The sequence below is a fragment of the Phoca vitulina genome, unplaced genomic scaffold (genome assembly GCF_004348235.1).
Source record: "Phoca vitulina isolate PV1807 unplaced genomic scaffold, GSC_HSeal_1.0 scaffold1, whole genome shotgun sequence".
NCBI classification, from domain to species: Eukaryota; Metazoa; Chordata; class Mammalia; order Carnivora; family Phocidae; genus Phoca; species Phoca vitulina.
Genome location: NW_022589704.1, coordinates 42431115 through 42503203, shown reverse-complemented (window position 1 = coordinate 42503203; position 72089 = coordinate 42431115). Strand labels below are relative to the sequence as shown.

The following is a 72089-nucleotide window of genomic DNA, read 5'->3' as shown; positions in this document are numbered from 1 at the left end:
CTCTCAAAGACCTAGAGTAGAAGCCCATGGAAATTTTCCCACTAAATATAGTAAAAATCAGGCATTGGAAGGAGACGAACTTCGGTTGTTAGAGTAATTCACCTATGCGAAATGAAAATTTCCCAGTTCTACTGGGTAAATGCTTCTTTCTATAGATGGCAGACAAGGTCCTGCTTGGAATTCATGAAGATTTTGCTATAATCCTGAACATGAGCGTGTGAAAAAAAGCTCTGGGGGCTTTCCTATCCCAGTGGTCCTCGGGTTGAGACTTAACCTCCCAGTGAGGCTTAACAGTCACCGAGATTCACTAACAGGTTTCAAAGAAGATGTTCATCTGACAACTTTAACTTAAGCCATACCCCCTGAAGTGTGCAGTGGATTAATATTTTAATAACTTCTATAATGCTTTTATAAATAGTGCAATTACATGGCATTGGATTTTGTTGTATACGTATGTTAAACATAGTGATACATTTAGTGGAAACATTAAAACTGTACTATAGTTTTTATAACCCTGCTTTGGCATTTCTTCATGTTTTGGTATACCAGAAGCCTCAAAAGTGGGAGGGACCAGGTATTTCTGAGCTCTGAAAGGCCCTGCACCAGAATGTGCTCTGTGCTCATCCTCACCCCTCTCTGAATCATCTCCTCCGGTTCGTACCTTAGGTCTCTGGCCACGTTCTACCTCCTATCATAGTTCTTAATGAAGCTGTTTCATCTGTCTTACAGGATTGTGGGCTTAATTCCCAGCAGCCATCTCTCCCACAGTAAATGTACCTAGTCTTTGTCTTCTACTTGTTAAACCACTTGGGACCTCTGTAGTGTTTGTTGCACACACCTTCCATGGTAACCCTCAGGACTTCCTTATGATCAAAGGAAGATCACCCAGAATGCTTTGCTAGAGAGTTTGTACAGCTCACTGCCATGGCGTGCTGGCAAATAGTGAACAACTGCTTGTGTTCAATATTGGTGAGGGGAGATGCCTGGCCCTTCGTGTTTGCGGGTTCTAGACCTCCCTGAACGTAGAGTCGGGAGATGCACACAGTTGGCTCTTACTAGCCAGTCAGACTTCAGAAGGTTCCAGCACCCGTCTGGTTCACAGCTCAAGGTTACGCTATTTTGTAAAGAATGGAAAAGCCCGCTAAGTGGCTTCTCCACCTGCACAAGGCAAGTCTGTGGCACATATTCACTAGACTGTCTCACCTCCAGCTTTGCCTCCTCTCAGCCCTTCCTCACTAATTGCACAAGATCTTGACAAACCCTGAAATAGCTTTAAAGTCACAAGCAGTGAGTCATAAAATGGATCTACTCAGAAGTTTTAAGGGTCACTAATATGAAGGCAGTTCAAAATTCTCAGAATTAGTGATGTGTACACACAGGCTGACTTTGGGATTACAGTCATTAACTCTCCAAAATATTTTTTTCAAGCATTTGCTCAAGTCCCTACCCCCTTGCGCACACACACTTATTAGACACGTGCTAAGGTGTCCATGACTCAGCAGTTTTCATCAATGAGAGGTAATGGTGCTATCCCCTCCCCATCATACCTCCTTTCTCGCTCTTCCATATCCCGGAGGGAATAGATCTTGAACTTTAATCAGGAATTTGGGGCTACTCTTCTATCTCCCAATACGATGTTCTGTTCTCAACAGATAGTCAAAAAATATTTAACTCTCATTCCATGTACTATGTGAGGAATACATTTTTTCCTACCACAGGTGCTCATAAAAATGTTCATTAATTCTTGAACAAACAAGTTGAGAGCATTTCTAATATAGAGGAAAGGTTTTGTCTTGAGAAGAACTAGTTTTCCTGCTTAGACAATATAGGTTGGACAAAGGAGGTGTCTGGCCTCACTCTAGCCCTTCTTTGTTATAATCACGAGCATGTGGTTGTTCATCCCCTACAATCAAACTCTTCCCTAAATTGCTGCAATTCTGAAGCCTTCGCCAGTTATGGCCCAGATCTTATGCTTAGCTGTGCTGGTTTCTGGGACTTAAGGAGTGAGAAAAACCTGAATCTTAAAAACAAATAAACCAGGTGCCTGGGTGGCTCAGTCAGTTAAGTGTCTGCCTTTGCCTCAGGTCATGATCCCAGAGTCCTGGGATCGAGTGGGATCGAGCCCCACATCAGGCTCCCTGCTCAGCGGGAAGCCTGCTTCTCGCTCTCCTTCTACTGCTCCCCCTGCTTGTGCTCTCTCGCTCTCCCTGTCAAATAAATAAATAAAATCTTAAAAAAAAAAAAAAAAGAAACTATAATAAAAAAGACAGTAACGACTACTAGTGAGGATGTAGGGAAACCGGATGCCTCATGAGTTGTAGATGGGAATGTGAAATTGTACAGACACTTTGGAAAATAGTTGGGCAATTTCTAAAACGTTAAACATAAACTTGCCCTATGACCTCGCAATCCTACTCTTAGGTACCTACCCAAGAGAAAGGAAAAGATATGTCCATATAAAAACATGTATGAGAATGTTCACAGCAGGTTTATTCATAATAGTCCCGAACTGGAAAAAATCTAAATGTCTATCAGCTGGTGACTGTAGACACAGAATGTGGTATGTCCATACACTGAAATACTCTGCAGCGATAAGTAGTAAAGGGGTGTGACACATGCTACAAGGCTGAAGGCCCCAGTGATGTGCTGAGCGGAAGAAGCCAGACGCAACATTTATGTGAATTTTCTGGGAAAGGCCAATTTATGAGAGACAGAAAGCAGAACAGTGGTTGTTTGGGGGCAGGGGATGGAAACCGGGAGTGACTACAAATTGACACAAGGGTTCCTTTTGGAGTGATAGAAAGTTTCACATTTTGTACAACTGTAAATTTCTAAAAATCATGAAGTTGTATGCTTTAAAATGGGTGAATTTTATGGCATGTAAGCAACACAACAAATAAAAGTCTCTGCTAATTCTATGTAGCTTTTTGGTTTCCCCTGCCTGTTTACAGATCCCAATGCAGCTACGTGTCACCCAGTCACTTCTTGTTATTAGTAGATGAGGAGAGTGGATAAATATGCTGCTGGAGGAGGCAGGGGCCGGATCAGGCCCAACAAACCCATAGATGCATCGACAGATTTTTTTTCGGCGGCAGGCATGCTAGTTACATAGTCTGCAGGGAAGGACATGCTTGTTCATTGAGTTACCACCCTTCCTTTCATGTAGTTGGCCCTGGGAGGATGTGACGTGTCTATGGAAGAGTATGTGCCTCTGTTGTCATCTGCGTGCTGGGGGAACTATAGAAGGTAGAGTACTGCACTATCTTGATTCCAGGAAACAGAAACACTCCTTGTTAAATGGAGCTAGTCTACCTAAAGAATGAGATAGTTTCTCTGACCACTAATCTCTTTCTTATCAAATGTCCTGTCTTCAGGCCATCACAGAGCAGAAAGCCCATTGGGAATCTTCTGGTTTTAACTTGGGCTTTTGATGTTGCCTTTGAAGAAATATCCTGGAGCTTGCTCCAGAACAGCCCAATATAAGGTGGCAAATCCCATAAGGAGACCAGCCAGGAGTTGGGAGAGCAGGAACTTAGGCAAGGAGTCTGTGATATTGTTCCAGCCCCAGGGGAAAAAAATAAACTATTTTTTGCCTTTCAAAGTGGCAAACTAGAAAATGAGGAAGTACACAGTGTTCTAGTTTGGAGTACTTAGAAAATAATGGGCCTGAGAGTATAGTCTGGGTGGCTTACTTTGCTTCCAGCCATACCCCTAAGGGGAAAGTTTTGCCCTGGTGGGCTCATTCCCCTGCCCCATGGCCCCAGCTACTTTTTCATTTTCATGTCCTTTGATTCTCTTGTGTGTACCTGATTTTTTAAAGGTGTATTTGCCCTTTAAAAATAACACCAGGGGCTCCTGGGTGGCTCAGTCGGTTAAGCGTCTGCCTTCGGCTCAGGTCATGATCCCAGGGTCCTGGGATCAAGCCCCGCATCAGGCTCCCGGCTCAGTGGGAGGTCTGCTTATCCCTCTGCCTCCAAGTGCTCCCCTTGCTTGTGCTCTGTATCTCTTTGTCAAATGAATAAATAAAATCTTTAAAAATAAATAAATAAAATAAAGGGGCGCCTGGGTGGCTCAGTCGTTGAGCGTCTGCCTTCGGCTCAGGTCATGGTCCCAGGGTCCTGGGATCGAGCCGCATCGGGCTCCCTGCTCCGCGGGAAGCCTGCTTCTCCCTCCCCCACTCCCCCTGCTTGTGTTCCCTCTCTCGCTGTGTCTCTCTCTGTCAAATAAATAAATAAAATCTTAAATAAATAAATAAATAAATAAATAAAATAAAAACAATAAGAACACTTTAATTTTTTTTTTTTTTGTGATAAGAACACTTAACATGAGATCTACCCTTCTGGTAAGTTTTTAAATTTACAATTCAGTATTGTAACTATAGGCATGTTGTTTTACAGCAGATCTCTAGAATTTTTTCGGCTTACGTAACTGAAACTTAGTATCAGTTGAACAACAACTCCCCCACCCCCCACCAGACCCTGGCAACCACCTTTCTATTCTCTGTTTCTACAAATTTGACTATTTTAGACACCTCACAGAAATAGAATCATGCAGTATTTGTCCATCTGTGTCTGGCTTATTTCACTTAGCATGATGTCCCCCAAGTTTATCCATGTTGTCACATGAAGCAGAATTTCCTTGTTTTTAAAGATGAAATAGAGGGGCACCTAGGTGGCTCAGTCTTAAGCGTCTGCCTTCCGCTCGGGTCATGATTCCAGGGTCCTGGGATCGAGATGTGCATTGGGCTCCCTGCTCAGCGGGAAGCCTGCTTCTCCCTCTCCCACTCCCCCTGCTTGTGTTCCCTCTCTCGCTGTGTCTTTCTCTGTCAAATAAATAAATAAAATCTTAAAAAAAAAAAAAAGAGGAAATAATATTCCATAATATGTTTATGCCACATTTTCTTCATTCATCTGTCATTGACATTTAGGTTGTTTCCATATCTTTGGATGTTATGAATAATGCTGCAATGAGCATGGGAGGGCAGATATCTCTTTGAGACCCTGATTTCATTTATTTTGGACAAATACCCACAAGTGGGATTGCTGGGTCATATGGTAATTCTATTTGTAATTTTTTTGAGGAAGCTCCACACTGTTTTCCACAGCAGCTGTACCATTTTACATTCCCACGAGCAGTGAACAAGGGTTCTCTCTTCCCTATATCCTTGCCAACAGTTGTTATCTTCCGTTTTCTTGATATGGCCATCTTAATAGGTGTGAGGTGATATCTCACTGTGGTTTTAATTTGCATTTCCCTGATCATTTGTATTTGCTCTTCTATTACTAGTGCCTGGCAATGCCTAGAACACAGCAGATGTTCAATAAATATTTGTCGAATTGGTGGATTGAGTTGTAAGTAACACATCTTCAGGACACACACAAATGAAGATTCAGTGTGAGCTGTGGAGGAGGAAGGGGGAGAGTGGGGAGTTAGTGTCTATGATACAAAGGCACAAGGTCCCCCGGCTGGTGGGATTCCCTCTGGTTTCATATTAGAAGGCTGCCAAAAATGGCTGGGACCTGGGGACTTAGAGAAGTTCACCACAATGGGAAAAAAAAAAAAAATTGTTTTTAAAAGAAGCTAAATGAAAATATTTTGCACAATCTTCTAAAAACCATTATCTTAAATATTCGCCTTTTCTGAATGTTTGTGCTCCCCAGCAAAGCCCAGGAATGTTTTGTTTTGTTTTGTTTTGTTTTTCCAATCCCACCCATCCTTCAAGGCTCATCTCAAGCATCTACCTCCATGGTTGCCTTCCCCAAATCTCTCACTCATTGTAGCACAATTTTTTTTTTTTTCAACCAATATTTGTATTCCCTCCTTGCTTTGAATCCTCCTAGCACTTTGCACTCTTCTTGCCAGTCACCCTACTCCATTCCACCTTCATCTCCTTAGACAGCTCCCTGCTCCTACCTAATTCGGCCTTCTCTGTGGCAAGCTCCGAGACAGCAGCATCCCAGTGTCCCACATAAAAACTGACACTTCAGTACTAAAAACATTTGTTCAATTGGCCTGACTACTGAAATCATTTGATTAGTATCAGATTACTTTTTTAGGCAAGGAAGAACGCCAGTAAAGTGGCTTATGAACCCCATGTACTATTTAAAAATAGCTCCATTTCTAGAAACTGGTGTCTATGCATACTTGCTGTGGTTCAATTTTAAAACAGAAAAGCAAGATTTTTTCCCCAAAAAAAAAAAACCCTTATCAACTTAGATATATAGACAGATATAGAAGGAATATTTTCAGTTGAGCAGGTTTATCAAAACAATGCCTAATTTCAGGAAGGAAGGCAGTGAGAACTAGGATGAAGTTCCATCTCTTTGATTGTTACTATAAAAATATAGAATCAATATTTCACACTAGTGAATGATAAACTATTTTGCCCTGTATGGATATACCCCCAATTAATATTTTATATGAACAAGGCAAGCTTAAAAAATCAATCTGGACTTTCTTTTTTTATTATTATTATTATTTTATTAACATATAATGTATTAGGGCGCCTGGGTGGCTCAGTTGGTTAAGCGACTGCCTTCAGCTCAGGTCATGATCCTGGAGTTCCAGGATCAAATCCCGCATCGGGCTTCCAACTCAGCAGGGAGTTTGCTTCTCCCTCTGACCCTTTCCCCTCTCATGCTCTCTCTCTCAAAGAAATAAATAAAATCTTTAAAAAAAAAAAACATATAATGTATTATTTGTTTCAGAGGTACAGGTCTGTGATTCATCGATCTTACACAATTCACAGTGCTCACCATAGCACATGCCCTCCCTAATGTCCATCTGGACTTTTGTTAGTTTCATAGTATCTGTAAATAGTTTCAGTGTAAAGTTTTCTCAATATTCGCCCAGACTCCTATCAGTGTGAGCATTTCTGGAAAGATCATGGATTTCCTTCTGTCTCTACGTGGCATGAGGGAGGCAGCCACATCAAGTGGGGGACATTTGTGTAAGCTGGATTCTAATCCTGACTTTGGCAATAAACAAATGTGTAATCTGGAACAGTCATTTGAGATATCAGCCTCCTTATCTGAATCTGAATTATGAGGGAAGTGGACATCATGATTTGCCGTCAGCAGGTCCTAGGATTTCCTGTTCCTTCCTCATTTGCAAGGCCCATGGCTGAGGCTCTTTGGTTCGCTCCTTCTTTTCCCTCCATGCCGCTGTGCCCAACCACTTTTTTTTTTTATTATTTTGTTATGTTATGTTAATCACCATACATTACATCATTAGTTTTTGATGTAGTGTTCCATGATTCATTGTTTGTGTATAACACCCAGTGCTCCATTCAGTATGTGCCCTCTTTAATACCCATCACCAGGCTAGCCCATCCCCCCACCCCCCTCCCCTCTAGAACCCTCAGTTTGTTTCTCAGAGTCCATAGTCTCTCATGGTTCGTCTCCCCCATCGATTTCCCCCCCTTCATTTCTCCCTTCCTACTATCTTTTTTTTTTTTAACAATTAATGTATTTGTTTCAGAGGTACAGATCTGTGATTCAGCAGTCTTACACAATTCACAGCGCTCACCATAGCACATACACTCCCCAATGTCCATCCCCCAGCCACCCCATCCCTCCCACCCCCCACCACTCCAGCAACCCTCAGTTTGTTTCCCGAGATTAAGAATTCCTCATATCAGTGAGATCATATGATACATGTCTTTCTCTGATTAACTTATTTCGCTCAGCATAATACCCTCCAGTTCCATCCATGTCATTGCAAACGGCAAGATTTCATTCCTTCTGATGGCTGCATAATATTCCATTGTATATATATACACCACATCTTCTTTATCCATTCATCTGTCGATGGACATCTTGGCTCTTTCCATAGTTTGGCTATTGTGGACATTGCTGCTATAAACATCAGGGTGCACGTACCCCTTCGGATCACTACATTTGTATCTTTGGGGTAAATACCCAGTAGTGCAATTGCTGGGTCATAGGGCAGCTCTATTTTCAACTTTTTGAGAAACCTCCATACTGTTTTCCAGAGTGGCTGCACCAGCTTGCATTCCCACCAACAGTGTAGGAGGGTTCCCCTTTCTCCGCATCCTTGCCAACATCTGTCGTTTCCTGACTTGTTAATTTTAGCCATTCTGACTGGTGTGAGGTGGTATCTCATTGAGGTTTTGATTTGGATTTCCCTGATGCCGAGCGATGTTGAGAACTTTTTTATGTGTCTGTTGGCCATTTGGATGTCTTCTTTGGAAAAATGTCTGTTCATGTGTTCTGCCCATTTCTTGATTGGATCATTTGTTCTTTGGGTGTTGAGTTTGATAAGTTCTTTATAGATTTTGGATACTAGCCCTTTATCTGATATGTCATTTGCAAATATCTTCTCCCATTCTGTCGGTTGTATTTTGGTTTTGTTGACTGTTTCCTTTGCTGTGCAAAAGTTTTTATCTTGATGAAATCCCAAGAGTTCATTTTTGCCCTTGCTTCCCTTGCCTTTGGCGGTGTTTCTAGGAAGAAGTTGCTGCGGCTGAGGTCGAAGCATTGCTGCCTGTGTTCTCCTTTAGGATTTTGATGGACTCCTGTCTCACATTTAGGTCTTTCAACCATTTTGAGTCTATTTTTGTGTGTGGTGTAAGGAAATGGTCCAGTTTCATTCTTCTGCATGTGGCTGTCCAATTTTCCCAACACGATTTGTTGAAGAGACTGTCTGTTTTCCATTGGACATTCTTTCCTGCTTTGTCAAAGATTAGTTGACCATATAGTTGAGGGTCCATTTCTGGGCTCTCTATTCTGTTCCATTGATCTATGTGTCTGTTTTTGTGCCAGTACCATTCTGTGTTGATGATGACAGCTTTGTAATAGAGTTTGAAGTCCGGAATTGTGATGCCACCAGCTTTGCTTTTCTTTTTCAACATTCCTCTGGCTATTCGGGGTTTTTTCTGGTTCCATACAAATTTTAGGATCAATGCACAGAAATCAGTGGCATTCCTATACACCAACAACAAGACAGAAGAAAGAGAAATTAAGGAGTCGATCCCATTTACAATTGTGCCCAACCACTTTTAAAAGAACCAGGATCAAATGTCTGGAGGCTGAGTGACAACCAGCCCTGACAGGAAGACTATGACACCATGCCTGGCTTGGGCCTGCAGAGAGGGGCCAGGAGGTGAGGAGACATGGGCACAGGCAGGAGAAGTCACAGGGAGAATGGGTCCTATAGGCTCAGCATCTTGGGGCAGAGGGAGAGAGTAGACAAGGGGGTGAGGACAGAGGAAAACAGCTGGGCTGGGAGAGCTGTGCTCAGGTTGGTGGGGCTCCAAGTCTTAGAGTTGTCACTAGGAGGCTTGGGTCCTTAGACAATAACACCCTCCCTCCCCAAATCCATAAATGCCAGGATAGACTCCTAGCAGCCTCATTAAGGGCCAATTCTGGTTTAAAACCTCCTTTATATTATAGGGTAAGTAAATACCAAGCAAGGATTAGATCTCTTGGGGTGAAAGGGCATGAGAACACTGTGAATCTAAAGTGCAAACAGACCCCTCTCTACCCTTTGCTTGCCAGAGAAAGATCCTGTGAATAAAGTAAGCACATGGGACCTTCTTTCTCTTTGCCACTTGGAGCTCCTGTAAGCCCACCTCTGCTCCATGGGATTCTGCCACCTGGAGGGTTTGGCTCTGCTCCTGGGCTCATTTCCCAGGGTCTCCAGGCTTCAGGATTATGTCCTGACTCCCTCTAGCAAGGCTGGGCATCAGGAATGCAGGGCTAAATGCTTCCACTTCTTTCTTTCAGTCTAGTTGCAACATTCTTTTAAGTTGGAGGAGGAGAGAGTTACAAGAAGGAAGCAAATGGGAGACACAACTTATGCTACTTTCTGATTTTGCTCAGGAAGGGCTGGGCCTTTCCTCCTCTTTTTAACAGACTAAAATAAAAAGGCAACAAAAAGGCAGTGCCCACGGCATTTGGCAGCCTGGGGTGTATGTTAAGAGAACACTGTGCTGCTCCATTTCTTCTTCAAACTAGTCAGCCTTGGCTAATAGTTGTGCAATCTTGACCTGTCCATCACGCCTGTTAGTCTTGTCTCAGATTTAATTTATTTTTAAACCTTCCTGGCAAGGCAGGTATGCTAATATTTTCTGAAACCTTCTTTACCCATCCCCACAATTAGGCTTCTTTTCTATTAAAGAAAAAATTCTTTAAAGTCTATATCTAATATCTCAAATGACTGTTAAAGAAATCTTACTGCTTTGTCCTCCCTACCAATCCACATCCTAGTCCTGCTTCTACAGGACACTGTTTTATTTAGAGTCATGGTGTTGTTGAGAATGTTAACCCCTACATCACTTGATCCCCACTTTGAAAAAACCTGCAGTAGAATTTCCCTTAGACCTAAGCACAGGAATCTTTTTACTTCTTTTTAACTAGTACATTTTTATAGATGATAATGTGATTCTTATAACAATCACATTTCTTTTTCACTTTGGCACAGCTCAAGTAGAGTAATTGTGTCAAACCCTGCAACATATCTCTTGTGGACCAATTTTCAGATCGGTCTCATCACTACCTATCTGTGTGTGTGTGTGTGTGTGTGTGTGTGTCCCGGAAGGAAATAACTCCAGGTTTCAAAGTTTCAACTGACCAGGTGAATTTGAGTGTTCATAATGTCTCTTTTTGCATGTCTGTATTTTGTAATTTTTGTGGGTGTTGAGTATATAACATTGCTTTTATACTGAGAGAAAATTAACAAAAGAACTTAAATAATAAACTAAAGCATGGAAGAAAATGTGTGAAAATTCTGTCTCAGTGAATTTTCCTATTAACAGAAATTTCGTTGTTTTAACCTAATCTACTTTTGTTGGCCATTTACATCATTCCATTGTTCTCAAACAGTCTTTTCCCCCCAACTTTTCAGTATTGTAAGAAGTAAAGAACATAAGTAATTAGCTTTTTTTAAAAAAGGAACCACTTACAACAACCAGATAAAAATGCTTAGGATGCACAGAGAGCTACAAAGTCACCTCGTGGTATACACACCAACATCCCCAACCCTAAAGGAAACAGTCATTGTGGCTTACTCATTTTCATATAAATATTATTTTACCAATTTGCCTACTGATCACATTACTTTGAAACTAAATGCCTAAGCACATTTTATATTTGGTCAATTTGTATTTGGTGAAATTTCATTTAGCCAAATTGTTTTTGGTCAAATTATCTGCTGCAGTTTGTGAAAATTGAAACGTCTTAGCATTTCCAGTCAGGGCTTGATATGCTGATAATTCACAAAAGCACTGGACTCTGAAGCAAAGAGGATGCTTTCGTCCGTTCTGAAAGCCAGTTCAGTCTACCTTCTGGAATATGCCCACCACTCAATATAATGGCTTGTTCCAATATTTCAGAGACAAGCAAGAGTTACATTCTGCAGTGAGGAGTATACATTCTCCAACAGGTATGTGGCTCTGATGGAATGTTGGGCAAATAGAAACTAGAAACTATTCCCCTTTTCCATCACTTAAGGTGACCAGTTAGCCCATAATGAGCCTTGAGGCTGCTCTGGCTATAACTGACTTAAGACTTTTTACCTGGTTCTAATGCAAGAAAAGAGTGTGCTATGATCTCATTAAAGTCTGAAGTGACACTAAAACTTTGCAATAAAAAAAACTTCATCCTTCAAGATGTTGAGTTTCCGGGGAAGTTGTCACAAAGCTAAATGAATGATGGAGACTTCTAGTGGATGTAATGCTCATGTTCACAGCAGCTTGCCCTTTGAGAAGGAGGTTAAGGGATAGGCTTAGAGTTTGGTTTCCTAAATGGCTGGTATGCAAAGGTGACTTGGAGAAGATAATTAGAGTCTTTTTGTTGTTCATAAAAAGTCTTTTTGAGCCACAGTGCTATTCTTAAAACCCTGCACATCCTGATGCTGGGATTTCGAGGTCCTTTTGCCTCTAGTATCGAAACACTCTACCTGCCCCGGCATAGTTTTAGAGCTATTTAAAAACAAAATCATCAACAACAACAACAACAAAACAAAACCCATCCGTGTAGACCTAGCAGATCTGTGGATTGGAAAATAGCCCTGGAATCTAGGGTCCTATCCTAACTATGCAGCAAAATTCCTGAGTAGGATGGGACAAGTCCTTGATTGCTTTGCTCCTTAGTTTTCTCTATCCATCTAGTCATCCATCCTTCTGAGAGATGATCATTAAGCACCAGGACCCTGTGGAGACAAAAATAAGTAGAACCTGGTTCCTTTATCAAGATCCTTGGAATTTAGGGAAAAAGACAAAAATTAAAGGTTATAATGCAGTGTGGTAAGTATGGCATTGGAAGTGTGCAGAGAGTGCTAAGATAGCAAAGGCAAGTAACACCAGATCCCACTTGGAGGTGGGGAGGAGGGTCGGGGACCACTTGGAAGAGCTGATGTCTTCTGGAAGCTTGAACTCTATAAAATGAGAGGGGTCCATTAGTCGATCTATAAGAACAGTTCTAGGTATTCTTAATGTTAATTGAAGAGCTACTCATTTGAGCTCCTCATATAGGGAGAAGCTTTCTAGAGCTGCAACAAAAGAAACAGAAGATATAAATAAATTTGCCGAATTTATCCATGACTGCTTACACCCTAAAGAATGGTCTAGATCTGAAGACTTCCTTCTTAATGTGCTTCACCAAGAAAATGTTGGCTCCCAGGATCTTCCTATCACTTATTTACCTGCAGTCATTTTAGGGGTATCTGGTCTTCATGCCATGCCAGTCACCTCTACAGCAGCTCTCCTTCCTTCACCCAACAGCTCCTTCCTCTGAACATTTCCTTGTAATAAGCTGTGTAGTCTTTTTTCTCTAGGTGGAGTCACTCAAGTGTTATAATATTCACAGAGAAGCAATCACCAAACGTTGTCTTCATTTCTGGGTACATGTAGCCCGAAAGTTAGTTGTTCACTAGATATCTCTGGTTACCATTTGACTTTAACTTAAACAATACCTCACTTTTCTAGAAGTGATCTGCTCCAAATCTGAAGTAATTATAGACCCAGGCGCAAATTTACAAAAAAAAGTTTAAAAATCATAAGCAGACAAATCATTTCAATTTCTAGCATACATTGTCTGTTCCCTTCCCAATGTCTACTTTTTCCTCTTCTTTCTCCTAAGAGAATTCCAATTTGGTCAAGGGTAGATGCTAGTTAGCCCGTCAATCCCGTGAGTTCTAGCCCCCTAGTCAGAGGTTGGTTTGGGCAAGGCAATTCTGGGCCCCGAGGGGGAAGTTGGCTGAAGTGGGGGGTGGGGTAGGTCTGGAAAAGGTTTCCTTTCCCTAAAAGAGACACAGAAGGAGATGTTCTCTCCTCTTTCTTGGAACATTGCTGTGTCTGGGATGTGCCTCCGGGACCACTACAATCACATTGCCACCAGCTGGAGGATGAAGCCAAGTGCGGAAGAAAGCAGATCAGGTAGAATTACCCAGGAGTAAAACGGGGCCTGAAGTGTTGTGCCTGGACGCTATCCTCCTTGGAACCTCTTTGTTCTGTGACGCAGTATATTGCCTTACTGCTCTAGCCACGATGACTCGGGATTTTCAATTATTTGCAACCAAAAGCCTCCTAACTACAGGCAAGTATGCACTGAAGTTTATGCACTCTGTTCACAGGACATTATGTCGGGCATTTAGTTCTAGGAAATAGGCTTATCTGATTTCCCAGTTCTAGGAAACAGGCTCATCTGATTGCCCAGTTCATGGCAGATTAGAAATAGCATGTTAGAAGTGGAGAAAGGGGCTGTTAGAAGCAGGCAGCCAGACAGGGAAGGAAGACACAGAAAGGCAGAAACCGGAAGCTCAGATGGAGCAGTGGGATTATTTAATGTTGGGGCAAACAAGCCCTCCCACCTCCCAGCTCAGGTGGAAGTCAGAGTACATCTCAGTGACTAATCGGTAACGATGACCACGTGTCATCAAGGGAAGTTTGCTTTCTGTTCAGCGTATTCTGTTTTAGATGGGGGATGAGGCTGATTAATATTCCTAAATATTTCTTCATAAACAAGGAAAAGGTTAAATGATTAAAGGGATAAGCTTATCTGAAAAGGCACACCCAGAACAAACTCATTCCCTTGCTGTGCTCAACTGACGAGTGCTATACATATATGCAAATAGAATCTGTTAGAAGTTTGCTTTGTCCAGAGAAAAGGGAGGGTGAAAAATGGGGCAGGATTTTTATTGCTGCAAAGAACAGCTCATTGGGTCCCCATGAGAAGCCCCGCAGAGGAGAAGCAAAGCTTGTCCGTAAGGACCTGGTGCTGCTCTTCTGCAAGTTAACTTCATTTTGGTTCAATGGCTCAGCGAGCCTGGCTAAGCTGTTTCCTCAGAAGCCTGCCAGTAGGAAGTAAATAAGCTGCTTGACTCTCCTCCTAGAGGGGGTTGAGCACTTGTAATTAAAATGTAAATAATTCTCCGGGCCAACAGCTTGTAGACAAAAATGACTGGAAAGATCACAAGCACTAATATTACACCACGCCAAACAGGTTCTAAGTCTTTGTCTGCCCAAATGCTAAGCCCACCAGTTGATTTAGTTGTCTCGGTGAGAAATAACTCAAAATAAGTCGTTTGCAACCGTGTGTATGGGAAACCAGCTGGTTGCCATACTCCTCTGACTCCAGGGTCTAAAATTGAGGGTGGCTTGTTTCCCCAGTTGCCTGGGGCCTGGACAACTCAGAACACAAGTGTTAAGATGAGCCCAGGGCCTCTCGGCAACCATCTGGCGAATCCGTGGCCCCACACCCCCCCACCTCTCGGACTGGGAGAGGAGCCCCGTGCTGCGGAGCTGTGGGCTTAGCCTGGCTCCCCCTTTGCCTGCCCCTGTCCTGCTCCGGAGCAGAGGTGCCGTCTCTACGAGCCTCTGCCCCTCAGGATGTTACTTGGTTTTTAAAATTATCCTTTGTTTGAGGAGTACCCTGAAACTTAAATAATATGCAAATATAAGCTAAATAAGGTCGAGAAAACCTAATACTGCATTTTCTAATTACCATCAAATACCCATGCAGCTTATACAGAGTCGGTACTCGTAATTTTTAAAAATTAATAATAAGTGATTTATCAGCCTGAGTACTATGTGAGAGAAATACATAAAGAATGAAAGAATTTTACTAAGAACAAAACAGACTATTTAGATTAAGTGGTTTCCAGAGGCATTTTTTCCCCTCCTCCTGCTGCATTGCCATTCATACTGAGATTGTTACTGGAAATGATCATCATTATCATTATTATTATTAGCCAACATTTTGGGATTGTGCTAAATGCTTTACATTTGTGGTTTCATTTTATTATCAACAGCAAGCATACAATTATTCAACCCTATTTACAGGTGGAGAAAATGAGGCTTAGAGCTGTAAGGTCATTTACCTGGAGACACAGCCTGAGGCAGTGGTTGGAACACCAGTCAAATATAAGTCTGTTCCAGTGCCAAAGCCCTAGCCACTAGGGAGTTATTGACGATAGTTGTACTGAATTTTTCCAAAATTTTCCCTAGTTTTTTTTTTAAATAAAGGGGACTTAAGAATCTCTCACTTGGGGGCGCCTGGGTGGCTCAGTTGGTTAAGTGACTGCCTTCGGCTCAGGTCGTGATCCTGGAGTCCCGGGATCGAGTCCCACATCGGGCTCCCTGCTCAGCGGGGGGTCTGCTTCTCTGACCCTCTTCCCTCTCGTGCTCTCTGTCTCTCATTCTCTCTCTCTCAAATAAATAAATAAAATCTAAAAAAAAAAAAAGAATCTCTCACTTGCATTCTAATATGTTGCTTTAAAGGTGAGAGGAGGCTAGAATCATGGTTAATATGCAGACAATGGTGAGAAATTATGTATGCTCATGAAATGTCTCATATGTTTGTCACAGCAGAGAAAAGACTGAGACGTGATTTTAGGGTCATCAAAATGTAATTGAGTCCAATGGTAGTGTTCTCCAATTCAACATTCTAAATAATTTTCAATAAATTAAATAATTTTCCTTAAATGCTTACTTGATTTTTAAAGTCCATTAAAAAAAAACTGATTTAAAGCTTTTCTTACATCTACATTCATTCTTGTTTTAAAGTCATTCATTTGGTTAGCATTTATTGCTTTCATAATGTCTAAACAATACCACAGCTGCTGTGGAAAGTTATGACACCAGAGGCTGGTCTTCATACCGTCCATCTTGGAGTGTCCTGCTTTCATTCTTGATTACCCAGTTTGGGTTCACAAGGTGAACCAGATACCAGGTTTCATTTGTGATCTCCAGGTGGGTCCCACCTGCACTGCCTTTGGGATATATAAGCTAGTTCAGGTGCTTATATTTTAGAGTACTGTTTCTCCATATTAATTTAAATATATATACATATGGCTGGGTAACATATATACATTACAAAATACATGCTTGCTATTCCAGCAGTACGTGCTCAGGGGAAAAAAGTATTAAATAAAAAGAAGCAGAGGGGCGCCGAAACTCTTGGTTTCGGCTCAGGTCATGATCTCAGTCTTGAGATCAAGCCAACACTGGGCTCCGTGCTCAGCGGGGAATCTACTTAAGACTCTCTCTCCCCCTCACCCTCCCCAACCCACTTTCTCTCTGTCTCAAATAAAAATAAATAAATCTTTAAAAAAAAAAAAAACTAGAAGCATAGGAAGCTGAAGTGCAAAATTTCAGAAGTTTTACCACCGAATATAATTTTTTTTTAAAGTTTAGTGTTTTGCCTTCCCTGTTTTGGAGTTGACTATTTTGTTTGGAAGAGTTCTTGACTCTGTCTCCCCCACGCTGGGGAGGACCTTCTCTTTCCTTCATTTTTAAAAAAATTTTAATTATTTATTTATTTACTTATTTGAGAGAGAGAATGAGAGAGAGAGATCATGAGCAGCAGGGAGGAGTAGGAGAGGCAGACTCCCCACTGAGCAAGGAGCCCTATGCGGGGCTTAATTCCAGGACCCTGGGATCATGACCTGAGCCGAAAGCAGACGCTTAACCGACTGAGCCACCCAGGTGCCCATCTTTCCTTCATTTTTTATCGACCCTGTTCTGCTCAGTTTAATTCCCCTTCCAGGAACTTCTCTGGGTGGGGCCCTATCCCACTGTTTTGTGGATCTCCTTGTCTTACTCTTTCAGATCCCCAGTCGCTTCTTCTCTGTATCTTTTCAGGCAGACACTGTCTGTGGTTTGCCTTCACCTTTTTTTACTTTGTGGTCTGTGGGAATACCTTGTATGCAGTTTGCTTGCATACATCATTCATGGGCTTTTGGTTTTTCTATTTAGTTGTTCTGTCTGTTTCTATGTAGAAATACAGAAAGATTAAAAAACTATGTCACTGTTACTTGCATCTTTCCAGAACCTCCGTCCACTTGCAGGCTTCCCATTTTGAGTAACAAGGTAAAGCTACCTACAGATCAATGCCACTCTTATTTAGCCCCGACGGAGAAACAATGCTCTGCATACGATATGTTTGTCAGCCTTGGCTGCTCATCAGCAGGACCTTGGGGGCTATAAAAATGCTGATGTCAGGGTCCTAACCCCAAGAAACTTTGATTTAATTGGCTTGGGATTGTGTGTTCCCCAGGTGGTTCCAATGTATAGCCAAAGTTGACAACCAGTAATAATAAGAAAAAATGATTTTTTTAATTATTATTTTTTAAAGGTTTTATTTATTTATTTGCGAGAGAGAGAGAGTAAGAGCGCACAAGATGGAGTAGGGTCAGAGGGAGAAGCAGAGTCCCCGCCGAGCAGGGAGCCTGATACAGGATTTGATCCCAGCACTCAGGAACATGACCTGAGCCAAAGGCAGTTGCTTAACCAACTGAGCCACCCAGGTGCCCTGAAAAAAATGATTTTTTAAAGCATTTCAAAGTCCTTAGCAATTTACTGAGAATAAATCAGTTACTGTCCGTTCAGTCTGCACACTAGGGTAATCTCGTTCCCCACTCTTGCCTTGTATGGTTTAGATGAGGCTGGCCGATGCCCCAGCAACTCGTGTGGCCAATCAGGGGGCTCCATTCCTAGCTAGAGATAAACACATGACCCAAGCTGAACCGATAAAAAATTTCCCCATAACATTTGCTAGAGATCATGAAAGAGTTATTTTCCTTTCACAGAATTTGTGACCTCCAAGATCACTGTAAACCTTGAACTTTGCCATCTCTGCTCCAAAATGAAGAAAATCTGCCTGAGAATGAAGCATACAGAGGAAAGTGCAGTTGAGAGATGGAAAGAGAGAGTAGCCTGATAATGCTGCTGATGGAAATTTTAGGGGTCCAAAATATAATATCCCTCTTTGCCTAAATTCAGAATCAATTGAGAAATAGATATAGAGGTCAGGTAAATAGAGATGAAATGGGTTCATTTACTGAGAAGCTGACTGAGCCCATGCCTTTGGATTGCTGCCCAAAAGAACTTCCAAACACTCTACTCCTTAGTTAATTTGATTTACAACCAGTCACTGGCATGGCTGGAATCTTTAGACTTTGCTCGTCACTGCACACTGCTTAGCACAAGGTAGGAGAGCAGACTGGAAGACAGATAATCTGATCAGACAAAATGAAGGGCACCGGAAGAGCTGAATCATGCCCACATGCCAGATCCTTTTCCTAATTCCCCAGGCCATGGCTCATGGTTTGGTGACATGAGTTTCGGCTAGATTTTAATTTCCACTTATCCCCTTGGGCCTGAAGACCCAGATCGCTTCTGCCATTGGGAAAAATAAATGAGGAGATGGATTTAAGTGTTCTTCTCATGTTTGCACATCCAGAGAGATTTGCCATTGTTTGAGTCCCTGGATCCAGCTGCATATGAAGCCATCTGCACACCTGAATTTCTCAATAGTGATCAAACAAATTAATTTTTTTTTTTTCAAGATTTTATTTATTTATTTGACAGAGAGAGACACAGCGAGAGAGGGAACACAAGCAGGGGGAGTGGGAGAGGGAGAAGCAAGCTTCCTGCAGAGCAGAGAGCCCGATGTGGGGCTCGATCCCAGGACCCTGGGATCATGCCCTGAGCCGAAGGCAGACGCTTATGTCTGAGCCACCCAGGCGCCCCACAAATTATCTTCCTTTATTAAGTTCCTCTACCTGCTCACACCTTTTGCAAAAAGTCCTTTGGTTAATGTTCTTTTTGTTCTTCTTTGTAGTGTCTTTACCCTTTGGCTTCCTGACTGGTAGTTAATCAGTCATGTTACATTGACACAGGAATATCTTCACTGGCACTAAAATGTTCTCAAAAGAGCTGACATAGTCATTTTTAAATATATTTACTATACAAAAGTCAAAACTTTTGAATGTTTTGCCCAAGAGGAAATGTTTGCACACACCTCCCCCAACAAGTACAATGCTTGGCTATATATTCAAGAGAAATCAATTTTTCAGAAGAAATAGCCGCCCCCCTTCTGATTAGATTAACAAGAACCATAAAATGCCAACATGTAGGAAGGAGGAAGTGTTTGCTCTTCTCAGAATCCTCCGAATGGTGAAAAGACATTAAACAATTTACTATCATTTTGCTGTATACCTTAAACTTACACAGTGCTATATGTCAATTGTATCTCAATAAAACTGAACAAAAATTTAGTCAATTTAAACTACAAATATTGTTTTGAAGTATTACATTAAAAAGGAGCTTGAGAACAAAGTGGGTTTTTTGGAGGGGTGGCGATAATGTGCTATGGCTTCTTATGTACTATTCTCACCTGAGTGTATTATTTTTCTCTACATTTCCCCCTCGTTTTTTCTCTTTAACCAAAGGAAAAAGCATCTGAAATGTTACTTCTAATCTCTAATTTTTTTCATTACCTATCTACTAACTTCATTTGATATTAAAAGGGCACTAAACATTATTAAAATTACTTTTTGGAGGTACATTTTAAATTGTGCTGATGTGCTGCTAGGGTTCTTTTAGCTCCACAGTAGAAAGGAGTCAGTAGCTTCCACTACATTGCAGAATAACCAATGAGAAAACATACAGGAAAAAGAGATATCCCCTGCACAAAATATGAAAGGGCATAAAATATTTACGAGTAGCCTTAACAAGAAATATGCATGACCTATATGAAGACAATTATATAAATTTATTAAGAATATAAAGAAGATGAATAATAATAATAAAAGTTAGCATTTCTGTGTAGGCGCTGTGCTTTCTCTTTCCCTGGGTCACCTCCTTATCTATGAAGCAGAGAAGCCCTGTCGTAGCCAGCACATGGCTCTCGAGCCTGCCTCAGTTTACTTAACTTCTCTGGGCTTCAGTTATAAAATCGGGAGAGGACCAATCTGTGCCTCACAGAATTGTTGTAAGATTTAATAAGGCGCTACAAATAAAGTGCTGAGAACAGTGCCTGGCACATAGCACCATAGGCACCATTATTAGAATCATGTTACAGAAGAAGAAAATGATAGCACAGAGGCTGGTGGCTTGCCTAACCTCATCCAGCAAGTAAGTGAATGGGATTCCTACGCTGCCCTGTCCAACTCAACAGCTAAGACTCTAAATTCATTATGTGTTTATGTTTCTAGATAAGAAGGCAATGACACTTGTTCCCATACTTTGTAGAGTCAGTCTAGAGTTCATTATTTTAGAAGTAGAGAAAAAATGGGAGATAAGTCATATATGATTGCAGCAGAAATATAAACATTTTTATGTTAAAATAGAAGATAACGAGAGTGATGGAAATGTTCTCTATCTTGATTGTGGTGGTGGTTACACGACTATAATCCTAGCCAAAATTTTTTAAACTTCACACTTAAGAGAGATAAATTTTTTAAAAATAATAAACAATTAAGTAAGTAAATAAATAAATAAATAAGTAAAAGCAATGAATTTTATGTGTGAAAATTATACTACAATAAAACTTGGAGGAAAAAAAAGAATATATAAAAAGGCAAGCAATCAACTAGGGGGAAATGTGCCCAAATATGGCAAAGAGGTAATATGTTTGCTATAGCACCAACCAGAGCTAGTTCATCATATAACCTATGACCCCAATTCCAGTTCTGGGTATACACGTAGAAATAAGTGCTTATACCTGCCAAATGCATGTAGAGAATGCTCATGGCAGCCTTATTCATAATAGCTCCAAATTGCAAACAACCCAAATTTCCATGAACAAGAGAATGAGTAAATAAATTGTGGTATTTCCATACAATGGAAAACAACACAGCAATGAAAATGAGTGAACGGTACATGCAATGTGGATGAGTCTCCCAAACATCATGTTGAACGAAGAAGCCTGACACCAAATAGTACACACAGAATGTTTCCATTGATAAGAAGTACAAAACAGGTTAACCTTATCTATGATGATGGAAGTTAAAATAGTGGCTACTTGGAGGTGTTTACTGCTGACTGGGAGGGGATGTGGGGGAGCCTCTGGGTGCTGGACATGTTCTACATCTTGACTGGGTGGTGATTACGGCAGGTGTACATATGTAAAAATTTGTTGAGCTAAGCACTTAAGATTGGTTTACTTTCCTGTATGTGAATTATACCTCAAAAAAAAAGATCTAATATGAATTAATAAGATGAACAAAGGACTTGAGGTCACAAAAGAAGAGATGGACTGACTTAACTCTTATGGACACAAGATGCATATTCCATCTTAGTAATCGTACATGCGCAAATGAAAAGTTATTTTTAAATTATAAAACCCATAGCTGAGCCAGATGAGGCTGTTTGGAGGAAGACTCTGAGGTGGGCAAATGATTACCAAGGAAGGTCTTATGTGGGATACCAGTAAGGGAGTGAGGCAAGTAGGATAAGGAAGGGGAAAAGGCCAGCAAAGATGTCGTTTCAGGTAAGGTCTCATTCTCAGCCTGGTCCCATAGGGGTTCTGGAGTGTCAATGACGCTGCATAGTTTGTTCTGCCTCTAGGAAGTGAGCTGGGCTTTGGTACTCCTCTACCAGTCGGGGTGGCTACATCACCCTCCCACACCACCGTGGCCCCATAGCCCAGGACTAGTTCTCTGAAGAAGGTTGCCAGTGAGTTATGTTAGGACAAAGTGTGCAGAAGTTGGGGGATGGGCATGCAGAAACAATAAAGGGACGAGGTGGAGCCCTGATGGTGTCTGCAGCAATTGTGTTGATGACAGGTTGGAGGGGTTAGGAGCCAGAGGTATCATTTTGCCTGAGATTGAAATGACCAACTGTGACCAGTTGAGCAAGTAAAGAAATAAAGCCAGAAATGAATGAACGGTCGTTCCCCAAACTACTCTGTTTTTCCCATAACCTTCCTATACTTTTACATAAAATAGGTGCCTTGTAGTCAAGTTTAGCAGAAGGAAGACGTAGGAGATTATGGGCAAAGCAGGGAAGAATTCATTTGTTCAGAAGACATTCAGATCCTCTTCAAATCTTAGAATCTGATGAGTCATGTATGTACCAAAGAGAAGCACCTGGGTTGTAAAATTGTGTTTGTTCTCTCTGGCAGGTCCATTTGGTCACCTTCAAGTCTTATCCGACCCTGCACGGTCATAGGCAGTCCTTTCTCTGCTGGGCTACTTTGCACTTGATCATATTGGATCTTAATGACATCCAGTGGGGCAGCGGGGCCAGCTGTTTTCCAGATGAGGACAGCGAGTCCAGATGGGTTGAATCTTTGCTTCTCAATCTTCCCAGCACCTCATGACCACTTGTGGCAGTTTTGTAAACCATTATATGGAGTGCCTGGAAGGGGGGGCCAATGCGTGTTTTTTAAAAAACTCCAAAGGTGATCAGGAAGTACAGCTGGATTTGGAAACAAAGGGATTAAGTGATCTTCCCAGGGTCCTGAGGAAAGAAAGAAAATATACACAAACCATTAATGTTTTCATTCATCTACCCACTTATTTCTTGAGCATTTATTTTGTGACAAGGATTCTGCTAAATACTGAGACTACAGCACAGACAAGACAGTCATAATCCCCATGGTCTCATAAAAGGGTATGATCCAGGGAAGGGATCAGGGTGTTGCGTCCATAGTTTCTAGGGCACCATTCAACGTTATTGGGCAGACAAAGCCTGCGATGACCTTGGGGATGAGACAGATACTGAAGTAATAATTCCAAATGTGACAAACCTTATAAAACTGGAGCTTTAGTGTATCTGGGGAATGATAATGTCAATCATTTTCACATACAGGAGAGTCTCTGGTCATTTTAGGCTACCGGCACTGTCTTATTCTAAAGATAGTCAAAACTGCTAAATGGTTATATATAACAAGTGTTCTCTTTTATTAAAACATTACATAAGCAAATGGGTAGGTTGTTGCACAGAGATGCACCTGACCTTTGGATCTCAAATTCCACCAACTAGATTAAACTCTGTAGTGTGGGACTTTTCATAATTATCTAAGCAAAAGATAATCTTGCCGAGAATCTGCCTAGAGTCCAAACAGATATACAAGTCAGCTTTTATTTCCATATTCTTTTATTTATTTTATTTTATTTTTTTAAAGATTTTATTTATTTATTTGACAGAGAGACACAGTGAGAGAGGGAACACAAGCAGGGGGAGTGGGAGACGGAGAAGCAGGCTTCCCGCTGAGCAGGGAGCCCGATGCGGGGCTCGATCCCAAGACCTGGAATCATGACCTGAGCCGAAGGCAGACGCTTAACGACTGAGCCACCCAGGTGCCCTATTTCCATATTCTTTTAATGATGCAGTAGAGGACTGGGGAAAGTTTTTTGTTTCTTTCTTTGTTTTTTTGTTTTAGGTAAGATAGGTAGACATACGGTATTTGGTGAAGATGAGCATACAGATTTTAAGGTTTTAAGGCCTTTAGATAAGTATTCCCCCAAAGCAAGTGTGAGCGATTTGTCTGAGTCCTATAGCCCAGCACATGGTGAGGACAATGGGACTCACCTTTGCATGGGATTGGAGAGTAACGGCCTCCTTGGAACAGGGCAGCTCCATGGAGAGTCCAGGGAAGAAATCTGGGGCCCCCAATCCCAGCATGCTTTCATTTATACAGCAGCTGTCAACACATATGCCATTTGCCCTATAAGATTGGTCTCTCTTTGTGTTTAAAAATATAATCTGTTTCTTTAAAGTATCAGCATATTTTCAGTAAGCCTCAAGATAATTCTAAAAAATGATTTAGTTTTCTAACACTATTCTTATAGAATCCTGCCATTCTGATTTATGGAATCACATTGTTTTCTTTCATCTTTTTTTTTTTTTTTATGCTCTTTGAGTTCATCAAAATCCTCACGAGAGTCACATCAATTTCTTAAAATTCTTCTCCTTTTTCTTCCTCCATAATACCATTTGTGATCTCATAATCTTTTGGCGGGGTGGGTAGTTGTACTATAGGAGTTGGTTAAGTTTTGGATTTCAAAGTGTTTCCTTGAAGACAGTATCGTGTCAACAAAGCAAGTAATTAAACTGAGTAGGTGCTGACTGTGGATGAAGCCTATGCCAAGTTGTTAACACAGCAAGTCATTAAGCAAAGTGACTACTAAACTCAATAAAGCAAGATATGCCCTGGATAAGCTACCCTGGGATAATAGAAAGTTGACTACATTAGGCAAATTTTCAACCAGGGAGAAGGTTGAAGGCAAACGATAACTCGGCACTAAGCAACCTTTCGGAGTTGAAGAAATGGAGAGGACCTCAAGAGGTCAGTGGGTCCAAGCCCTGCTCTTAAACACATCATTAACTGACCCTTCTGGGCTATAAGACTGTCCATTCTGGTTTTCAAAGTTAATCAGAATAGATATGCAACTTAACTTTTTTAAAATAGCTTATTCCATATGGAAGTGTTCAATCACTATATTGTACACCTGAAACTAATATTACACTGTATGTTAACTAACTGGAATTTAAGTAAAAACTTAAAAAAAAAAACCAAAAAAACCAGCCAGCTTATTCCAGTGTTTGGTTGCTTCTAAATGGTTTTTCCTTGCGACCAAATGAAGGTTCTTACAAATTTAAGATCAGTTTTCCATGGCCAAATTTCTGGCTTTCTGGAAAGAATTACTCATCATCTTTCTCATTAAAAGCATTAAAACACACAGGCTCTAGAGCCAATTGTCTAGGGCATGAACACTAACTCAACCACCCAGAGCCACAGTCTCTTAACATCTTTCTTAACCTGCCTGAGTTTCCTGATTGGTAACATGGCGATTCTACCAGGTAGCTCTCTCAGAGGGTAGCTGTGAGGATTAAGTGTGATAATGTATTTAAAATTCTTGCTTACTGCTGGTACATGATAAGTATTCAATAATGATAATAATAATAATAGTAATATTGTTATTTTTAATGCTTCCTATCTTGAGAGGTGGTAATTGAACCAATCTCTTAGTCTTCTACTGAGCATTAGAAAAATTCAAATTCCCTTTTGAAAACTTCAAAATTGTCTTTTTTTCTGGATAATTAGTCTGAGGCTTTTTAACATACTGGTTGATATCCCTATAGACTCAAAGACTAGAAGCTTACTATATTACACCATGTTTTTTATAACGATGACCTTGAATCTTTAAAGGAAAGATTGCATGATATCCATTACACTGAAATTCTTCTGAATTTGAGGAAGATGTTAGCCAAGACAAAGTAATATTTTTACTTTTTCTTTCCAATTAGTCCTTAAAGAGACAATCAGAAATTAGCTGGGTCCTGAGAATAGAGTAGTGAAAAGTAGTAGACATGCTCTTTGCTCTCATGGTGCTTACAATCTGGTGGGGGAGGCAAATATCAATAAAATAGTCATAAAAAGCAGGGGCCTAGTTAGCAAGTGAGATAAGTGCTATAAGGAAATGAAGCTTGCATCTGTGTGAGTATATTATAAAGAAGCCTGACCTCACCAGATTTCTCTGAGGAAGTGACGCTAGAACCAGAGACCTAAGGAATGAGCAGGTAATAATGTGGGGCTGAGTGAAGGGGGCAGCTGGCCTATTGGGAACAGCTGTGGGAGGGAGTGGTTCTGCTTCAAAGGGATGGGGGTGGGGGAGAGAGGGAAGAGCACCAGGAAAAAAGGATCAGAAAGAAAGGCAGCAAGGCTGGGAGCTGACAGTGAGGGGATGGGCACCACTAGATAAGGCCGGAGGAGGAACCAGGTCAGTCCCTGCAGATCCTCACAGGCCTCCTAGGGATTGTCCTCCTTAGCTCAGGAGTAGTGGGAAGTCATTGAAGATTTTACACAGATTGTGTCGAATGAGATCAGACTTTCGTTTTGCAAAGGTGACCATGACTGCGGTGTGGGAAATGGACAGGTGAGGGGCGGGAATGGTTGCAGAGAGGTCAGTGAGGACACAACTATAGAAGTATAAGTGAGATGTGTTGGTAACTTAAACTGGGGTCTTCACAGTAGAGATGGAAAGAAATGGACTTATGCCAAACATTTTATAGGCAAGATTTGGTAATGGATAGATGTGGGGGCTGAGGAAGGAGAAGGTGTTAGAATGACTCCTAAGTTTCTAACATGAGTAAATGAAAGATGAGGTACCACTTAGTAAGACATGGAACATTATAAGAGAACTTGGCGTGGGTGTTAGAATGTGAATTTTACCTTGGACATGTTGAGTTTCACATAGTTATAATATTTCTGGTGAGCATGGAATCAAAACCAAAAAAGATAGAGAGTCCTGATGGACATTTTGTTCAACTATGGTTATCATGTTTCTTTAGTGACTGTTTCTTTGCTAGATTTAGTGTTTGTCTTTTTAGAACAGTTAGAACAAACTTGGCAAACTTTTCTATAACATACTGATAATAGCTTAGGATCTGAGACAGTCCAGTTAAAGACGTCAGATTGAACATAAGCATTCAATTGCCTTCCCTCCTTCACCCAGCTAAGAGAACAATAAAATTATCATTAACCAAACATAAATGTGCAAGGACAAAGGGGATGGGATGGAAGACAACAGCAATGAAATTTTAGAAACTAGAAAGCAAAATAGAGAAGTAGTAACCAAATTTGGACACTCAAGAAAGTAGTAAGTCCTCTCTTAGAGAGGCATTGTTAAGATGAAAAAAAGTTCTGTGTGTCTGGAACATAAAAGAGATTCAAATAAAGTGTGTTTCTCAAAGAGAAAAAGAGACAAACCAAGAAGTGGACTCTTAGCTCTAGAGAACAAACCAATGGTTACCAGAGGGCAAGTGGGTAGGGGGATGTGTGAAATAGGTGAAGGGGATTAAGAGTACACTTATTGTGATCATCACTGAGCAATGTATAGAATTGTTGAATCATTATATTGTACATCTGAAACTAATACGACATTGTATGTTAATTATACTGGGATTAAAATAAAAAATAAGTAAACAAAACAAAAGCTAAATCTTACACTTGATAACCAACCCAATTTACAACATAGAGTCCTTAAATATTAGAGCAAGAGGTACTTTAGGAAGTGGGAATGAGCGTGGGGATGACATGGGGGATTCATGGGAAGTCTTTGTAAGAAGCTGATAGAGCCCCAATTCCCCACCCCTATTTCCTGTAAGTAGAAGACTGCCTCTCTCTCATTCAGAATGAAACTGAAGGCCTCTTCTCCTGACAAGAACAGAGAGACTCTGGATTGGAGTGTTTGGGAAAGGATAAGAGCTACTGAAGACTGGGTATTATATGTAGATCCATAAACTGTGTGTTGAAACTTCCTCGATCTTCTTCGTCCATGTAGCTCTTGTTAGCCAGACAGCTTATGTTTTCTTGGCAGAGGGCTGGAACAATTCTCTGGGTTACCTTATCAGCCTAAGAGAAAATATACTGACATGGGCCCAGCAAGTTGACCTATGTAGTGGACTCAATGAAGAGTCTCTGTATGCACAGAGCATCCTATCTTCAATGTTCCATTCTTAAAATAAAACTAGACAGCCAGCAATCACCAGATATTTGAGGAAAGCCTATTAATGAAAGATAGGGATCAAAATAAACAGAAGGAAGCAACTTGAAGGAAACAAACTTTGCCAATAGAAAACTTAGAAAAAAAAATCTTGTCCTCAGAGAGATAAGAGAAGGTATGAAACAACAACATTTTCTATATAAAAGGAATACTCAGCAAGTTCAAAAGGAACTTAAATATTAAAAATATGACATTAGAAATGAGAAATTCAATATAAGTGCTACAAGATAAAATTAAGGCAATCTCCCAAGAAGTAGAGTTTTTAAAAAAACTATAATATACAGATAGAGGAGAGAAAAGATTTGAATATTAGAGGACCAGTCCAGGATGCCCAACATCTAATAATAGGATTATGAAAAGAAGGGAACAGAGAATAGGAAATCATCAAAGCAAAAAATTAACGAATGTATCCTACAATCTCAGTTTCCAGATCGAAGGGCCCACCAGCTAACCATAACAAGAACTAAAAATAGATGCCTAGCTGAGACTATCATAATAAAACTTCCACTGATGTATTTGTAGCACTTATAATAGTGCCTGGCACATAGTAGGCACTCAATAATTTGTACCGAAGAATAAACAAAATATCCAGAACAAGAAGGACAAAGAAATAGGACCTCCAATTTCTAGGGGGAAAAAAGTTTTAATATAACAAATCAAGGATCAGAACGCCATCTGTCTTCTCAATAGCAACACCTAAATCTAGGAAGAAAATGGAGAAAATGCTCTCAAAATTCAGAGGAAGAATAAATTTCTATGTCCTGAAAAAGTATTAAATGTAGAATGAAGATATTTTCAGATATGTAAGGTCTCAAAATGTTACTTCTTTGTGCTCTTTCATTAAAAGAAGGGAACAAACCAATAAAGTGAAAGACATAGAAAGCAGGAAATTGGATCTAAGACTAGAAAGAGGTGAAAAGAATCTCCAGAATGAGGATAAATGGGAATCAGTCTCCTAACTGGAACTAATGTTAGAGAGCATCTGACCCAGATTGGCACAAGCAAGTCTAATTTCTTCCAGAAGAAGAAATGGTTAGAGTTTCCAGTGCATTTGAATGTCTTAAAAGGAGATTTATACCATTGAGGGGGAGTTTGAATTCGTAGTAAGTACAAAGAACACTAAATAAGCAACATTAAAACAATCATGACAATAATTCCAGGGCAAATAGGAGGTTGTGTATTAAAGGAAAAGTAGTCATGGTGGTCTGCAGCATGAACAGGTCAAATAGCATTTGCCTGTTCATAATACCGTGGATATGGAATACTAGCTGTAATGAATGTCACAGTATGACTGTCTTAGTCTATTTGGGCTGTTATAACAAACTATTATAGACTGGGTGGCTTATAAACAATAGAGATCTATTTCTCACGTTCTAGAGGCTGGGAAGTCCTGGATCAAGGCACTGGCAGATTCGGTGTCTGGTGAAAGCCAGCTTCCTGATTCATAGACGGTGCCTTCCTGCTGTGACCTCAACAGGGACCTCTCTGGAGTCTAAGCACATTAATCCCATTCATCTCCTAAAGATCCCATCTTCCAATATTGTCGCCTTGGGGATTAGGTTTCCTATAAGATATTTGGGGAGGGGGGGCACAATCATTCAGACGATAGCAGACTATATTGAGAGAACAGGCAGTGGGGGCGAGAGCTCCTGTGGGAGTGGGGAACAAGGGAGACAGAGCTAAATCCTCACCTGGTAGAGACGACAATAAAGAATGCCTACGATGAAAACCCACAAAGTGACAATCAAAGCATATTAACAATAGAGAGGTAAATACCTTACAGATCAGCTGTTGGAGGGGAGGTGGGAATGAAAGTGGTTGCCTCTAGGGTGTAAGAAATGGGGTAGACAGTTAGGGGTTAGGGACTGTTGTTTTCAAAGCAAACTTTGAAGAACTATTTGATTTTTTAAAATTTTATGTATCTATAACTTCAGTAAAAACATCAATTTAAAAAAATCAGGCTCTGAACATGTACTGCTTGAGTACAGATCCAATTCCTAATGTTCACCAACTGCGTGAGGTTGGCTAAGTTATTTAATTTCTTTGAGCATCAGTTTCTTCATGTGAAAAATGGGAATAGTAAAGGTACCTATTTTGTAGGGTAGTTGAGAGGAGTATATGAAGTACATAAAACCCATAAAGCCTTAGCACCATGCTTGGCCCACATCCTGGCATTTGGGGGCTTCCTTTTGCTTTGTTTCTTGCCAACCTTCTTATTTTCGTCACCCAGTCTTTCCCAGGGTTCTCAAATTACCATCACATTTCAGGTCAGATCAGCTTCCCAGATATTAGGCCCAATTCATTAGGCTTAGAATTCTGAGTGCTCTCTAATACATTGAAAGACTATATCAATGATATTTTATTAAGTGTCAAAAAGACATATATAGCATGATCCCATTCACATGTGTGTGAGGAATTCTTCCAGAACTTATTTGGAAATATATATATACCAGGAATTATGAGTAATCCTCACCTTCTTTTTATTGCCTTTTTTTTTTTTAGTACAGTGGATATACAGTACTCTATAAAATCAGAAAATAGACTTATTTTAAAAATAACTCTTCTGTCATAAATGTACAATTTCATAATTTATTCCTAAAGGTAACTTTTTCATCTATTATATGTGACTTTAATAGTTTGACTCTGTAAAAGCCAATGTATTTCCAAGTTCCTAGTGGCACCTCACTGTCCCTGCCCAACAAAGCAACATTCACAGCCTCTTTGGAGCATAAATTACTCCAATTTGCCAATATAGAAATTGAGGTTCACTGGTTTGTCTGAAAGCCACAACCAGAAAGGGACAAGTTAAGATCCAAGTTCAGTTTTTTTCATTCTGAGCTCAGTGTTCTTTCTACCATATGAACTAAGTGCCTGTCAGTAAGTGACAATCTCTCTGATCACAAATTTACGATATAAAGATGTGGAGTAGATGGTCTTTGAATTCCTACCAGCCCTAACAGTGCGTGAATGACTTAGAAGCATGACAAGAGTAAGCCTGTGTCATTAACAATATTTATTTCTTCCACATCGGGACTGTGGATTCCACTAAGACCCCAAAGTCCATATGATTATGAAGTCCAAGTTACTTGCATGCAATTTTCACTCCCTGTATCTTTTTCGTAAATACTGAGGCATAAAATAGCTTTGGGTTTTATTTTCACTTTTGCAATCACTTGGGAATCTTATGAAGGTGGAGCAAGAGATTTGGAAACTCATAATGCATTTCCCAAGAAGCTGCAAATGTTGTGAAATTCACAGGGTTTTAACCTCCCCGAGAGAATGGGAGCTGACTGGCCAAGACAGCTCACTTTCAGTAATGTTCCCGGGGAATTCTCTGGAAATAATGGAGAGGGCATGGTTGTTGCAGCCCAGGTGGAAGCTCCCAGTTAGGGCTTATATCCAGTGGGATATCCACAGGATTTTCTTCTCCTTCTGTTCCAGACATTCACTCAGCAAACTGCACCTCGCCGCCAGGAAAGGCCGTAAATGATATAGCCTCACTCAGTCCCCTGCCAGGGCTCCGAAGACACAAAAACCAAGTTCCTGCCAGTGACAGAGTTTCAAACTGGATACAAATCAAAGAGATAGAGGGAGATTGCCTTTTGCTCAGCTCTTGGCTACGCTGTGTGTAATTAACTGTGTGGTCCATGTTTTCAGGCATTCCACTCCACTGGCTGACCCCTCGCAGCGATTAGTCAGAGGTCTTCTGCAGTCTGAGTGATTTTAGGCCTTGGTAAATTATGCCTCTGTGAGAGAGAACCTTTAGTCTATGCTTAAATGCCCAGGATCAACTCTTGAGAAAATTCTTTTGAAAAACAAAATCCCTACGAAACTCTTCTAAGAGCTGATTGTATTTAAAAGAACATCGTAAACCCCCCTCAGAAGCACCCATAAGCAACTTGGGAAGACTGTCTAATGCGGCAATTAGAAGTTACCGGTCCTTGAGCATGCCGATAATAAGGGAGCCATTAAATAAAGTTAATTGTTATAACACGGCAGAGTCAAATAATCCATCCTGACATTTGTTTTCCCAAACATTCAGAAGGGAGATTTAACACTGGGAGAGGGGCAGTGTTGGCGATTCTATTTCAGGGACTACCCGGAGGCAGACTGAGCTTTTGCTGTGTATCTGTCTGGCCTGTCTGTGTCCCCTTCTCAGTAGCACTCTGTCCCACCCTGCTGCATGCACAGAGCTCTTTCTCCCCTTCCCCCCATTAAAATGTCATCCTGTAAACAATATGATAAAATCCATCAAAACGATGTGTAAAGACTGGTCGAGTTTATAGTGTTCCCTCTTGCAGGGCTGTTTTCATTTCAGCAGCTCTTAGGACAGAGGAAGAGTCTGGAATCAGGGTTTACTTTGGAGTAGGGTAAGGTAGCTAAGTGGTATGGATTCCATCACTTAGCTCTGAGGGCAACGTCTGAACATTCATTGATAAGGCCCAAGGGGTGGTATCATCCACATTAAATGAAGTGTTTGGAACTTGCTCAGAATCTATTGGCTTCTGCCCTGGACTGGTAACTAGAAAACAAAGCATTTGGCTCTCATGACCCTTGCTAATGGGGACCTGTGAAATATCCTGGGGATTACAACTTTGAGAACTCTAACAGGAAATGTTTACAAAGTTTTGGACACGTACAAGCTTCCCCAGAAGGGCCGCGAACCTAGAGACTTTGCTGAGATGTCAATTTGAATTGAAAGGCTTCTGAGGCCAGTGCGTAAGTTGCTACATATGCTAGCGAGCAAGGCCAGAGCGGTACGTGGCTTGTGCGTCTCTTGTCTTCCTGGTTTTGTTCTCAGCTTGTTTCCTGGGCCGTCAGTGGTGTCATTTCTCGTGAATCTCCTAACTGCTGGTTCTGGCAATACAGGTGAATATCTAAGAAAGTGATTGTTCTTAACCAGGCAACCGAGTCTTAGTGTAAATTAGTGTGTGGACCATGTAATTTGGAGATAGTTTCAGTCTATGACATGAATGAGTCTTTTCTATCAAACAAACAAAAGATTAAAGTGTTTCAGTGTGGGGCGCCTGGGTGGCCCAGTCGGTTAAGCATCCAACTCTTGATTTCAGCTCAGGTCATGATCTCAGGGTTGTGAGATCGAGCCCCTCGTAGGGCTCCTTGCTCAGCAGGGAGTCTGCTTGAGATTCTCTCTCTCCCTCTCCTTCTGCCCCTCCCCCAGTGCCTGCGCACCCACCTCTTTCTCTAAATTAAATAAATAAATCTTAAAAAACAAAAAAAGTGTTTTAGTGAGTATTCCCATCCAGAACAAATATTGTCCTAGTGAAAATGAACTTTTGGTGAAAGATGAAAAGGCAGTAATTGTTTCTACAGATATGCTCCAAACTGTGTGAAATGACATATGTCTCAGCTTACATATTACAGCATTGTTTTAAATATCAAAAGGTTGGAAACCACTCAAATGTCCATCAACAGTGGATTAATCAAATAAATTATAGTACACCCATCAGTGGAATATCATGAAGACCTATAAAAGAAGGAGTGAGTTGTGTACAACTACGGAAAGATCATGAAGATGTATTATAAAGGTAGAAAAGCAAGGCAAAGATGCTGTAAAAAGAGGTGGAGAGAAAGACTATATTTACATATTTGCTTATAAAGGCACAGATTATCTATGAGATGGTCCACAAAAAAACAGTAACTTCCGGGACAGGAGAATGGGGTGACTAGGGAATGGAGATAAGAAAGGGATGACTCCTGAGACACACTTTAGTACCTTCAGAATGATTAATTATGTCAATGTGTTATCATCTCAAAAATAAATTGGATTAATTTTTTATTTAAGAGGGAAATAAAGAAAAGTCAGTACTTTGTAGGGTGTGAGTTTATGCATAGGAAATGACATGTCTGTCAATGGCATGAGAAGAAAGCCAAGAAACTATATAAATTTTTTGTTTTTGTCAATTTTGGAACTTTCAAAAGTTTCCAGAATTACCCGTTAGAAATTTTAAACAATTATTTGTGACAAACATATCTGGCCATTTATGATCAGTTGAATCTGTGAGTGTCAAATGGGAAAATAATAAGGACAAGCTGTATTGTTTAATTAAGACTGTATTTTTTCATGCGGTGTCTTCATCAGAAAATCACATTCACTGTTCTGAATATAGTGGCCGACCTGTCAACACCCATTCAACTCCATCTTTAATATTAGCCGTCACGGGCGCCTGGGTGGCTCAGTGTTAAGCATCTGCCTTCGGCTCAGGTCATGATCCCAGGGTCCTGGGATCGAGTCCCACATCGGGCTCCCTGCTTCGTGGGAAGCCTGCTTCTCCCTCTCCCACTCTCCCTGCTTGTGTTCCCTCTCTCGCTGTTAAAAAAAAATAAAAATAAAATCTTTAAAAAAAAAAAAATTAGCCGTCACATCGTTGAGTTGCGAGTGGCTGGCAAGATTAATTTAAGCCGATCAATGAATCCCATCTCCCTTACCAGTGTTTACTTGGTTCAGGGATGGACAGCCTGTACCAATCTAGAAAAGTTTTGCATATCTAATAGCTTTCTATTTCTGTTCTAATTTATGGTTCGTTTCTGTTTGCATAGCAACTATATTATCTGTGGTTTTCTTCATCCATGTTTTCAGTTATCGCGGAACTTAGAGAATAGTATTTGTAATGAGATTCCTTGATGGCAATAGGTTAGGGCAAGAGGAATTGACTCATTTTATAAAATACTTCCTCAAGGCCAAGGCAGAGCTGGCAGATCCCCCAGCACATCTGTAAGAGTACAGTTCTCCATGGTTCCCCTCACATTGAACCCATCTTCCTGGGATAGCACTGGATATTGATTCTTTTCCAGAGGTCGGCATAGTTTTTCTGTAACAGGTCAGATAGTAAATATTTTGGGCTCTGTGGACCATGTGATTTCTGTCACAACTACTCAATTCTGTCCTGTGGCCACAAGCAGCCATGAACAACATGACAAACATGCGCTTGGCACCTTTCCAGTAAGTTTTTATCTACAAAAACAGGTTTGGGGCCATAATTGGCTGACCCTTCTTCAATTCTTTTTTTTTTTTACTTCAATCCCTAAGTGGGTCACCCCATTTTAGGGATGATATCCAGAATAGGTTACATTGATATGGAGCTTTTTGTATCTTGTGACGTGATAACCTGGCCTTGTGTATTGGGTGGTAGAGACACAAACAACCAAGTTTCTCTGACTCCAAAGTTTCAGTCTCTGCCACCGAATAGAGGTTGTGTAGCCTGGAGCCTCTCTCCTATCTTCATTGTCCCATCCGTGGAATGTGGAGAAGAGTTCTACTTCAGAGGAGTGTTGCAATGATAAAATGAAAGTGTGTGTTAAGTGCCTGAATCAAAGAAAATGCTCCCCAAACATAATTTCCCTTCTCCAGGCCCACAGCCACATCTTCCTCTCCGCATATACACACAAGAATTGGACAACACCCCAACTTCATCCACATGTATTTGTAAACCCTCTTTTCAATGGCTCATCTTGGAAATTCAAAATTAATTCTAATTAGCTTCAACTTCAGATGATGCTACTGAAAAAAAAAATCTGTCCGCAATTTCTGGTAATATATTTTGTGTAGTTCTTGAAACCTCTTGCGTGTCAGCAACAGCCCCTATGGTATGTCATCAAAGCATTTAAAAAAGGGCTTGCTTCTAATAACTCTCAAGGAAGTAAAGGAAAGCCATAAAATATACTATCAGATTTCAAAAGGTCATTAATCAAAAGAGATCTTGCGGAAAGAGTAACAAACTTAGATTCAATTTAATGTTTGCAATGATCCTGACTATGCTTTTTAGAATTGGTTTTATGTAAAATCTCTTAGGCAATTCACTTTCAGTGCTGTAAGTAGTGGATTGTGAAAACAATACTACTTGAAATTATTCCCCTTTGAAAAATTAATTAAAAATATGCATATATACCTGAGGCACTAGTGATAGGAAGTACTGTCATATCAGGAGAGCAATTCTGTATGTTTACTTACTGTATAAACATACTCAGAGACTACAAAATTGAGTATATTTAGCATATACTTTTTTGGATGGGGTATATTTAAGTCTTCCCATAATTAGAAAATAAAAAAGAATTTTATTTTCACTAGGAAAATCATTAGAATCAATGCTAAGATGGCTATTTAACATCTGTAAAATAATAATATCTTCAAAGAAATAACATAAAAGCAATACAATTTTAGAAAATAATAGGTACCCCAGTAAATGAGAGAGATTATTGTTCCAAGCATGAAAATTAAGAACTGGGTGTCTTGTCAAGGAGCTCTGGCCTTAAATTCTGGGATCAGAATGCTTCAAAATGTGACTCACTGCATTTGTTTCTTGGTTCATTCATTCACCAAATACACATTTACTAAAAAATTACCATTTGTGAAGTACTATGCTAGGAACGTAACTTATTTCAGAGACAAATGTCTAAATAGCTGATTATAATACGCTTTACAATTGCTCCTACAGAATATGTACCAATCGCTAAGAGAGCAGTGTAGAGGGAAGGAGTCACTCCAGCATGGCTGGAGAAGAGTGTGGGGAGAGAGGTAGTCAGGGAGGCCACAGAAATAATGCAAACAGCATTTGTGGCTCGGTATTTTTTGAGGATGAAAAGCCCTGAAATTCTAAACAGAGTGAAAAACATGATGAAAATTAAAAAAGCATAAAAGTCCACTTTGCATCTGAGTATAGTTGTGTCTAGTTTGTTAGGACTGAACATGGCTTCATGGTGGAGGGTGGGAAGTTTCACGCTATGCTGTGAATCTTGGTCCTTCATCCACTTGGCCAGTAATCCCTTGGCCACCATATGAGTTTTCCTCTCTAGGTCTATATTTCCAGTGGCTGAAAACCCAGGTGTATTAGTGAGGCGCTTTCAGGGTTCAAGGAGCACAGCACAAGCCATGTCTCTGATCCTGGGTGATTGGAATTTATTACAAAGATCCAAAAGGAAATTAGGAGGCAACAATGGGAAGCCATTTTAACGGAACAATTGGGCCTCAGGAAGAAGCAGAGCATCGTTCATTGCTCTCCAGGATCACAGAGCACTTCCCAAGTCCCCAAAGCAATACGGGGTTGTTGTCACATAGAAGGGCATTCATTATTTCTGCACAAGATCCCCTTCCATTCACGTGATTCAGTTTCTCTCTTCCGTGCTTCTTCCTCCTGCTGTTATTACTGCCCTCTGGCTACTTCTCAGTTTATTTATCTCATGAATTTTATTTACTCATTGCCTCTATTAGCTCATGGAGTCTGCTTGGTCTCTGCTTAGTTTCCTGGCTCCTATTCTGGTTTGCTTGGAGCATATCTCTGTGTGCTCTTGTGCCGAATAGAGTTAATAACAGGCCCAAGACTGGTATTCTTAGAAAGACCTGCTTGCAAGGTTGGCCCTCTAACATCTGAGAGCTTAGGTTTCAGGGGGGTTCTGACTATTTGCTAAATGGTAAGAGGAGCTCGCTCTGCCTAAAATGTTTGTACAAACAATATGGCTTATGCTAAGTACATGCTTTCCTTCTGGCAGTCAGGAAGGAAGAAGACACCCATGTGACCAACCCTCAAAAAAAACCCTGGGCACCGAGTCTGTCATAAGCCTCCCTGGTAGACAGCATGTCATAGCTGTTGTCACAGCTGGTTTCTGGAAGAAAGCAGCTCTTCTTGTGTGACTCCGCTGGGAGAAGACTCTTGGAAGCTTGTACCTTGTTTCCTCCAGACTTTGCCTTATGCACTTTTTCCCTTTGTGGATTTTGCTCTGTATCCTGTTGCTATTTTAGCCATAAGTATGACTGTATCCTGAGTTCTGTGAGTCCTCCTAGCAAATTATTGATCTTGAGATGTTGAGGGTGTGATCTTGAAAACCTCTGACACAACTTTGCTTTCAGACTCCTAAAGAAGGAATATCTTATTCATAGTCCTCTCCATAGTACTTATTATAAATCTGACCTCTGGCTGTCTCTATCCTCATGTCCAGGACACAGCCAGAGGTCAGATTTATAATAAGAAGAAGAACCCCCTGTTCTAGTCACACCAGATTCCTTGCTGTTCCAAACATTCCAAGCATGCTCAGGCTTCGGGCCTTTGAACTTACTGTTCCCTCAGCCTGTGCCTCCCCCCTCCCAGATCTGCAGGGCTGTTCCTTACCTCATCTGTTCCCTATCTAAAATAACTGTCCCTTCCTACCCACATGCCTTAACTATCTATCCCTTTATCTAGATGAATTACTCATAGCACTTATCAATATTTCACATTATATTGTGTATTTGTTTATTGCCTATCTTCCTCAACTAGAGTATAACTAAATGAAGGCAGGGGTTTTGCTTTGTTTACTGCTCTATTTTTAGTAGCTAGGACAGTGCTTAGCACATAGAAAGGACACAATGTATATTATGTTTGCAGAAGGAATGAGTTAATAAATAATGTATCTCTTACCAGGCTACATTATATGCCCTTGGACAGTGTATAGATGTCTGCCTTTAGGTCAAGCCCTGTGGCGGAGACTGCTGATCATCTATCAGTATCTACTCTTTCCTTATTTTGTAGTAAGAGAACCCTGATTTCTGGCAGGGCACCAGAAAGAGCGCACTTTCCCAATCCCCTGTGTTGACAGGTCTGGCTCTATGACTAAGTGCAGGACAATGAGATATAAGAGCAAGATGGGTGTGCAACTTCCAGGAAGTATCCTTAATTAGAGTGGGTTCTAAGTTTCCTCCCCTTTTCCCTTCCTGTTGGGTGGAATTGGTTGTGATAACCGGAGCTTTGGCAGCTTTGGATCATGAGGCAACCTTGGGAATGGAAGGTACTGTTGTTCGATGGAGCAACAAGATTGAAGAGGCCAGATAATTTAAGGCCAATACCAGTCCTGAAGAACCTACTTCTGGACTTTGACAAGAGTCAGAAATAAACTCCTATTTTGTTTAAACCCAGCCATGTGGGATTTTGTCTCACTTGAAGTTGGTCCTAATCTTAACTAATATAACACTAATTTCCAGTCTGACTTCTTAAAGCCAGGTGGCAGAGTTACACAGTACAAAGCATGAAACCATATGAACTATTTAGTTTGTTTAAAGGAAGCCGTGGGCATAACGGAAAGGCTGGCAAGAAGAATGTTATCCTGTGGGAAATGTCAGCTATGGAAAAGCATTATAATAAGGCCCTCAATGAGTCACACTTTCCTGTATCCACATGCATCTTTGCAATATCATGTTGCCACTCCTTCCATTAAGAGGCAGAGGCTATCTCTCCACCCCCTTGCATCTGGGTTGGCCTTGTGACTGACCTTGACCAATAGAATGTGACAAAAGCAACACTGTGTGAGTTCCAGAGTCTAAGCCGTGAGAGACCTTGAGTGGTTGCAGGCGAGGTCATCAGAAATCCCTCTCAGATGGCCAGCCTACAGAATCGTACAAATAAAGTAGTTGCTGTTTTAAGCCACTGTTTTTTAAAAAGATTTATTTATTTATTTGAGAGAGACAGAGATAGACACAGAGACAAAGAGAGAGCACAAGGGGAGGGGCAGAGAGGGAGACAAGCAGACTCTCCATTGAGTGGGGAGCCCGACATGGGGCTTGATCCTAGGACCCTGAGATCATGACCTGAGCTGAAATGAAGAGTCAGATGCTTAACCAACTGAGCCACCCAGGTGCTCCTAAGCCACTAAATTTTGACAAGATTTGTTATGCAGCAACAGATACCTGAAAATTAATCTGAGTGCATATCTGTTTTTTGCTACAAAAAGATCCTAAGACAAGGCTAAATGTAAGTTAAAAGAATTTAAAGTAACTGAGTTTGGTAACTTCTAGAGAAATATAAAATCTTTAGCTGAGCCACTTTGACATTAAAAATTAGGAACACAAGTCTTTATTCAATAATTACAATAAATGTAAAAAAGAAGTAGTAAAGGATAGTAGAAGGAATATTAGATGAGCAATTGGTAAAACTGGGTTATGGTCCTCCTATCATTAATTGGTTTTATGACCTTAAGATAGTTGCGTTGGGGCACGTGGGTGGCTCAGTCAGTTAAGCATCTTACTTTTGATTTTGGCTCAGGTAATGATCTCAGGATGGTGAGATCAAGCCCTGTGTCGGGCTCTGCGCTCAGCACCAAGTCTGCTTGAGATGCTCTCTTTTCTTCCTCCTCTGCCCCAGCCCCTGCATGCACTCTCACTCTCTCTCTAAATAAATAAATAAAATCTTAAAAAAAAAAAAAAGTTGCCTAGCCTTTTGGTCTGTCTCATTTTCCTCAGATGTAATATGGGGACCACCTCATTGCTCACTCATTCATTCCAGAATCATTGATCACCCCTAACTATTGGGAGCTACTATCATGAAGAGTGGGATGAAAGGAGATTTTGACTTTCTACTTCTACATTTCTGTATAATTTGATTAAAAAATAAAAACATGCATTAGTTTATAATCAGCAAAGATTGTAAAGATGTTGTTATGGGCTAAACTATGTCTGTACCCAAACTGATATGCTGAAGTCCTAATTCCTAGTACTTCAAAATGTGCCTGTTTTTAAAGATAGGGCCTTTGAAGAGGTGATTAAGTTAAAACGAGGCTCTTAGGGTGAGTCCTAATCCAATCTGACTGGTATCTTTATCAGGAGAGGAAATTTGGGTGCATAATGAGACACTGGGGATCCATGTGCACAGAAGAAAGACTATGTGAGGACACAGTGAAAAGGCGGCCATCTGCAGGCCAAGGAGAGAGGCCTCTGAAGAAACCATTCCTGCTGACACCTCCATCTTAGATTTATAGATTGTGACAAGGAAAATTTCTGTTGTTTAAACCACCTAGACTGTAGTATTTTGTTGGGGCAGCCCTAACAAACTAATACAGATGTCTCTTTCCTATTGAAAAAGAATTAGTAACTTCAATGGATAAAGGGTCCCTATTCTTGAGGTGCTCGTGTTCAAGTAGGAGCAACATTAACCTTTAATACAATGCAGTATGATAAATGCTCTGGTGGAACCACGTAAAGAATACTCTGGGAGTCCAGAGGAGGGGAACCCCACTGGCCGTGGAGAGGGAGACAATGGTGGCTCCAGCCGAAAGAGTTTAGAAAACCTCACCTGTGGGCGAGATGCCATCTTCATGTTGAAGGAAGACTAGGGGATAATAACAATCCTAATTACTGGCCTCTCTGCTGAGTCTCTGTACTTGGTGGTCATATGGAGCATCGGTCCCACATAAAAATGTCAAGAGTCGGTAAAATCTCAATGAACACACATACACAAACTGGAGAATGGGAATACTGATGTAGTCAATACTCTATTTTACTAAAAAAAAAAAAGATATTTAAAATGCTATCTACCATCCTTACTGTATCGTTAAAGATATTTTAACCTAAAAAATAGAAAGGACATTATCTCATAATAAAAAACAACCCCTTTAGCTTTAAATTACCTGCATAGACCTTAGTTTTTGCACTGCACATACATTAGTAGTCTTAGCCAGCATTTGATGGGCACTAGAGTTTCAATGCTACTTTTATCAGGCCAGGTATGAGCACCATATTTGATTTCTTTATATGGCAAAAGCTCCTGGGTTTTCTCTGAAGTCTATATTTTCCATCTTCCATAGAAACAGATGACACTAGATACATGGCTACTTGGCTAAAGAATACATCTTTATCCACTTTTCACAACTAGATATGATTATGTGGCTAAGTTTCAGCTGATGGGATATAAGCTGAAGTACTGTGTTATTTCTGGGTCATCTCTATCTTAAAAGATAAGTCCCTTGCCTCAGAGTTCCTCTCTTTTCCTTTTTCATAGGTTGGAAGACTGAATGTGCCCACAACCTAACTTTGACCATGAGGATGAAGAGATCACCTCAGGGAATAGTGAAGCAATAATAAATGGAAGGAAGGTGGATCCTGGAGTGACTTTTTCCTGCCAAGCTGGATTGCTCAACTTCTCGTAACATGAGAAGGATATGAACGTCCAGGTTATTTAAGCCTCTGCATGTAGATGCATACTTTTTGGTTTCATTTTTGGGACAGCTTAGTCTTTGCCCTAATAAGCAAGTGTTGCTTTCTCTTGCTTTTACCATATTTGCTTTCAACTTTCCCTTCAGAAGTTTCCTGCTACTTCTATGTATCCTGCCCACATGGGAAATGTGAACTATTAGGTCACCAGAGAAAGACACTGACATCATATTCTCCTATTTGGTGTGGAATTCCCCCAGTGAAGAAGGCCAGTTGCTCTCTTAGTACTCTTGCATAGTTTTTCCCGTAAGTCTCCACCTCGTTCCCTTCGACCTACTTAGATGACAGTTAAGGGAATCATTCCCATGGTGGATTGGCTGCTCTCCCTCAGGACTCCTCACCCTGCCTCTATCACTTCCCCTTTCTATCTTCTGAACACTGCCTCTTTTACTTGCCAGAGAACTAGATCATACACATTCTCTTTCAAATCATAGACACTTTCAACCAATAGTTATTGAACAATGACTTCATAAGGTACAACCGAAAATGATGATATAGGGAAAGTACCTGGCTTTTCAGTCTACTTGGCAAGAAGAGATAAATAAATTGGCAATTATAAATTAAAATGAAAAGTTTTATAATTCAAATAAGTGTAGTGTGTCATGGGAACACTTAGAAGAGGCATCTAACCCAGCGTTTGTAGGAGGGAGTGTGGTCAACAGTTCAGGTATCGAAAAAGGTGAAGTAAGGGTGTACATTGGCTGGATAAAACCGTACACCTGTTGGTTAAGAATAATACATAATTTTAAAACTTCAAATAACTTCGAGTATATAAAATAAAAAGTGAAAGTTCTTCCCACACACATTAATTTTTTTTTTTTTAAGATTTTATTTATTTATTTGACAGAGAGATAGCGAGAGCAGGAACACAAGCAGGGGGAGTGGGAGAGGGAGAAGCAGGCTTCCCGCTGAGCAGGGAGCCCGATGCAGGGCTCGATCCCAGGACCCTGGGATCAATGACCTGAGCCGAAGGCAGACGCTTAACAACTGAGCCACCCAGGCGCCCCCCACACACATTAATTTTAATACCCACTGTGATTTGTTAATATTTGATGCGTGTTCTTCCAGATAAATAGATATGAAAATAGATACACCAATATATATCCACGTAGGGTTTTATTTTTCAAAAATCTGATCATAGTATACATATTGTTACGCAGCCGCTCATTTTCCCCACATAATCTTTTTTATCATGTGCATATATTTACCTCATTTTAAAAATAGCTGATAGACTTCCCTACTAATTAGTCACTAACTTATTTAATAACTCTCTTCTCCTTTGACATTTAGGTTGTTTTCCATTTTTTTTTCCCCTTCAGTAGTAGTGTTTCAAGGAACATTCTATCCATTGGACCCAGTGATAAATATTAAGAGGAAAGAATAACAATCTGAAGATTCTGTATCTGCCCCAAATACCATATGATTATGAGAAAAAAAAAATTGGTTATGTAAAGTATCAGAAAGTTACCTTCTGCTTTTCTTTCCAGGGAATTTACTTGAGGAATCACTGTAGCAAAATCAAAATCAAAGTAAAACTATATTTCAGGGAGATTTGAAGTGTATAAAAACACGAATGAGTAATCAACCCAATACAATTTAAAAGACCAGAATAGACGATCAGAGCATGGTTCCTGAATAGAGAACTTAAATATTATAAAGAAATTGATATTTCCCAAATTAAGATTTAGGGCTTCTTTTGATTCCAAACAAACCCTAAGAGGAGGCTGTTTTTGAATCATGACAAAAATTTCTAGAAAAATAAGTAAGAATGGTTAAAGAATACTTATAAAAAAGAGGCTGGAGGTTGGCATTTGCCTTATCATATGCTGAAGAATTATAAAGATACCATTGTACTTAGCATTGTAAGTACTGAGAATAGCCAGATAAATTGGTGACTCAGAAGTAATAACCTGGAACGAGAACTTATAAAATATAGAAAGATAATAAGGTAACATATTTTAAAGAAATTACAAACTTAAGGATAAGGAATTGTTTCTTTAATAATGTGGAGAAGAAGGAAATTTTGATGACTATTTTGTTAGAACTTTGCATCACAGCATACATCAGATAGATTAAAGAGTTAAAAATTCAACCATAAAAAATTGGAGAAGGTATAAAAGAAAGATTATATCTTCCCTTCCTGAGGAAAGGCTCCCTCAAGCAAAAAAAACCAATACAAAAAGCCATAGGAAAAAGATAATAGATTTGACCATATAAAAGTTACTGTAGTTCAAAGATATATAGAGAGACAAAAGGAGAAGGCAAATCACAAACCAGGAAAGATATATACAACACACACTGCAAAAAACAGGGTTGCTATCACTTGGCAAAACTCCAGTACTGGTTAAATCCAAATCTCAGCCTAGTCTGTGCCCAAACCTTCACAGATGAATGTGTCTGATTTAAAAAACAAAACTATGTGCAGTGGTCTAACTCTAAATTTACTTTTCATTGCCTTCAAGTGAGCAGTTAGTGCTGTTGTAAAACTGTAATACATTTCCCTAGTTCACTCACTCTCTCATGTTCCCTGACAATTATTTCTTACCCCCTTCCACACTTCAAGCTTCCAGCATCTTCTCCCCATCTTTACTCTAAATGGATGATCTTGCTTATTTCACTCAGAAAGTAGTAGCATTAAGGGGAGCACATGATGTGATGACCACTGGGAGTTATACACTACTAATGAATCATTGGACACTACATCAAAAACTAATGATGCACTATATGTTGGCTAACTGAATTTAAATAAATGAAAGCAAGCAAGCAAGCAAGCAAGCAAGCAAGCAGGCAACCAGAAGAGGATTTCCACATACCCACACCACCATGTCACCCCACCCACTAGCATCTCCCCTCCTGTTCCAGAAGAATCTTCTATGCTCCCATCAACACTTTCACAGGGTCTCTCACTCCCACCCCCCCTCACCTACTCAAGGACAAGGATGTGTCTCCAGAAATTCCCTCTATTTACTGAACCATTCTCTTCAGCCCACAGTCATGACATTATTTTTCACATCTTAAAAAAAGTCTCTTTTGGGATGCCTGGGTGGCTCAGTCGGTTAAGCGTCTGCCTTCGGCTCAGGTCATGATCCCAGGGTCCTGGGATCCAGTCCCACAATGGGCTCCCTGCTCAGCGGGGAGCCTGCTTCTCCCGCTGCCTGCCAATCCCCCTGCTTGTGCTCTCTCTCTCTCTGTCACATAAATAAACAAAATCTTAAAAAAAAACAACAACACTCTTTTGTCCCACTTTCCTCTTAAGTTATTGTCCTTTTGCTCTGCTCTGCTCTGCAGTGATCCCCCTCGAAGGAGTTGTGTATACTTGTTTTACCATTTCCAATTCCTCGACTTGCATTATCTCTTGACTCAATCCATTCAGGCTTTCACCCCCACCAACTCCAGTGCAACTGCTCTTGTCAAAGTCAGCCATGACTTTCATTTTTGCTAAGCCTAATGATCAACCCTGGGTTTTATCTTGCCTGATCTATCAGCAGCATTTGACACAACAATCACCCCTTCTTCCCAGAAACATTCAGTTCACCTGGCATCCAGGACACCAGTCTCCTTCCTGTGTTCTTCCTGCCTCACAGCTTTCCATGTCTAACATGGCCCTCCTGATCCTTCCACATTCCCCCAGCTGTTCCACTTGGGAGTTCACCATTTCAGTGAATGATAACCTTCTTTCCAGTTGCTCAGACCAAAAATCTAGTAGTCATATTTGATTCATCTCATTTTCCCATACTCTGCTTATAACCAGACAGTAAACCTGTTGGCTCTCTCTTCAAAATGGATGTGGGTATTTATCACATCTTACCAACGTCACTGCTCCCATTCTTGTGCAAGCCACAACGTATCTCAAGTGGATTAATAAAATAATCTTTTCACTGTTCTTCCTGCTTCCACCCTTGCTCCTTTTGTTCTTCACCCCGCAGTTAGAGTGATCCTTTTAAGTCTGATTAGCTTGTTGGGTCTTTGCTCAAAACGTTCCAACAGAGTCCTGTCTCAGAGTCCAACTCAGTGTCCTCCTGTATGATATGCCCCCTCCCCATCCTCATCCTTTACACCTTCTCCTTGCTCACTCTGCTTCAGTCACAGCAGCCTGCTTACTGTGCCTGGAAAAAGGCAGGCCGCCTGAGCCTTTTCAATAGGTCCCTCCTCTCCTTTTTATCTTTACTCAAATATCACTTTCCCTGCCCACTGTCGTCGTTCCTGTTAAATCCCTATCCCATCCCTGGCTTCATTTTTCAACATACTATTCATCACCCTCTAATATACTATATAATTTTATGTATTTTGTCTATTGTTTCTGTCTACTCCCATTAGGATGCAAGCTCCATGAAGTTAGGGATTTTTGTTTGTATTATTATTTTTTTTTTTACTGATGCAGTCTCAGTGCTGGCACATTGTAGTTGTTCAATAAAGGTTTGTTGAATAAACTAATAAGCTATGTTTAATGAACATACAAAGAGCAAGAGGGAGTATAAGTCTCTCAAAATTCCCAAATGTCAATTGACAATACCTGTCAGAGTTCTGAACTATACATTCAGTGATTTCACTTCTAGAAGCCTATCTCAGTACAGGATTTCCCAAGCTAGAATAAGGGAGATACTGTTCCAGAATAGGTATGCAGAAAATAAAGAAAATACTCTGAAAAAAAAAAAAAAGTGTCTTCTAACCTGCTGTGGCTCTGATTTGGTGGTACACTGAGGGGTTTTAGCATATACTGATGCCCGAGTTCCACCTTTAGAGATTCTGATTTCATTGTTTTGACTGTTGTCCCCTTTGTCATGACATTAGCAGCCTATAATGATTATTATTGAGAGCCTTAATTCATTAGGGGCTGTAGCGGTACTCTTGTTCACATTTCTGGGCATACACACACACACACACACACACACACACACACACACAAAGAAGGGGTTAGAGTCCATTATCTGTAAACATTCTTCCAACTGGGACACTCCATGTTCACATGGAAAATGCTCTAGGGGTTTGTATGGAAGCAGTGACTTTCTTCCAGGTGGTTTATTGGTATATGTGTGTGCTTGCATGTGTGTGAAAGGAGAGAAAGCATGTCAGCTGTATAGTGCTATAAAATAAGAAAAGATATTTATTTTTACTACAGAGAAGCCAAGAGAATAAGTAGAACTTCCGCAAAGAGTCACCAAGCCCTCCACCGCCACGCACGGCAGGCGTGACCCTAGTGGAACCTGTTACATGCCCCTTGTCGGCCAGCTATAGAGCACATTAAGGAACAGGATTCTGAGAGCAGGAGAATTGGTTTTTAAAATTATCACTGATTTATTTATTTTTACATATGTCTTAGCCTACTTGGGCTGTTCTAACAGAATACCATTGATTGGGTGGCTTATCAACAACAGAAATTTATTTCTCACTTCTTTGGAGACTGGGAGGTCCAAGATCAAGGCACTGGCAGATTCGGTGTCTGATGAGCGCCTGCTTCCTGGTTCCCTGATGTCTGTCTTTCCTTTGTGTCCTCCCTTGGCAGAAGGCGTGAGGGAGCTCCTGGGGTCTCTTTCCTAAGGGCACCAATCCCCTACATGAGGGCTCCACCTTCTTATCTAATCACTTTTCAAAGGCCCTATCTCCAAACTCCACTTTACATTGGGGATTAGATTACAACACAGTAATTTGGGGTGGCACATGAACACTCCCTCTCTAGCAACGTAGGACAATGAGAAACATCAGCAAACAGTGCAAGTAACTCTTTTTCATCGTCTAGACACACAGTATGGAAAGGACTTCTGACCCTACAGAACTTGGGTCAGCTCTCTGGACGTGTGATTTATAGCCTTCTCTACAATATCTCTTTAAGTATGATGATTAGGATACATACTCCAATGAGATAAATCTGCCAATAAAGAAATAATTTTGTTTTATTCATTCTGAGTTAGTTCAGTTGCCACTAATAATTTGTTTTCTCAGCTGAATAAACAATAAATTCAGGCAGCTAGTTAGATGTATGGTGCACTTGAAAGAAAGTTTTTAGAACACAGAAACCAAAGCTGTTCACACTATCATTAAAAAGATAATAGCTGAGCTGAATTAACCTACTTAGGGATGCATTTCTTCCCAAGAGAAACTACAAAGTTATTCCTCACCAGCGGACTTCACTGCCCCCACCACAATTAGACATTAGGGATTAAATAACCTGGTGTTGCACTTACCACTGTGAACTACAAAGCCGTCAAAAAAATCCAATTACCCACTTAGATAACCAAAGAAGTGCACTTGTAAGAGCAAATAGCCTGTTTTATAGAAAAAGTTATTTCATGTAACACTTGGTTTTAAATCCCAGGTCTGTAACTTATTATAAAATGAGAAAATTCACTTCCAAAATATTAATTATTAAATAATATATTAATAAGTATCAGGTGTTTATAAGTATAAAATGCCTGGCACATAGCAAAGGCTCAATGTGTATTAGCATTTATCATTATAGGGATGATTTGTGTGGCTATGTTGCAAATACTACTAAACATCACTTATGAGTCTTTTGGTTAAATCTTTTTAAGAAGATTAAGAAAAGGCCATTTCTTTTTGACTTCGCCAATTATGTTACGAAGTAGATTACCTCTGTAATGTGAGAACACTGTAGTTCTTGTTAATTTTTTATTGTTAGTTTCACCACACAAGATGTCTAGTTTCAAAAAGAACTTGGTCGGCTATTTTACTGATGTTGTAATAGTTTTGAATAGATGGATAGTGCCACAAAAGTGAAAATGATTTTTGTGATCCCAGAAACCAGAACGTGGCAGTGAGCATGGGTATTGGGTGGTGGCAAAATTTACAGGAAAACCTTCACCAGTGAGGATGCAGATAACCAGACCCTTCTGTCTAGGATTCTAATGGATACCCTTCTTATTGTACTGGATCTCGCTAAACTTTTTTTTTTCACACAGGATAGTGATGTTGAGGTTCTGGCCATAATCTTCTCATGACCTCATAGGTTTATGTTTGGTCTCCAAAAATGAGGAAGGCTTGAAGAACAACAGTCTTAGAAGGAAGAAGACCATGAGGTAATCTTGTGAATGTAGTAAAGAATCAGCAGTATAATCATCATGACCTAACTGGCTGGGCCTAGTGAGCAGGGATCTCTTTGTTTATTTTGCTGAATTGTATATTAGGAATGATTGAGTGGCAATAGTTGCTTTTCTAGACATCCCCTTTCTCTTTTTATTGACCACCACCCTTGAGGGGTGATTGGGGTTAGTTGAAACCAACTGGTCTGGATTGAAGAGTTCCTGCACTGTCCACACCATTTTGTTTTTCAAGGTTGTCTTTAGTTTTGGTGAATGAGAAAGCACTTGGTTGCCATTTCCTTTCTGAGAACAGCTGAGTTAGTAGGGGAGGAAGTAGATGTTTGGCTTCTATGGGGTTAGGGCAGGGCTGGGCTGCTGAGCATCAGCTTCTGCTTTTGTGGGTCTTGGTTTCCTGGTTCCTCTTTATAAGTGTCAGTAAAATAAGTCTGAGCAGCCCTCTCTAATCTCCTTTCTGGGAACAAATGATTGAGGGTGCAAGGAGTGGCCAACTTGCTTTGTCAAAACTCTTGGCCACGATTGTGCTCAACATTCTTAACTGGTCTCCTATCTTTGCTAATCTTTTTAAGATCTCGTCAAACCTTTAAATAATAATAATAAAAAAAGGTCTGATTTAAATATTTCTTTTGTGAGGGATGCCCAGGTGGCTCAGCTGGTTAAATATTGCTTCTGTGAGAATGTTTTTGCCTGTGTTGAAGAATATAGCTTTGAGGAAAATCTAAACGAAGCAACAAGTGCTTCTAGATAAACTTGGTAGAATCAGAGCTTCTGATCTTAAGTGGGAGTCTTTGGGAGCCCTGAGGTTGGATGTGGTTCTGCCATTAACTGCCATGCTTCATCATTTGTTTTATTTGATGTTGAAATCATACTTATAATATTATTTTACACTACTTCCCAGCATTACATCAGTGTTTTTGGCTCTCTGGGCCTTATTTGTCCATGAGATGCAAGCTTCGGCTTCCTTAAGAATGTCTCTCTCTCCTGCTAATGTGATTATCTCTGAAACTCTTCTCAGGCTGTATTATATCTATGCTACTTCTTTGCAGATGTTTGGGAAGTGGTGGTTGATCTAAAAATACTCAGTTAAGAATCAAGAAAAAATCAAGGCTTCTGCCATGCAAATTCTCTGACTCTTCTCAACATTTCTGTTACCATCATGAAGTTAATTAGATGATTCTTTAAAGCCCTACAGATATATTTTACTGCTAAAACGCTTAATTCTACCACTGCAATTTAAGTCTAAAAAAATTACCTTTAAGCTGGAGGGCTCTGGTTGGGGGGGTGGGGGTGGTTGTCGAGATTGCCTAGGTTCAAAACCAAGTTTAGCCATTCTCTAGCAATGTGGTCTCTGGTGAGTTTCATCATCTGTGAAATGGGGATAAAAATTAGCAGTCACCACATAGGATTGATGAAAGGATTAAGTAATCACAGTTTAAGCTACTATTGTTTTTCTCTTCCTTAATAATAAAAAATAAGGGAAATATGTATTGAATATTTACTATTTCCTAGGCACTAGTCAGACAATTACCTCTGATCCTATGTAATTCTCTGAGGCAAGCATTCTTTTATTTTTCAGATTATTAAATTATGACTACAAAGTTTAAGTGTCCTAAAGGTCACACCGTAAGGTGTCCGAGCCCAGGTTTGTTTCTAGAGGACATGCCTCTTCTCACTACATGAGGTAAAGAGATAAAGGAAACTTTTTATTCTTTTTTTTTTTTTTTCAGATTATAATGTTTCAGGGTTTCCCACTACTGTTACATGATTTTTTTGGATGTATAAAAACAAATTGACAGCACATAAAAAGGCACAGAGGAAACTTAAAATGCACATTACTAAGTGCAAGAAGCCAATCTGAAAGGGTACATAGTATTTGTTGCCAACTATACACATTCTGGAAAAGTCAAAACCATGCAGACAGTGAAAAGATCCGTGGTTGCGAAGGGTTAGGACAGAGGGAAGGATGAATAGGTGGCACACAGATCTTTAGGGCAGTGAAACTACTCTGTATGACACTATAATGGTAGATACAAGTCATCACACATTTGTCCAAACCCATAAAACATACACCACCAAGAGTGGGCCCTAAGGTAAACTATACACTGTGTGCCATAATGATGTGTTAATGTAGGTTCATCAGCTATAACAAATGTACCACTCTGGGCGGGGGGGGGGGGGGGGGGGGGAAAAAAAAAAGGAAGGGGGGGGGGGGGGGGGGGGGGGGGGGGGGGAATACTGATAATGGAAGAGGCTAGGAATGTGTGGGAGTGGGGATATACGGAAATCTCTGTACTCTTTAAGTTTTGCTATGAATCTAAAACTGCTCTAAAAATTTGCCCATTAAAAAAAAAAGCATAGAGAAAATTGGGAAAGGGATATAATGTGAGAAGGAAAGGGTAAGGAAAAATAAATTTGTAAAGGAATTTAACTACTATCTACCTGCCTAGTATTAGAGTGAAAAGTGCAAGAGCAGGTCAGATGATTTGTGCTCAAGTCCTGCTTGCTTCCAAGTTCCTGGTTGACCTTCAGCAAACTACCCCACCCTTCCGGACCTCAATTTAAATGCTTAAAAAGAAGTGGTTAAGTTGATCTACAGTTCTCTTCTTGAGCTAAAATTCCAGCTTTAGGAATGAGGACCCATCCCCGACTGTTTTTTTTTCCTTCCATCCCCACCAGCCATCCTGGCCTAAACCTGTATTCAACATCACGCTTTTTTTTTTAACGTACCCACTGGGTGCTAAACACAGCCACTGTTCCTTGGAACCGCGGGGACAAAGGGATTAAAGGGCTTGGGTGGAGGGCTGAACTCTGAGCGAGAAAAGAGCAAGAAAAACCTAAAGCACCACAGTGAGCACTAGAAGCCTGCAATAGGAAAATTACAGGGCAAAGGGGACGCGGCGCAGCGACGGCGGAAGCGAGGGACGGGCGGGGCGGGGCCGAGAGCCCATTGGAAGGCTAAGGGGGCGGGGCTCGAGCTGACAGCCGGCGAGGAGGGAGGGAGGCTGCGCGGGCGCCGCCGGCCGGTTCCGGACCCCTCGCTTCCCTCCCTACAACCCGGGCGAGCCCGGCGACGGGCGTGCCGACGCCACGTGACGTCATAAGGGGCGGGGCGGCCGGGGTGTGGGGTCCAGCCGGCGCGCGGGCGCGTTCAGCAGTCGCTGTTTGGGACGTAGACTGCGTGGTTGCTAGGTCTCCGCACCGGGTTTGCTGTCACAGTCTGTCCCTTCCCGAAGCCTGGGACAGACTGGGCGCGCGCCCGCGTGTGTGTGTGTGTGTGTGTTGTGAGTGTGAGGGGGACTCAGGGCAGAGACGTCCCCTCGCTGCCTTTTTTTTCCCCTTCCTTTTATCCAAAAGAGGGGGGCAGTTCAGTTCGCACGCTTGCCTTACTGTCGCCCCATTGGGAGCGGGGTTTTGTGCGGACTGGTTCGTCTTTTTTTCCTTTTAAACTTGTGAGCCTTTTTTTTTTTTCCTTCTTCTTTTTTTGGACTTAGTGCCGTCTGGGCTGGTTTCCTTGATCCCTGACTAACCGCTTTCTGCCCGTTCTCTTCGCCACCCCCGCCCAGAGTCTCCCCTGCGCCCTCGCCCTTGCCCGGGAGGGTGGGAGGCTTTGTCCCACTCCCTGCCCACCCGCGTCTTCGCAGCTGTAGCCGCACCTGCCTCAATATGAATGGGGTCAACGACCCACCTCTTTTTATAAAAGATATTAAGCCCGGACTGAAAAACTTAAATGTCGTCTTTATTGTCCTGGAGATAGGTAAGTGGGGTCTGCAGCCCACCCCTCTGCCCCCTTGCGTTCTGGGGCAGGAGGGAAGGGCGCCGCCGCTGCTAGCCTGGGGCTCCCCTCCTCCTCCTCTTCGTTTCCCCCTCCCCTCCCCCCGTTCCACGTGGCCCCGGTGGCCCCCGCCGGGGCTCGGATACAACCTGCGGCGAAAACCCGGGCCTCGACCTCTTTCCACCTTTCCACTGCGTTATGATCCCGGAGGAGGAGTTAGAGCCTTTCTGGAAGTCCTCATTATCTAATACACCCCTTCCCCCCCTTGTGATTTTTAAATCTTCACAGGACGCGTGACCAAAACCAAAGACGGCCATGAAGTGAGATCATGCAAAGTAGCAGATAAAACGGGCAGCATCACTATTTCCGTGTGGGATGAAATCGGAGGTCTTATACAGCCAGGGGATATTATTCGGTTGACCAGAGGGTAGGTGTGCACCAAAGGGGGAGGAGGGAGAAGGCTTCCTAAGTAACAGTCTGCAAATCATTGGCTGGGGAACCTTGGCAAGTTCTGGAGTTCCGTATCTTTTTTGTGGGCCTCCAGGGAGTTTTGAGCCCCTTGGGTGTTAATATTGGACAGTGGACAGCTTTGGGATAGAACACCCTTGCCAGAAAAAGCGGTCAGTTTCCCCGGGGAATCTAACCCACTCCCCGTCAGTTTACAGGTTAGGTAGATTGTACTGTTCTGGGATTACTGAGTGTTTTTTGTAGATTGATAAAATTAGCATAGTCCATACTATTTATTTTTTTCATAAATTATTTAATAGAGTTGTCAGTTCTTTTCCAACCTTTCCCCCTTTTGAAATCCTGCCAGTATTTTATTTAGACAGGACATAAGATTGTAGTTGGACAATTTAGCAGTTTTTGTGGTATGTCAAATTTGTACTCGAATGTGAAAGTTAAGAAAGGAAGTTTAGAATATCTGGAAGGCACATTCTGGAAAATGATTTCTTGGGCCTACTGCTATAAGGTCAGTGTAGTACAAAAACCAGAATGATACGCAGAAAATGTTTGGCAGGAAGATGTCTAAGATACCTCCATCCAAAAGAGTCAGTTGGCAGATTGGCTTTTAAAAATAATTTAGCACCACCTTTTTTTTTTGGTTGGTAATTCAACTGCCTTTAAAATTTTACCAAATGTTTAAATTAGGAAGATAAAAGGCCAGAAAAGGGTCCTGAGATGGATTTTGGAAGTTCTGTGGTCAATAGAATTGTAATAATTTATTGGTCACAACTATAGGAAAAGTGGGTGGATATTGATGTTGGCATAGTAAATAGAATCTCAGAGAAGTATTGGATCACCCTGAATGGAGGAGGTTAGTTAGAGCCCTTTGATACTACCTTCCAGGCCTTACAATATCTTCAGGAAGTGAGGCAGAGAGTATCATCAAAGAAGGAAGTGAGAGTCAGAACATAGACATTTTATTCTCATGCAGTGACTCATTATGACACTAATTGTGTCTTTCAAACTTCCACATCTGTAGCTTACACAAAAGAAAATTCCTGCGTATGAGGGTGTGGTGAGGATTAGCATAATTAAAGTTTTTTTGGCTGCCAAAGTATTTCTCATCCAGTGATTAAAAGTATTTTATACAGTGTAAACAGCATCTCATTTCAAATATTTCATATTTTGTAGTCAATGGAAAATACATAGGTATGTCCATCAAAAAATTTGTGGAAAAACTAAAATCAAGATCCATATAGGATTTATAGAATTTCAAGGAATATAATTTAAAGGAAAATTCAAAACTAAAGAAACTCCACTGTTTTGTAACTTCATTGTGACCTTGAGGTTTTTATACTTCTGTAACTTCCTCTTCTGTAAGATGGGAATAATTATACCTTACTTACTAAAATAACATATCTAGCGGAGTCTGGCCTACTGTAAGGCCCTTCAATTCTGGTTGTATCTAAGAAAAGTTTTTGAAGAAAGGTGTACATCTAAATAATGGTAATTTGAATATTGATACGTTTATCAGAAAACCCTGCCATTGTTGATCTCATTCCCAAAACAAGTGCAAGTTAAATGTTTACTTGTTGTAACTTCAAATTTTTTCTCCAACATGCATTAACTTTTACGTTACTAAGGTGAAATATTAGTGCACCATTTTTCTTCAGCTTAGCATATAGCGTAAGAGTGCTGGAGTCTTTAATGAATTACCCTTACTAAAGAGGACTGTATAATGTGGAACTAACTAGTATTTATTAACCTATGTTAAAAAATGAACTATAACTGTACTTAGTTAACAATATTTAGTTATGATTTATCATTTTTTTAAAAATATTTATTTATTTGACAGAGAGACAGCGAGAGCAGGAACACAAGCAGGGGGAGTGGGAGAGGGAGAAGCAGGCTTCCCGTGGAGCGGGGAGCCTGATGCGGGGCTCCCAGGATCCTGGGATCATGACCCGAGCCGAAGGCAGACGCTCAACGACTGAGCCACCCAGACACCCCTCGTTTTTGTTTTTTAAGATTTTCTTTATTTGTCAGAGAGAGCTCACGAGCAGGGGGAGTGGCTGGCAGAGGGAGAAGCAGGCTCCCCACTGAGCAAGGAGCCCAATGGGGGACTCTCGGGACTCGATCCCAGGACCCTGGGATCATGACCTGAGCCGGAGGCAGCCGCTTAACCAACTGAGCCACCCAGCCGTCCCTGTAATTTATCATTCTAAATCTAAAGTTACCGTAGTAGTTGTATAGAGAACCACTGAAAACCAAACCTTGGACTGATTTTACAGTGTTTAATTTACATTTTTATTAGATTTTTGTGTAGGAATATTTAATGATGCTGTCTACATTCAGAGTTGGTCAGAGTAAATAATCTGTTCAGCCAAGTTGATGCTAAAAATTGCAGGTTTGGAAAGGCAGATAGGTGAGATTTGTGATTGTTTTTTTAGGCCCTTGATTAAATTTTATCAAATTTTCAGTAGCTTGTGAATCCTATGTGTTTTATGAAGGCAAAGGGAAAACTTATATTGATAATCTGAGTAGACTAAGTCAATGAGTATAAAAGTAAACACTTGGTGTTGATTCTATATATTCTATGATTGAAAAATACTTTCTGCCTGAATCTCTTCAATTGAAAGTTCTTTTGTTAATTGACTAAAGATGTGATTTTTGGAGTATTACAATGCTTGCTTTGCAAAAAGACTTTATTTTCTAGGGTTAGTTATAGTTTAGATAATCATGTCAAAATTTGGCAGTAGAGTTTTCTTTGTACTGTTCCTTTGTAAGTAACAAGTTAATCAAAATTAGATTAATTGTATTTGATTTACTACCGTATTCACAGAGTTTGATCTCCACCTATATCCCAATACAAAAAATACAGTATAAAGTTTTACTTAAGTAGGAAATACATGTATTTCTACAGAACGGATGTTTCTTTTCTTTCTAGGTATGCATCCATGTGGAAAGGGTGTTTGACACTGTATACTGGAAGGGGTGGAGAACTTCAAAAAATTGGGGAGTAAGTATTAAAGTGCATTTCCTGTAATTGAATAAATTACATGTAATATCTACAGAATAACTGGTATGTATAAACTATAAACTTCTTGGCTTTTCTGGACTGGTAAACTGAATGCCTTCAAAAGCTTCGCTGTAAAAACAACTTTACACATATATGCCAGTTTAACAGCCATCTATACTGATTCCTGTGGTTGAGAATGTCAGTTTTCCCTGCTGAAGAGCATGAAGTTGCACTTGAGATGAGCCCAGTGGGGCCATTTCTGTAGGCTTTGGGAACATGCATCTTTCAGGTGTCATAGTGCCATTTTAAATAGGTTCTGTCTTCTAGTGAATTGCCAAAGAAGCTAGGTAAGAAGCCAGGTTTCAGGCCAACAGTTTAAATTTTCTTTTTTCGTTGATGGGTGAATATGTACTCGTGGTAAAAGGACTTGCAGCGATGACCATTGAAGTCCTGTATTTATCCACAGTCTAGGTGCCGTACAGGCAGCCACAATGCGAGCTTCCATACACTACTACCCTGGTAATCTCCACCCTGACTTGGAGGAACCATCCTCTCTAGGGGTGTAAAGGTAATTCAGCCTCCATAGTAGCCTACACCTTTGGGATGTCTTCATAAAGTATTGTGTTGGCAATGAGCCAAATCGTTAGTCCATTCTGTTTGGTTAATGTTTAGACATCTACTTAATGCCCATCAAATTGGAGGATATTTGAAGAGGGAGAAGCCACACATGGCACCACAAAAAAAAGGGGGGAGGGAACGTTCTTCTACCCTGCAGGGATAAAATTCTCTTTTGGAAAAGATAATCTTGCTAGCTTTTAAAGATCAGAAACTGGTAACACTTTGCTTTTGCTAGGAAGAAAATCATTTACTTATGTTTGTTTTTAGAGTAGTAGAGCAACCTGTTACGAAAGCTCTTAGCATCAATATCATCAAAAGATTTAGGATTTTTTCCTGACCTGCATGTATACAGAAAAAGAGGTCAGTTATGTGAAGAACCACTGGAGGTCACTCAATTCATAGTGACTTGGCTTTGTCAGGGTCAGTCTAGGATATACCAAAACTGATTTTAATTTATTTATGGGGTGAGGAGCTAAGTAAATGCTTATGTGTAATGTTAATATATGCCATAGTCAACTTACAAGAAGCATTGGGATAAACTGTTGTCTTAACAGCCACATGTCTTTATACATACTTGCGGAATCCACTCTTAACCTTGAATGATTATCTTTGCAGATTCACAGTGATTGGTCAAAAGAGGGCCTGGATGGGAGTGTGTGAATGGATCAGTGCAAATCCATCACCACTGCTGGAAAAACCACTCTGGAACCCTAAACATGGTCCAGTGGCATCAGCCTATTTGGAAAAACAGCACAGAGATGTGTTTCTGTGTCCTTGATCTTTGACATGATTTATTTTTGCAATACAGAAGAACTAAAATAAAAAATAGAATGTTTTATAGATTGTAGGCTCTTGAATATCTTAGAATTCTGTTTTTATGGATCATAGCATTTAGGAAGTTTTTGTTGTATAAATAGCATGTTGCTTTTTAGTTAATTCATTTGACACCTAAATTCTTCATTCCTATAAGTTACTCATGTTATATAAAAAAAGGCTGATTATTTTAGGAGTCATTTAACTTGTGCTTTATTTTCTTTCAGATTTTGTATGGTTTATTCAGAAGTGCCAAATTTCAGTGAACCCAACCCAGATTATCGAGGACAACAGAGCAGAGGGGTAATTAATCCAAATGTATAGTCTATTTTTATGATTAGGCTAATTTTGAGTGGGCACTATAATTCTTTGGCTAGGTATCCAACCCTTTCATACCCAGAGGCTAATGAGGACAGTTTTAAAAAGAATATAAAGTCATTTACATCCTGTATATTTTGTGAGTCTATTATATATCTTTAGTGTTATATATTAAATATATGTGCCATTGAGCACTTTGAGGAGTAGGGAGTAATATCAAGAAAACACAGTAGTAAGATATAACAGAAGCTATGAAAGGTTTGGGAAACATTTCTGAATAGTAACATTGAATGGACTTGGATAAATCTGTTAAAAATTTGTTAAAAAAAAACAAAGAATGGATATAACATGTTATAATAATGTTTTTTTTTAAATAAATCTTCAATTGGTTAAATTAAAAACATATTTTTTAGGCACACAATGAACAGAAGAATAATTCCATGAATAATAATATGGGTACAGGTACATTTGGACCAGTGGGTAAGATTTTTTTTTTTTTCATATTTGTGATCAGGTGTTAAGAATTAAGTGAATATATCTTATGAAAGATTTAGAAGAAAACTGTCTTTAGGCATACATTAGCACTAAAAGGGAGCTCTTAGTAAACACGGAATTCCCAAGTAACTGATTTTCTAAATAGCAGATACTCTCTTAAGCTAACTTATCAAGCACATTCTTTTCATTTTTATACACATGTATTTATCTGTTTAATTTAAATTCCAGTGTAGTTAACATAGTGTTTTATTAGTGTCACATATACAGTATAGTTCCATGTATTAGTCCATGCTCACCAAGATAAGTGTACTCTTAATCCCCATCACCTATTTCACCCATTCCCCCACCCACCTCCCGGAGCACATTCTATATTTAAACAGTGGCTAATAATAAGAAATCTGTTTTAGTGATGTGGAGTAGGTTTTCCATTGATTTTTTTTTTTTTTTAACAAAATTTCTGTTATCTAGTGATTATTTATAAAAGATGCAGAATTAACTGGTTATTTTGGCACACCAAAAGCCTTTTATCTTTAGACTAGTAGCTCACCTTCAATTTTCACATGCTGATAGCTGCCTCTTTAAAAGATTGGCCTTTACCCCTCAAATACTCTCAAACGTCATGTTAATGGTTCTATCAGCTGTGTCTTTTGAAGTTTTTATTCTTAAATAATGGAGGAAAAGCTTTGAGATTGGAGTTTAGTAGGGTGGCTGAAGTTTTATTTGACCTGGTGGCTGCATGTTTTGGCCAGCTGGTGATGATCACATTATGGGAAACTGCTGTCTTTTCTTTGAAAAATTAGAATTACATTCTCCTTTTTGAATTATTAACCATATTTGAACCTAATGCCAGTGTTCATACACGATTTTACCCTTTCTTTTTTTCTTTCTCCCTTACAATGTAGGCAATGCATTATCTATGTTTTTCTTTACTAATTTCTCATTCTGTTGCCCAAACTGTTCTATATCTCTTTCCATATTAATACAGCATCAAGTTAATATATTTACAGTAATCATAACATTTGGAAAAACGCAGAACCCACATTGAGTTTTTTCCAGTAGTTTAAAAATAAAGGCATTTGTTTCCTCTAATACTACTTTTAAGCATGTGTTAGAACTCCAAATAGGTGTATTCCTACAGATCAGGGTCTGAAAATGGTGATGAATTTTTATATTCTTTTTTTAGGAAATGGGGTTCAAACTGGCCCAGAATCAAGGGGATGCCAGTTTTCATATGCTGGTAGAAGCAATGGCCGGGGACCTACAAATCCACAGCTACAAGGAACAGCTAATAATCAAACAGTCATGACCACAATAAGTAATGGCAGGGACCCTCGGAGAGCCTTTAAAAGATGACCTATGCCAAATACTCACGTGTAGTTTTTAAACTACGCGCCCTACTTGAACACTTATTGCACTTTTATTTATCATTAACTGTGAAAACTATGTCTTTTATCGGTTTCCTTTTATGTTTTGGGTTTGTTAACAAGAGTGGTTTGTTTTTATAGCAAAACTGTTAAGCTGCTCAAGTCTCCTGTTGAAGAATTTGAAGAATGGGAACACTCTGAAAAGTAGGGGCATTTATTTTTAGAGCAAAAAGATCTATGGTTATCCTCTAAAAAACACGCACCCATTTCATGGGTGAGTTACTTAAGACATCAGCATTATAGCCTCTATGAGTCTATCTTCCGTATACATTTTGTAATATTTAAAATAAGGCTTAGTGGGAGATATTCTTTTGTCTTAAATTCAGGTATTGCCAACTAAAGCAATAACCACCAAAAAACCCCCACAAAAACTCAGTCAATGCTAACAGCAGGTTTTGAGTGTTTGTGACTCCAGGAATGATTGACTTCTTCATTGAGTGACTGCCATTAAGATTTTCCAAGGACTGAATCATTCTAAACTCTTGTTTTATTACCAAAAAAACATATTCTTCATCAGAATTATGGAATAGAATGGGAACTGTATTATAACGAGTAATTTTTATAAGAAAGCTGCATTTATTTTAGGGTAGTCATATTAATATTTGTTGTCAACTTTGTGCATTTACACTGAAGGGAAATTTAAAACTGAGGCCTTGAATATTTATTTTTTGAAACTACCATGTCAAATATTAAAGTATAATTTGAGGGAGTTAAAAAGTCATAATAAACATTGATCTAATTATTTTAAAAAATTGTGGTACATAAAGATGAAGGCAATTCAAATTGAATTCATGTAGAAATATGCAGTCTTTTAGAGTGTCCTAGGTACTTGCAGAAACTCATCCTGGAGTGAAAATCCTAGGTACTTAACCTTATTTGAAGAGTGTGTATATGTGAGTATTGTCAAAGTTTCTGAACACAATTCACAAAGCCTTATCAGCAAAAGTTAAATGGCTCTCTCTAAGAAGTGAATACAGCTTTATTCAGAAATGTAAAGGTAGAATTTATTTATGTGTTATAAATGGTCCCCAGTTCCACTTTTTACTATAGAGTGGATAACTGGTAAATTTTTCTTTTGTTAGAATTCAGTTCTTCAATATTATCTCAAATAAAACTTGCATTAATATTAACGGACCTCCCTTATTTTTGCTCTTTCAATGCTTTACAATGGAGAGCCAGTAAATTTTACTATAGTTGTAATGATTACTTCAGCCCGGCGACTGCTTAGCTCTGTATTTGTCGCTTTTTGTCCCTACCTTAAATCACAAAATAATTTAAGTAGACTCTGTTTTCTAAAAACTCCAAAGCCTTTGAATATGAAGGTTGGTGCCAGAATATTTGTTTGTTCCAATTCAGTGTATCTAACAAATTTCCATGACACTCTGTATATTAGACATTGTGGAGAGTTAAGGGGTAGGTGATGAGTAATCTCAAGGAGCTTATTCATGGTTCATAGTACTTTGGTAACTGGGGTTTATATATTCTAGAAAGACGTTTTTCTTTTATTCTTAACTCATGATTATAGTGGATTTGGCTTTGTGACTATTTTTTTAAGATACAAAATTACAGATGTTTGGAGTAAAAAAATTACTAAAAATTAGCATATAAATTTTTATTTAAATCTAAGTAGAGGTAGGAGCAATAGTACTGTTAGTTATTTGTGGGAGAATATGGTGTTAAAGATGATTTTAAAAGAAAGGATTTTGGAGTTTCAGAAAAGTAAACTATCAGGTAGGGATAGCCGAGCTTCCAGTCCTGGCCCATTGTCTCCTCACCTATGATGTTGGACAAATTATTACGCATAAAACCTCTATAAGCCTTAAGTTCCACAACTATAAAAACAAGTAAGTAATATTATCCCTTTAGAGAGTTACTGAAGATTTTCCATGTAAGTGATTAGGATGATTTCTGGCACATAATAGGCAGTCAATGTTTGTCGTCTAATCATACCTCAAGAACAGAAAAAAATGCAGCGTTAGGTGTGGAAATACTGTTACCCTTTAACATGCTGAGATTAAATAGAGAATGATCTAAGCTATTACTTTTGTAATTGACATTTGCCTCAATAATTTAATCTTGTTGTTCTGTGTTATCATTTATTAACAAATCTCTTTTTTCTTAAGGGAAGCCTCCAAAACCAAAGCAAAGTGAATTACAGTCCATAATGAATATTTGCCCTACCAGTCTGCTTGGACGGTACTCATCAAGAAGAGGAAGAAAGTTTTCTACCTTCCTCTTTCCTGGTGCTTTCACCTGTGAATTTTTAAATGTCTAAACACCTACCAAAAACAAAAACCATTTAGTATAGAAATACATGCCTACTAGAATTGGGTCCCATTTCATTTCTCCAAAACAGTTCTGAAGTGGTTTGAAGTCTCAGCAGCTGGGTTTTTGGGTAGTGGCTACAAGACAGAGATGGGAAGATGAACCTCATAAGGCCAGAGGATGATGTGTAATAGTGAAGGGTTGCACTGTGCTTTCCCAAAGGCATTTACACAGGTTTTCCTATATATACCACCTCTTTTTTGCTTTGTTCCTGTATTTTTTTTTTTTTTTTTTAGTAATCTGCTCTAACTTTGAAGACAGTTTAACTTGATGCCCTGAATATTTGTAGTACTGAATCCTTGTCACTTGTATTTTTATTATTTAACATTTTAAAAGAATGTTTCATTTGCTGGGTTGAGTAATAATGCCAAAGGGATGATGCTGAGAACAAGTAGATGTGAGGTTAGTAAAAAAAAAAAAAAGTTGTAATTATGAGAATGTTTAAAGGAGGAAGCTGGTTACCTGGTCCTACAAAGTGTTTTCAGAGGTCCACACTGGCCGTGTTCTACATCAGTCCGAAGACAACAATGGCAATTTTAAGTTTACATAGATCTGGCATTCCAGTTACTGAAATGACTTCCCTTTTCTGTTATGAAAGTAATTACTGTTTGCTCCAAGCAACTTTAGGCTCCCGTGACTCTTAAGATCATTTTCTTTCATGTATTTGGAAACGTTCTCCAGACAACAAACCTTGGAAACCATGGGAAAGCAGTATCAAGATGGAGTGCTTGCCCAGCGTCAAGTCTGTTTTGCCTCTAGGCTGCCCCTGGGGATTACTTGCCCTATGATGGCTTTTATAAAAATCTGTTTTGCCTTTTCTTTGTTTAATTTCCCATCTGATGAGAGTCTTCACATTTCTGGTAGGAAAAGGGGGTTATATGAGGGGTAAAGGCAGATGTTCTTCGCTGTGGGGAAAACCAGGCTTCAGCCAATGATTAAATGTTAGGGTAATGCAACACTCCCACATTTCATGAAGTCGTTGTAATGATTAACAGTTAAGGTATGCTTCTGAGGAAATCCAATTGTGACCTTTGGAAAATAGCGCTGTTGTGAATGGTATGTTGACCTCCTGAGGAAGAAGCTTAGGAAAACATTTTACTTTCCAGGCATATTCAACTTTTCTCCCAATTCCTTTGATTTATTAGGGATATACCAGACTTTGTGTCCAAATACTCTAACCACATTACTCCAGGTTTCTGGGCTAAAAGGGTCTAATGTTTCTCAAAGCACAGATCACAAACTAAGAAACAGACTAGAGGAAATCAAGTCTACAGGCTGTCCCTAATAAGCCATCTACTTAGCACTTTTCTCATTAAGAACATTAGACCCAAAGATGTTCCTAAGGGCTCTTTACCACTATGAGATAATTAGTGTGATGCAGCCGAATGAACATTTTAACAAGTTTGACTAGTAGACATTTAAGCCTTTTGAAAGGCCTTGGTAGGTAACCCACAACTAGTGTGGCTCCCCAGGTTTTAGGACCATGCCAATCCAAGGCTGCAATAGACCCCAGGAGTCTTGAGAGGCCACTTTCACACCACAGTCCTCACCATGGCATGTTCTTACAACCTCCACTGAAGCACTTGGCATGTTTTCAGAAATAAGTCTTTTTTTTCTTTTTTTTTTTTAGTATTTCTAACCAGAAGTCAAATTTTCTATTTTTCTCCATCAGAATATTTTGAATGAAGAGTTAGTTCAGTTTCTTACCCAGATATTGAATGTATGTTGAGTGAAACTGACACAGTGGTATATTTATAAGCCACTGATAGGAGATGTCCCCCAGGAACTTGTTAGAAGTATGAGTTGCTTCTCTGCTCTATCAGAAGGAGGATTTATAAGTGTAGGTCTGGTAGAGCTACACTTGAAATAATGGCCCTGAAGATTTTTGTGTCCTGCCCTTGATATCTTGCCCAACACAGAAATAACTGTTTGGGAAGGCATATATAGTTTCTTTTATCTTTGTGAGGCTTGAATATACCAAAGTTCTGGTTTGCAAAACATGGAAAAATAGTTGGAAGCATATGCCTCCAAAAGGCAGAATTGAGTAAAGCAGGGTAATCTCGAGTATGGCCTCTGGATGTGAGCTCTGTTGAGTTTTGAATTAGGTTCAAATAGAATTATTCAAATTATGTCAGTATTAAAATCAGATCATCTATAATGGAGTGACCTAACTTCATTTGGGCCTGTATCAAAGTAAAAAGCTTTTTCACCCTAGGTTTCTATTAAACTTTGTTGAAAATAGATTTTATTATTGCTTATCTCAGCAAATACATGTTTATAGCATCTTCTACCTTCCGCTTACCCCCAGAGCTTTCCTCAGTCCCCCACTTTATTATGTGGAGAGAGGCTGGCCCAAATGAAAAGTAGTAGTGGGTTGGAGGCATGATAAACTTTCCTAGGAATGCCTAATAGAGCCCACCACTTACAGATCTCAATCTCGTTCCGTACACAGCCAGCTAAATATTTCCCACAAGTAATATGCAAGGCATTATTTGATTGCTATGGGGACTAGTCTTCTGTTTCAAATATTTATAACCCTAGTAGGAGATGAAGACCTCTGACCTAGGTCCCAGGACTGGAAAGGAATAAAAACAGTAGCACAACTAGTGCCATCTACTGGGTGATGACTATACAGTTTTCTGTAGTTTAGGAATCTGGCTTAACACGTGGAGGAAAGGTTCCATTATTCCGTTGGGTAAGAATTTTTGTCCGATGGTCTAAGCATGATGTAGAAGATCATTAGGGAGTAATTGAGCCATCTAATTCTAATTTATGAACTAGCAACACTGACATCAAAAGTAAATTCCCTTCCGTTAAGCGGATTTATTAAAACCCTGAACTTCCCCCAAAGCTATGGAAAAGTTTGCGAAATTTTGTGTTCTTACTACTTTTGTCAACAACACTGGTGGGGGGTGTAAACTTAAAAATACCTTTTGGTGGGTGGTGTTTGGGTAAAAACAGTTGGAAGTAGAACATGAAACTGCCTTTATTTGTAGAATCCTAGCCAAATGACCACTGCTGTTCTTGTAGTGATGTTAGCATTGCAGGACATAGCCCATTTTAAATGTCCATGACAGTGTGCTTTGGTGAAAAATAGTTTTGAGCTGAGATCATCTTGGTTTGAGTCCTAGATCTACTGTTTACTGGCTCCATGACTATGAGCATTGTTATAAATAGAGAATAATGGGGCTGTGAGGACTCTGTGAGCCAATGTATGCAAAACCCATACCGAGGGCTCAATCAATATTAAGCTCTTTCTCCATGAGCAATGGAAATAAGAGGCAAATACTGATCATTTTTTTTTCATGCCTTGAGAAGATGATCTCCTATAATTTTAAATCTGAAATATTAAGCAACTTATATTAGTTATTGCAATTAGGTTGGGTTTCTTTTGGTGTGTGTGTGTTTAAACAGTCAAGCTTTTGCTCAAGGTGCAGAAAAGTACGTATCCTGACAGTTTGCCATGACAGCATTGTAAGGTTGAGTCTTCACGAAGATCTGCTTGTTAGCTGAGTACCCTGTTTTGTTTCTCCTTTCACCTTTGCCCAGAGGGTGAGGGCATGGTTATGAAAACGCAGAGGAAGAGGGAGGACATGTGGGCCAGGGTTTGTGCCAGAGGGGAGGTCAATGGCCAAGGGGAGGGCAGAGGGTGCACTGGAAGGAATTCCACACTCCCAGTGACAGTCCTCAGAATTGCTGTGCACTCAGTGTTTGCTTCTGATACAGCACTGGATAACTTCCCAACATTTTATTATGAAAAATTTCAGACATACAGTGATGTTGAATGAGTTTTAGAGTAAACATTTGTGCATTCACCACTTAGCTTTTATCATTAACATCTGACTAGTTTCATTACATCTATCTGTCACATTCATTCATCCGTTTTTAATACATTTCAAGTAAATAGACATATAAATATTTATTTCAACATGCTTATTCACTAGAGTTCAGTATTTTGCAGTTTTTAGTGTAGAAATTACATACAAAGAAATGCACAAATCTTAGGTGTACATTTGTGAGTTTTAATGAATGCCCATGCCTATGTAACTCAAACCGCTCTTGAGATATACAGAACATTGCCATCACTGCAGAGACTTTTCTCACGCCCTTTCCCAAGTCAACCCCCCCTCCGCGTGGCCCAGGGGCGGTAAACTCTTCTGATATTTAAAAAACCATTCTTAACTAAAGGGGAAAGTTTCATACGCACCAAGGTCAGCTCTAGTTAAGTAACTCCCAACTATGCCAGAATACTGCCAAACCCAGCCTCACACATCTCAAACATGTAATCCTAAGACCTTGGTATTTTTTTTATCCTGTCTCATTTCAATTTAGCTCTAGCTCTGCCCTTAATATCTATTTTTTTTTCCCCTCAAGATTTACACTTAGCGTCCTAGACTCTTGAGGCAGAAACTGCTGGAACGAGACCAGCTGAACAGGAGGACTTGCAGCGCTAGGACTGGGGCTGGAAGGAGTTGGCTACCTGGGGCACAGCACTTCGTCCTGAGCAGCTCTTGTGGAGGTGGGGAGCCTCTGGCCAGACATGATAAGAAGTAGCAGGTGTAGAAGGTACACTGAGTGCCAGGAGTAGAAGGGAAACACTGGAACTTCAGTGTTTTCAGGTCAGGTGCTCAGGTATTCAGGTTTTGATTCTAAAACCTCTAGTTTACTTAAGGTATCAGCTGTCCGAAAGTGCCTTCTGCTCCTTAGGGTTTGCCTTTTCATAGTTAGGGATTCAGAGTTGGCATACTCATGAGTGTACCAATTCCTTGCCAAGCAAAGACCTACTACTCAGTCTACAGAAAAGCGTCCCTGAATGAAACATACAACTGTGTTTTTTTTTCCCAGTTTATTTGTGTATTCATGCATGGGTGCCCATACATGACATAGATTAATCACTGCCAACAAAGCTATTTCTGCATTAAGTTCCATATTTTCCAATCTTAGATATTTTCCTTTTTTCATCACTTGGTGCTTAAGGATCCTCTCCTCTCCTTTCATTGGCTACCTGTAATTTATTGAGTAGTTACTATGTTTCAGTACTATGCTAGTGAGTTACCTAGATTATCTCATTAAGTGAACCTGTGGGGGAGGTTTTGCTATCTTCATGTTACAGATAGAGACTAAGATTTAGAAGGATTGAGTAATTTGCCTGGTATCACACTACCAGGAAATGACAGAGTCGCACACCCCAAAGCCTGTACTTTTAACTACTTATCGATGTGGAAGCTTGGAGGCTGCTGCTGACTCACTGGACAGTGCTGGGCAGGAGATGGAGTTTACTTTGGTTTTAGAAGGGAGTATAGATTCAGCTATGCTATAGCAAAGGAGAAGACGGAGAATAGAAATACAGAATTTGACTAATTCACATTGTTACCTAGGTTTAGTCATACTTTAAATGTCAACTGAGGGGCACCTGGGTGGCTCACTCGTTAAGCGTCTGCCTTCAGCTCAGGTCATGATCCCAGGGTCCTGGGATCCAGCCCCGAATCGGGCTCCCTGCTCCGCAGGAAGCCTGCTTCTCCCTCTCCCACTCCCCCTGCTTGTGTTCCCTCTCTCGCTGTGTCTCTTTCTGTCAAATGAATAAATAAAAATCTTAAAAAAAAAAAAGTCAACTGAATACAGACCCACTTAAAGAAATTTAGTCTACGATATAGGCCCAATCTTTACAGGGGAAAATGGGATAATTGGATACCTGCCCCCGATACCCACAAATACTGGAAACCATGGGTGAATTCCCCCATTATTTGGTAATAGAAAAAAGTTTTCTAACAATGGCTCAAAATCCAGAAACACTAAAGACTGGTAAATTTGACTACCTTTGCATAGTTAAAAAATAAAGTATGAAGACAAATTGCGAAAAATATTTATAATTTATATCCTGAAAAAAGGGCTAATATTCCTGATATATAAAAAAACTTGTGAAAGTAGAGACAACCACTCACTCTGGAAAAATGGACAAAACATATAAGCAGTTCACACACACACAACATTCAAATGGCTCCTAAGCATATGAAAGGAATGGAATGTTCAACCTCATAATGAGAGATGCAAATTAAAATGCCATTTTATTTTTTCTATTGGCAAAAATATAAGAGTTTGAAAACCTACTCTTGGTGACACTATGAGAAACAGACATTTTCATTTATAGTTGGATGGAATGCAAATATGTTTAATTTCTAGGGTCCGGGGTGGGATTTGGCAATTTTACATTTTGACTATGCCCTGTGACCCAACCATCCTGCCTCTGGGGGCATCTATCCCTGTGGTCAACTGTTTGCAATGGCTGCTGGAATACCCCTGTCTGTCTGCACATCTTTGGGTCGTCTCCTCTTCCCAGTGACAATGGGCTTGTCCGGTGCTGTAGGACAGGAGCAAACTTAATGCAAGGAGAAAATTGAAAAGTACATGAGCTTTGGGGCTTGCTGTCTCCTGATGTGCTGGGACCCCAGAGCATGCCATGAGAACATAAATGAATGCTAGCTCACCTACTGGAGGGTGGGAGGCCACCTGAGGCAACTTGGCTGATTGCCTGCCAACCTCCGACAGGTGAATGTGTCTATCTTGGACTATCCAGCTCTGGCAGGGCTGACTGCTGACTTCAGTCACATGAGTGAGAACAGCAGAAGGAAGGACATAGCTGACCCTGCCAAAATTGCTGACCTACAGAATCTTGCATTAATAATGATGTTGCTCTATGCCACTAAGTTTTGAGGCAGTGTGCTGTATGTAGCAAAAGCTAACTGATACCATACTAAGGACACATTGACAAAAATGTAAAAAGACATATTTATTGAAGCATTGCCTATAATAGCAAAAGAGTGGAAATGTCTCATGTCCACCAATTCAGGAATGGCTGAATACATTACTGTGTATTCACTCAGTGGAATACTAAGCAGCTGCAATAGAAATCTCTCTCCATACTTTCATGAAGTGATTTTTAGAATACATTAAGTGAAAAAAGCAGGTATAAAACAGTGCAGAGAGTGTGTTACCTTTTTTAAAAAAAGGGAATGACTATTTTTGCTTTAAATTTTAAAAATGAAAGAACTGGCAAATAAAAATTATTAAGAGGAAGGGGACATGGATGGAAACTGAACTTCACTAAATACTTCTTGTTTTGTAGATATAACTTGAGAATCATGGAAATGGATTGCATATGGATGCATAAAACACACCCATATATATAAAATCACAATAAAATGCACATCTAAAGCAAAAGCAAAATGAAATCAATGACATTTATTCATTTATATATAACCACAACAGAGAAGAATTATCTCAAGTATTGTAAAAAGACAGTCCTTTGTCTATGCATTCTTAGTGGATATATCCTAAATTAAAAATGAATTAGGAAGAAATATTCTTAGTGATATTGTTACTCAAATTTATTATATATATGTGTATATATATTCAAGATAAATAAAATACACAATTTTGTTAATGGTGTCAGGAATCATGAAAAGATATTTAAAATCAAAGATGCTAAGTGAAATTATAAATTCTAAACATAATTACAAATTTGAATGGGAAATAATGCTATGAAGTCAAAGGCATTTCCTTAAAACAAGCAACATCTTCTAAAATAGTTTTGGAATAATTGATGAGAAATTTCTTTTTTTAAAAATTTACTTATTTATTTAGTTATTTTTAAACCACAGGTGTTTATTTCCTCACAAATCTGAAAGGTAGAAATCTGAGATGAAGCTGTCTGCAGGGTTGATTTCTTCTGAGGCCTCTCTCTTCGGCTCGTATGTGCCCATCTTCTTACTGGGTGTTTTCATCAACTTTCATTTTGTGTATCCATGTCTTAATCTCTTCTCATAAGGGCTCCCCATGTATTTGCCTTAGATTGACTTCAGCCTGAGGTCCTTGTAGTCTGCTGTCTGTGCATTATTCATCTTTTGGAAAGTTCTCCTCAAAAGAAAATGACACCATGCCCTTCCAGAAAGTGGTCACTTTTCTGTTCAGAGAGTTGTTGCTATTCTTTTCTTCGATCTCCTTTTGAGTTAGTAGGTGTTCAGAATGGCTTGATCCCTATCCAGCTGAATTCCTGGGACCAGATGAAATCCAGGTCTCCTACTCCTCCGCCATCTTGCTCTGCCCCCTGATATGATGAGAAATTTCTTGATGGATCTAGTTGACAATTCAGGACCTCCCTGATCAATCACAAAGAAATAGACAGCCAGACATCATGTACATCCTCGTTTGAAGCAATAAGAAGTACTATCACCAGTATTCTTTAAAAAAACTGACCCTGAATCTATTCAAGTCTCTAGGTCTAATTACTAGTTTATAGGATGTACAGGGTACAGAGGATGGAGTTGAACAATGGGAAATTCCAAGACCAACAGCCCTGATTCTTCAACAAACCAATTATAAGGAAAATAAGGTGGGAGGGCAGGTGGTTGTGGAAAAGGCACTTAAGAGAAATATCAATCAAATGATTTATTTGAATTCTGATTGGAAAAGAAACAACCAAATAAAAAGTATTTATTAAACAGTTGGGGAAATCTGAACAGTAATTAGATATTGATTAAGTGTGACATGGTTTTGTGGGTGTGTTATAGGAGTCCTTATTTTTTGGAGTTACATTCTGTATTAGTTGATGTAGTCAGATAGAAACCACACAGTAGTTTGAATGGAGAGAGTTTAATATAAAGAAATATTGGTAACAGGAGATGAACTGCAAAGGGGTAAAGAAAACACTAAAGAATAGAGCAAGAAGAGATCTAAGGAGCAGCCTCTACTTCTAGAGAAGAGACCGAACATCTAAGGGAGGAACCAGGCTCCCTCTCTCATACCCCCTCCAATGATAAGATCCAGATCTCCTTGAAGAGGTTGAGTTCATGGACTTCTGATAGCAGAACAGTTCACTGGGGGGCCTCAGGCTAGGGATGGCCACCCAACTCCATGGGAAGATGCCAGCTGGACACCGTGAGACCCCCTGGGAAGCTGGCTACAATGCCAGCAGAACTCACTGAGCGCCACTGTCCACTGTGCCTCCCAGGAGCTGCAGCTGCTTTCAAGGATGGGCCAAGCAGGGACAGTGGAACCTGGAAGAGAGGGCCTCTTCTCTTCCAATGTCCCTCTGGTGCCCTCTACAGACCAGGCTTAACAGCTTGTCTGTGGGTGAAAGAGAAATGTTTATGGGGTCCAGCTCCGGTATCACACATTGGAGCAAAGAATGTGGATTCGGAGCTGAAGAGTATTAAACTGATAACTGGCACACATACTGAAGTATTTATGGGTGAAATAATAGGATGTCTGTGATTTGCTTCAAAATATTCTGTGGGTGGGGGTCTAGATGAAACAAAATTATTCACATGTTGATAACTGTTGAAGATAGGACTAGTTATATAAGGGTTCATTATACTCTTCTATTTTTATATATGTTTAATTCATATATACATATGTCATGTATATGTTTATATATATATAAAAATATATATAAATAGAGATATATGAGAGAGCTATGTGTTTATACATGAGAGGTTTATGAGATATATATGTTTATATATGAGATAAACATATAAATGCATATGCATATATGTGTGTATTAATGTGTAAGCACTTCCTACTATTGACCGTCCCTTTGGTGGTAGCAGTGTGTTTGTGTGTGTGCATGTGTGTGTGGCACAAGCGGGCATGTATGCATGTGTGTATGCACATCTGTTTGTGTGCAGCAGTGGCAACAGGAGGATTCAATCCCCTGGCAAAAAGGAGTCGGACTTCCAATGTAGGTTAAATAGATAAATAAGCAAGCATTGCTGGGTAATCAACCTGATATCTATTTTTTCCTTCTATAGTGGAGTTGCATTTCATACACATTTAATTTATGAGAATTCAACTAAAAGTGCTTGGCTTAGCAAACACACAGCCTACAAAACAATAAAAACAAGATAGAAGTGAGAGAAAGACACAAATATTCATTGTAAGGGTGCATCCACCATGACACCAACAACTGGTGCTCCCCTGGGTTTGTCTCAGTTCTTGTGTGATTCTCAGAGTGCTGCTTTGTGGAATTCTAGCTCTTAAAGACACAAGTTTTGGTTTTTTGTTTGTTTTTTTTAATAGAACACAC

At 40.0% G+C, this 72089-nt stretch overlaps 1 protein-coding gene across 1 annotated transcript; it reads left to right on the top strand.

Moving 5' to 3' along the window:
* Window positions 1–51915: 51915 nt before the first annotated feature.
* On the top strand, window positions 51916–67380 carry NABP1 (nucleic acid binding protein 1). The gene is made up of 6 exons (XM_032405871.1): window positions 51916–52534; window positions 52841–52979; window positions 55944–56015; window positions 57674–57749; window positions 58178–58244; window positions 59443–67380. Exons 1-6 carry the CDS (start codon window positions 52444–52446, stop codon window positions 59610–59612), a joined length of 615 nt encoding a protein of 204 aa, XP_032261762.1. The 5' UTR covers window positions 51916–52443; the 3' UTR covers window positions 59613–67380.
* The last annotated feature ends 4709 nt before the right edge of the window (window positions 67381–72089 follow it).

Excerpts from the sequence above, each read along its gene's own strand:
- NABP1 (XM_032405871.1), top strand. The coding sequence starts at position 52,444 with ATGAATGGGGTCAACGACCCACCTCTTTTTATAAAAGATATTAAGCCC. Across the intron at positions 52,980-55,943 it reads ATTATTCGGTTGACCAGAGG|GTATGCATCCATGTGGAAAG; the intron begins GTAGGTGTGCAC and ends TTTTCTTTCTAG. Across the intron at positions 58,245-59,442 it reads AGGTACATTTGGACCAGTGG|GAAATGGGGTTCAAACTGGC; the intron begins GTAAGATTTTTT and ends TTCTTTTTTTAG.